Below are 60,948 nucleotides of genomic sequence, written 5' to 3'. Positions count from 1 at the left end.
CAATCTTTCATAAAATGAGTTTCTCCATTTGCTTGGAGAAACAGCACGTGTTTCCCTGTAACACCTGCGCTTTCACTGATGGCAGCTGCAGAGGAAGGGAGAGCTCTGCATTTGCACACTCTGTACCTTCCTGCAAAGGGCCTCAGTGTGGCTACCCATGCTGTTGTTTCATTGCTCAGCTGTATAACCACTCCTAGTATCCGCTGTGCTCTGCAGCGTGATTTCTTTGAGCCTATTCCTTGTTTTGCCTACGTGGTTCAGTACATGCCAGAGCAGCAGCTGTGCGCAACCTAAGGAAAGGCATTAATAAGCATTTGAGGTGTGCTTTTGTTCTTGGGGGAGGAATTTGCCCCAGCGAGGATGTCAGATGTACTTGGGCAGTTTTTAGAATGAACAGCTGTATATGCCAGAATACTTCCTGGCATCTTCTTTGGACAGTATATTATCAGGAAGGGAAAGATACAGTTGGCGTAGGAACTACAGAGACAAACCATTAATGTCACCACACAACTGCCTTAACAGAGGCCCGGTCTCACCTGCCCATGCTGTGGAACCCAATCTTTTTGAGTCAATCCCAAAAGGAATGTATGCCAGTATGTATACATCATATACATCAAATGGTCAAAGTATGTGCTGGTTTTGGCTTGGATAGAGTTGATTTTCTTCACAGTAGCTGGTATGAGACTACATTTTGGCTTTGTGTTGGGAACAGTGTTGATAACACTGGGATGTTTTTGTTACTGCTCTGCAGGCCTTGCACAGCATCAAGGCCTTTTGTGCCTCTCACACTCCCACCAGTAAGTGGGCTGGGGGTGCACGAGAAGTTGGGAGGGAGCACAGCCAGGACAGCTGACCCCAACTGACCCAAGGGATATCCCATACTGTACAATGTCACGCTCAGCATAAAAATCCAGGGGAAGGAGGAGGATGAGGGGAGTGATGCCATGTGTTTTCCCAAGTCACCATAATGTGTAGTTGAGCCCTGCAGTCCTGGAGATGGCTGAACACCTGCCTGCCCATGCGAAGTAGTGAACGAATCCCTTGTTTTGCTCTGCTTACACATGGTTTTTGCTTTACCTATTAAACTGTCTTTATCTCAACTCATGAGTTTTCTTACTTTTAACCTTCCAGTTCTCTCCCCCATCCCACCCAGTGGAGCAAGCAAGTGGCTGTGTGGGTCTCCATTGCAAACTAGGGTTAATCTATGACACCATATTGCTGAGGAAGGGAGGAAAAACAGGGAAGAGGACAACATCAGTATTCCAACAATTGCCCTCCAAGCTAGAGGACAGACAAAGAAACTTTATTCTTTGGTGCATCAAGATATACAGAAAAATCCAGGACATTAGCAGTTCAGAATTTGTTGCATCATTTTTGGGGAGAGTTTAAGAGCAGCAAAATGGACAGATGATATTTGTTCCAAATAACATGCAGTAGCCACTCCCTTGAAGAACACAGGACACATGCAGCAATTGCTATTAAACAAAAAAGTGGTTGGACTTCAGGCTGAATGAACAAGTTGCCCGTAGGTTTGATGTAAAGGGGTTGCAGTGTGTATCTAGTAGAGGTGCGTATTACAGGAGAGAGCGTGTCCTTTGGATGTGCATCATGAGAGCGGCACACCAACGTGGCATATGGCTTAACGCACTTCTCAGTTCTCTTTACAGCCTGTGCACTCCTTACTTGTTTATTATGACCAGTGTCAAACACAAACAGGCTGGAAACTCCTCTACAGTTGCCTACCTTTTTTGCCATGGGAGGTTTTACTTTTAGTTGTTTATAAATTTGCAAACGCTTCAGTGCTTCCAGAGATACTTTCTGTCTCAGGTTCGTTTTAGGGTAAGAGGAAGAGGGAGGGAAAAAAGAGTATTAGTTAGAACAATTGAGTTATGGCTGGAAACCAGTATTGCAGAAGATACAGAATATCCATTCTTGTATTTTTGGCAACTTTTAAAAGGTTATGACATTTTATGCTTTGGAACCGTGAATTTCTTATTTGGGGGGAAACATGATGCTTTCATATCAAGAATGTGCATTTTGCTTAACTTATGAAATGCAGCCCCAAATGTAACCCAGTTCCGTGAGCCTTTATGCGTGGGGAAAAGCCCCAAAAACACTTGTCTGTGCTCTCTTTAGGATTTGGTTAAAATTCATCAAAGTTTTGTCTTCTTTAAAGTAGATTTGAGTTGCAGCTGCCAGCCTGGACTGTATGCTCTCTTATTTAAGCACCACAAACAGAAGCAGCGAATTCAGAAAACATTGACCTCAGTCAGGTTGCTTGATTTGGACAAGAACAAGATGTGTTGGGGGGGATAGTGAGAGCAGAAATGGGCCGAAGAGTTTGAAGCAGGAGAAGAAGGTTGGACAAAATTACACCGATCATTTGGAAACTGAGGTTAGATAGTCAACGACATGGACTTGAGACATGTAAAGGAAGAAGCAAAGTGTAGTTGCTAGAGACAGACAGTGGAGTTATTGGGGAGGGAAACAGAATAGCTCAAGTCAGAGAGGGAAGACTGGCACAAAAAGTTAGAGATGCAAAGAATATGGGAAAGGTAACAGATGGGGCAAGCAGCTTTGGCTCTAAGAATGCTAAGCTGGTGAGAGGAGGAAAATTAGGACTTGAGACCCTTCAGGTTGAAAGATGTGGTGAGTGACTCTGGGGGAAAGCAAGCAAAGAATCTGGAGGTGGGAAATGGAGATGGGTGACCAGAAACTGAGGAAGATCATCATCTCAATATATACCTTTGCTGTAATTCTTCTGTCTGGGCCTACTGTCCAGACCTGTGTTCCCTTGAGATAACCCCCTCGTGTGAAATGCTGCTTTGTAGTTTTCCCACACTGGCGGGTTTGGAGCATACATGGTGCAGATCATTAATTGTTTTGACCCTATCTATACTCCAAGGAGATGTATCAGTTTCTACAGTTCATGAAAACACCTACATTTCTAGGCAAAGGAGAAACTCTTAGTAGTGAGCCAACTTAGAACAAGCTGTAAGTTTTGCAGCTGGAGTGATGACAGATAACACTATGTTCCCTCATTTTCCAACAGATTACTTATGATGAAGAAAATGTGGTTTCATGTTTCTGAGAAATAATCACTCTATTTCAAGAGTCAATTTAAAGCTACCCACTAAGAAGAACAAGAGGCATCGGGTGAGATTATTTGTTGTGAAGGGATCATTGACTGAACCAGTGACAGTCAATAATGACAAATGGCCAGAGGAAGGTGAAATTCCCAAACATATTATGAAGTCCTATCTCAGCAGTCTTGATGTATTGTAGCACTTAACCAGCCAACACATCTTCTTTTACTCGTTGGCAGCCCTCCGAAGGGTTTTTGTTTTTTCCCTGTCAATAACACAAGATTGCACTCACTTCAAAGCCTGCCTACAAAGCTGGTGCTCTGTCAGGGTGCCCACAGCTCAGGCCAGCGTGCCACCGCAGGGCACTGTGTGGGGCTGTCTGTGGTGTCTGCCTAACACTCTTGCAGGCATTTGCAGTGGCAGGATCTCTGCCCTGACCTCGGCTCCCTAGTACATGGAAGTGGGGCAGCAGGGGAGCATGGACAGCAACGTGGGGGTTAGAGCACAGGATGGGTGATGTTGGAGAGCTGGGTGGCTGACATTGCGTGTACTGACCAACTTTTGGGGACACCTACAGGTACCAGAAGCACAGGAGGCATCACGCATCAAGCAGTCCGTGGGCAATAGCAGAAGAGATGTGATACTGGTGTCCGGTGTGATGTGCAAGAGTGGATAAAGGGGGACTCACGTGCGTGGGCTGCGGGTACCACACGTGGTTTGGAGTGCACACGGAGCACTGGCACATACAAAGCAGCTGCGGTACCTGCCGTGCTGGAGGCCCTGTGCTAGTGACGGCTGATCGCCTTAGGGACAGCCCCTTTCTGCCGGTTGTCAGCGGGTGCCTCAGCGCAGGGAGAGGCGAGACACACCGGTACCAGGGTGCGAGGCACAGCGCTCCCGCCGTGAAAGGTGGGCGAGGTGACAAGACACCCGACTGTCTGGGGCAGTCCCGCGGGGTGACGCCAGTGACACCAACGGCTCCCGCCGGTCCGCGCCGCTGGGGGCGGGAGGGGCAGCCGCGGCAGCGCGTGACGGCGCCGTGCCGCGTGACGGCGGCGCGGAGGCCGCGGCCAGGGCCGCAGTGAGAGCGCGGGAACACCGCGAGCTGCCGCCGGGAGCCGCCGCCACGCCCCGTCCCGTCTCATCTCATCCCGTTCCCCTCAGTCCCCGTCCCGCCGCGGCGCCTACCGCCGCCTCCTCCTGCTTTCGGCACACAAGTCGGAGGCGGCCATTAGGCGCCCGCACCAATCGCCTGACGGCGGCGGCGGCCGCGGCGCCCCGCACGGTCCCCGCCTCCCGGGGGGTGTGTGTGTGCGCGCGCGAGTGTGACAGGAGGGGAGGGCGAGCGCGTGACGCCCGCCCCGCCCCGCCCCCCGCTCCTGCTCCCGCTCCCGGCGCCGCTGCCGCCACCTCGGCCCGGCGCGCGGCGCGGCGCGGCGCAGCCATGGAGCCGGAGCCGGAGCGCGAGTGCCGGGTGCTCTCCATCCAGAGCCACGTCGTCCGCGGCTACGTGGGCAACAAGGCGGCCACCTTTCCCTTGCAGGTGAGCGGGAGAGGACAGGTCCCTCCGCCGCCGCTCGCTCTGCCACCATTCCGCTGCGAGCCGGCGAGGGGGAGCCGGGCAGGTGGTGTCACGGCAGCGCTGCCCGGCGGGAGCCGGCGCCCGAGCGAGTGGGTGGGCGGGCGCCTCCTGCCAAGTGCGGGTAAGGTTAGAGGGCGGCCGGGAGCAGCCCGCCGGGCGCCCGCTCGATTGCCGGAGCGCCGAGCCGAGGCGGAGGGAGCCGGAGGCTGTGGCCGTCCCGGGTCTCGGGCCACCCCGGCCGCACGGCACGGCGCGGCACGGCGCGGCACGGCCCGCGGCTCCCGCTAACGCAATTTCTTTTCCGATCTGGCTTGAGGCTGTGGTGCGACTAACGGAAAAGGGAGGGGGGCTTCTGGTGGGTTTGCTCGGCTTCATACGGCGGTGCCCGGCGGGCGCGGGTGGCCGTCGCCGAGGTGTCTGCTCCGGCATCGGCCGGGCGCTCCCGCCTGAGGGTGGCAGCGGGGTTTGGGTATCCCATGCTGGGCACGGTGGCCCTGCGCCGGTACGAGGCTAGGCCTCGCTGATCGCGGTGCTGGGTGAACCCACACCTCTCGCTGTCTGAGGGTTTAGGGAAGCTGTAGGAGAATATAAGGACGACTTAATGGCCACTCACTGGGCCGAAGATACCGGCTTATATGACTCCCGGGGCTTGAGGGTATAATTGGATCTTTGTGGCTGTCATGTGCTGACTTAAGAGTTGCTTGCTGAGGTGGAACTGAAAGGGGGAAAACATTGGTGTACACACTTTGGGGCAAGCCTTTGCATGACTTGCTGTTCTCTCTTATGAAGTGTCTGTATAATAAGGTGCTAATTTAGAACCTTCCTGTCAAGAGGTCTTTGTTCCTTGATGCACATGTGGCTGTAAGAAGCTTGCTGTCTAAGAATCTCATTGCCAGAACACAGTGTGTTTTGAGATCATTTATCTTGGTGTGCGCTTAACAAACCATGGTGTAATCCCACTTAACGAAACATGAGAGATGGTATACTGTGATTGCTGATGCACTTGAGACCAGGTCTGCTACAGGCTAGCATCACACCACCTTACCACCATCCAATTACAATATAACCAACTCTCTTGGAAATAAGTATATGGTGAAGGGCGATGTATTATGGAAAGACCTGTCTATATGGAGACCCGTGCCTGAAAAACTACCATGATCTGCAGGCCAACTCTTCCTCGTTTCCTAACAGAATGATCCATAAATGGTGTTTCCCTTACCCCCCCTCACCTCCTCCAGCTATTTTTGTGGTGGCAGAAGGGCACACAGTAGTACTTATTCCAGAAATCTCCAATCTCTTAAATTGTAGTCTTCATTTTAAGTCTGTGTCAAAGTTTCTTATTACTCTTCTGTAACTCAACCTTTCTGGGGCATCTGGGGCTTCCATATTGATGTCTCATATGACTTGGCGAATTGATTCCTGTAAAGTGCCTGTAGTTCCTTGACTATGACACTATCAATTACTACTGGAGTTTTAAAGTCCTATTGATGTTGTAGCTGGGTTCTGTTTAGGAGACTGTCACACAGCGTTTATTGTCCATTTGTGTATAGTGCAACAAGGAGTTTCTTGGGTGGGGGGCAAAAAAACAGTATAAAGACAATTGTGACACAACTGGACTCACTACAGACTGCACTTGAAAATCTTGTGTAGGCAACCCCTAATGAAGCCGTGCTTGCTAGAAACTTAATTAAACCCTGGTTTTGATAGACTACCAGATGTAGCATGTTGGCATGGAGTGAAACTTTACTCTTTACATTTTCTTGAAACAAGGAAAGGAATTGCAGTCCTGAGGCTCTTTTTTTAAAAAAATATATATGTATAGATAAAAAGGAAACCTGATGCTAGTCTTGAGAATAGGTGCAAATCTGACATACTTCTGTTATTTCCCATTATCTTTTTTACTTCGGTCTTCAGATGCAGTATGGGATAAATGAGACATCCTTCTGAGCTTATCGGTATTGAGTTTGCAAGGCAAGGTGTATGTGGATATTCATGTGTGCATGTGAGGTCTGCCGGCCTGAAATCCTGACCGAACAGTTCAGGAATCTGCGTTTGGACAGCAGCATCCAAATAAAAAAAAACGGCATCATTTCACCTTCTGTTTGCAGACTTCTGCAAAAGCATCAGTCACATTTGAGTGATTTGGTCTTTGGTGAATGTCTCTGACATTATTTATTAAAAACAGCCAATGTAGCAATGTGTACAACAGAAAACTCTTTGATGTCTGTCTGTTGGATTTTTTTAACCAGTTGGTTTTTCTCTGGCAGGCTTCCATTACACTAAATGTTAAAGTATTGAAAAGGTATTTTAAAAGTAGGTGTGTGGAAAGACTTTCTCTGTGAAGTATGTAGTAAATGCTTTCTATATAGCAAACACATAGAAAGGGAATTAGATCATATATTAGAGCAGTTATAATAGTGGAAATAATAGAACTGAGCAAGAAATGTTACAATCCTTTACACCATTTCAGGGTAAAATACATTTGTTTAAGTAGCCTGAGGTTCTAGGTTAACTAATAGAGGAAGCACACACATGGATGTTCCAGGTAGTAAAATGTCACAAAGTGAACTGTTTTCAGAACTTTTAATTCTGCCCTATCAAGAGTTTAGTTTTTACTGACATGGTTTTACTGTCCCTTTAAAAGTTCTGAATTTGGTTCCGAATGAATCTTAAAATAGTTGTAAGTTATTTCGCAGTCGTGTAACCTGAGGAGCTTTTGGTATCAGGAAATGACTTAGAGTTGTCCAGCATTTAAGAGGGGAAGAGTGGCAGGTGTACATTTACTCAGAGAGTTGCCACTGCCAGACAGATAAATTATTTTAAAACACCAAAGATTTTTTTCTTTTCTCCTGCTTGACCAAGAGGTGTCATGGGTTTTATGATATAAACCAAAATGTATATTTTCACCGTGCCATTCAATGTTAATCTTATAATATGTGTTTTCTTCCTTAGGGAGACTCTTTATTTTTTAATTTTAAATATAATTTTACCTTACCTTTCCTGTCCCACTTTCTAGGTAGGTAATGAGTAAAGGCTACAGTACTGGTAAGCAGAGAGTTACAGTCCTCTTCAAATCAGAGAGTGAATACACAAGCATAAGGTCATTTCTCTTCTGCAGAGGTACTTAATTCTGACCAACGGGAAAATTTTGGCAGGCAGGTGAATTCAGGGTTTATATACTACACCCATCATAATACCAGCTCTTGTGAATGAGTATTTCAGTTGGTATGTTCAGTCCTTTGGGCCTCTCTGAGTTTCCGAGAGAGAGATTTGAAGGGACAGGAAAAAGTCCCAGCTCATTTCACCTGGGCACTGGACATTAGCATTTGCATGCCATTGAACTAGATCATATTCCAGTCTGCAAGGCAGAGACTGTTGATCTTTGCTTATGTGTAGGTCACAGTGAGATCCAGAGAGTTTTAATCTTTCTGCACTCTTTGGTAGTACATTGTTTGAGGATGCTAATGGAACATGATTATATTTTGTTGGGGTTTCTTTTGTCTGCCCTAACACTTCTAGAATTTGAGGAAAATCTTGTGTCTCTTTTGAGTATTTAATTGACTTCCTTTATACCTGCTTACCTTGAAGATAAAGCTAAAAGCATGGACAAATACCATTGATTTATTTGGGTCTGGAGAATGAAATGGGCTGTTCTGAATTGTAGGACGCCACTGTAAACAGCTTCAACAAAACAGTCATAATAGTCATAAGTTATATGGATAAGGATAAGATGGCAATTTGAAATCTGTTCAGTGATTTTCTTTGCATTTCTCTTGTTATTTTTTATTCTTACTCAGTGGAAATGGTTATCTGTTCAGATATTGATAAGGGCAGATGATTCCCATTCTCGAACTAGTCCTCAATGATTGATTCTATTTTGCATAAGAAACAGTAAGTCTAGATTTTTAGCACCTTCTTCATTGTAAAAAAGATGGGAAAGCAATTTTAGTCAAAACTGACAATAATTTCTTTAATATCTAAGGATAGTCTTTTAACTGCATTCTTCAGCCAGGGATATAATTTGCTTCCAGATGCTGAGACCAAAACTGGGATCAACCTATCTTTAATTATTATCTGCTCCCTAGCCAAAAAATTTAAGGCTTTTTTTTTTTTGTACAGAAAGAGAGATAGATAAAGAGCATCTCTTACTTAAGATGACTCCTCGTCCTGTTTTTCAAAACCTACTTCTATTGTGTTAGGTAGAAGAAGGATGAATCAGTCAAAAGTGGTTACAGAATAATAGCAAGAAATGTTCCCACTGGCTAGTCCTTATTTTTGTTATAGATCAAAGGCTGAAAAAGCCAAACCCTTAAACAAAAAATAAATACAAAGATAAAAGAACGTGTTTGCTCTTTGTGATATCCAAAGATTGTTCTAAATTAGATATCTGAGATAAGAATTAAGGCTCTAGATACATACTTCAAATGAAACTTTTGGAAGCATGGTTTTCTTCCTTGCCTCTGTTTTTGCTCTTGTAAGAAAGGTAAACAAGAGACAGATCAGAAGAATTTAAAAGAAAATAAACATGGAACCTCACTGGGAAGGCTTATTCATAACTATGTAACCAGCATTTTCTTATTAAGTGGATGTCAGTATATGTGATTGGAAATGTCCAGTGAATGCCTTCTGCAAGGTGAGGCCCTTGAAAAGATCTATAATCCAAAAGGTCCTAACAAGGTGATTTCCCTTCCTGCAGTCTGGATTTCTAGGGAAAGGCTTTACCAGAACTTTCCAGAAGTGCTTGTCCAGATTAATCCACCTACAAGGAAAGGATGGCTCTGGTTCTCTAGGAGCTCAGATATTTTGTGAGAACTTTGAACTTCTGAAAAGATTGTCAGAGATGGACTTTTGACCTGTATGGTAAGCTGAAAGATGTGACAAGACTGAGAGAGGGCAAAAAGGTGGAATATTCCTCAAAAGACTGAAAAAATCCCCAGTAAAACAAAAAATGTGTGTGTGTGCGTGTCACTCTTTCAGCATTGAACTTACTCTAAGACAGACTATACCGAGGTAAAGAACTGGGAAGAATGTTGGGATGTTGGAACACAAAAAGTTCCACTTCAGCAAAAGGAAAAACTCCTTTCTTGTGAGGGAGCCCTGGCACAGGCTGCCCAGGGAGGGTGTGAAAGTCTCCTTCTCTGGACATTTTCAAAACCTGCCTGGACACATTTCTGAGTGACCTGATGGAGGTGAACCTGCTTTAGCATGAGGTTTGGTCTGGATGATCTCTAGAGGTCTCTTCCAACCCCAACCATTCGGTGACTATGTGATTCTGTGATGTCACTTTTACTTAACAGTGCTACACAAATGTAAACTACTACTGTTAAACTAGGAGATCCCATATTTGCAAGCTTTTAATACAGAAATCATTTCAACTAGTAATGCAAAATAATCAACTGGAAAAATGACACCAATTTCAGCCTGCCTAAAAGAAGTGCAGCTGTGACTGTTAATGTGCTGTGGACTCTGAAGGACAAGACTGAGCAGGGTCTCTAGTAAACAGAGACTGGGGCTTATTGAACCATCGTCATCTGAGATTGAGTCTTAAGTGTATGACAGTATTATCCATAATTGTTCCTACAAGTCACTAAATTGTGGCAACTTGTTAAATAAGCTTTTGTTATGAAAACATGGAAATGCTGAGGGATATTCCCACAGGTTATGTGTATATTACAATTGAAAAGCTGCAAAAAGCATTTTAAGATGCATAAAAATTAATTTTGAAGTGTGTGTGTGTGGGGCCAGTTGGCATTTTAAACTTTTTTAAGAGATTATGGATATTTACAACAATTGATTATTATTATGGTTTGCTAATTTTGTCATAGTACAATGTGAAAACTGGAATTATGAAGATGCAGGGGCTGATATTTGATGTAGCACTTACACTGGAGGTTGTGCGTAGTGAAGAAATAGTAGCACTTTTTTTTGACAACTGTAGTCTTTTGATCTAACACAACACAGGAAAGTGGAAAGATTAAAGAGGATTCAATTTGATGTCTACAGTTATGTGCAAATATTTGACGAGAGCATGCAAACCATTTTACTGTTCACTCACTCTTTTGGAAAAGAAGATTGAGTCATGAAGAAATTGCAAATCTTATTAAAAGACCAGCAAACCTTGGCTAAAGATGGATTTGCACTGTTTGTGTGGAGAATACCATAGAATTGTTTTTCTTGCGAAAAACCTTTAAGGTCATTGAGTCTGCTAACCTAACAGTGCCAAGCACATTACTAAACCATGTCTCTGAACACCTTATCTATGCATCTTTTAAATATCTGCAGGGATGGTGACTCCACCACTTCCCTGGGCAGCCTGTGCCAGTGCCTAACAACTCTCTTGGTAAAAAAATTCTTAATAATTTCCAATTTAAACCTCCCCCGGGGCAACCTGAGCCCATTTTCTTTTGTCCTACCATTCATTAATGGAGAGAAGAGACTGACCCCCACCTCACTACAACTCCCTTTCAGGTAGTTGTAGAGAGTGATCCTGTCTCCCCTCAGCCTCCTCTTCTCCAGGCTGAACATCCCCAGTTGCCTCAGCCGCTCTTCATAAGACCTGTTCTCCAGACCTTTCAACAGCTTCGTTGCCCATCTCTGGACACACTCCAGCACCTGAATGTCTTTCTTGTAGTAAGGAGCCCAGTCTTACATTTTATCCTTAAGTGATAGTTTGTTTTTTGTTTTTTTTTAAATTCTTGCTGTTAGTGTGTCTTATTTCTGCTCCAAAAAAAACATTGAGCAACTGTTTTTTTTTCCTGTCTAAACAAACAAGGACAGATAAGAGTCAACAGTATTCAGATTTTTGAACAAAAATAAGCTTGAATTTAGTTATTTTGAGATATATATACATACACATACATGAGAATCTACTGAGGTGTATTAAAAATAAAAGTATGATTTGAATAGCAAAATGAATCTTTAATTCTATGTATGAGGATGGCACAAAAGTACACCTGAGAAAAAATGGTCACACGCAAAACTAATGATAGTTCTCTAAAATCTCCATTTTTGTCAAGTGTTGTCTCTTACTTGTCTTTTTTTTCATTAATTTATATGCAAAAATGATGGTCACCATGCCCTGAATAGCATATTGAGTCGTTTTAGATAAGGGATACTACATTATCCACGGCTGACTGAACACATGCCAGGGAGGTATTTTTAGCCTCTTTAGGCTGAAAAGGTGCAAGCAGAGGTTCCACTTACATTGCTTGCGTTGTGTGGAAAACAGACTTGAGTTGGTGAAGCAAGGTTAACGTGAGGAGTTGGGCATTAGTCCTGGTACATAAAATGTCCATTCTTCTGAAATTACTGTGTGTGATAGAGTGAGCTGCTATATGGTGTTCTACAGGGGAGAGGGAAAAAAAAAAGATGAGCATAATATTTGAAACATGCCAAGAGGACTCATGTTGACAGATAGTATGTGCCCTAATGGAAGCCTGAGTAGTTCGTCATCTTGTGGTTTGGCAGCAATGGGGTGACTCCTCACAGCAACACTGCTAAAACCGTTACTATGCACATTTTATCAAGCCTTTGTTTTAGACTCGTATTTGTTGATACTAATTCATCCGTGACTCCTCTGAGCTCCATTTTCCTTTAACATCTGGAACAATTATCCTTAGAGCAGGAGAGAGAACTGTGATACCCATATTTATTCCATGGTTCACTTGGAAAAAAACAACAAATCTCACTTCACCTTCTGTCATCCTGTGTGATTTTTAAGCATATGGACTGATTTGGGTTGAGTAGAAATCCTTCCATGGTGGTTTAACTTCGCTCTTTTGGGAATGCAGAGCACCTCTTGCCAGAGGGATGAGTGGGATTGAGGAGGTGCTAGGGCATGTACTGGAAAATACTAAGTCTCTCCCCTGTGGCAAAGCAAAAGCTGGAGAGCTGCTCTCCAATCTGTAGATGCAGTGTTAATGGTTTTCCTGCCCAGCAGAACCTTTCTGGTCTGATCGCAGCTGTTCCCCTTCTCTCCACTGTGGAGTCCAGTAAGGTTTTATCTTTTAGAAGAAGATCTATGTGAAAATCTCAAGCAAGGGTGACACAGCTATCAGTGATGTTGGTAAGTTAAAGGGAGGAACCCATGACAGTCTTCAAGAATAACATTTGTTACATCATCATTCTTGAAACGGCCAAAGAGGTGAAGTGCTGGTCTCTCCCACCTATCAGAATGAGACAATTTTTTTTTTTCTCTTACTTTGGCAGATTGCTAGTCAATAAGGGCAATTATATTCTCTCTCATACTTCCCTTAATAGTTCTCTGCTTTATTTCTTTAATGTTAACACAAAATTGGGGTTTTTTTTCTTGAATTTTACTCTTTGTTCATAGCTCCTGTACATGGCAATTCCGTCTCCGTCTTCTGAAAGAGGAAAGAAAAAAGATGTAACAGAAAAAAAGTGTCGACTAAATTAACAAAATTTTATGCAGTTTTTTCAGAATTATATGCCAGAATTTGTAGTGATGTATTTAGTAAAGCTTGGCCTGAATCTAATAAAATATACGTGTATTTTCTATAAATTTCTGTAGCTTCATGTTTTTTATGTTATTTGTTTTGAGTGATGAGTACTACTGAACAGCTTTAGGCTGAAGGGAAACTTTTTCTATCCACCCATCCAGCTCTTCACTGGAGTTACTGTCACTTTTCTCGCAGAATATAGCCCCTGTCTCATAGAGGTGGGCACCACATTACCTGTGGAAACAAATAGACACTGAGCAGCTAGGAAAAGTGGGGAAAAAAAGTTTTAAAAAGGGTTAAAACTGAGGCCAGCAGGGAATCATATTTCCTGCAGCTTGTTAATTATGTGTTGTTGCTGTTTGTGGACCAGCACAAGCTACAGCAGCCTGTGTCACAGCTCATGCCTTTTGCAGTCAAATATTGCTACTGGCTTCATATTTGAGATGGTTGTTTCCATTCTCACTGGAGTTAGTGAAAGTAATGCTGTCCCTCTGCTCATTCATACATCAACCACACAAATATATGTCAATTTTGTATCTAAATTTGAGAGGTTTAATATTGTCTAGGGTCTAGTTTCACAGTCTGCTGGTTTTAGTGGCAAAGCCAGCTTGAGCAACTCTTGCTCTTTCCTTACCAATACCAGCTGGTTCTTCCACCTGCACTGTTTTGCTGTCCAGTTCAAGGAAAATATTTTTGTGTAGCCCTGTGGTAAACTGCTCTGAGAAGCAGTTATAAATAACCGATGAAGAAAATGTTTATTTATCTTGTGAGTCAGTTTCCTTATCCAGTTCCTTGCACAGCCCCACAGATGGATCTTTTGACATAGCTGAGGTGCCAGAGCAGGAACAAGCCCCAGGCTCCTGCACCTGGCATCCACTGAAGGAAGTATTCCTCAAAGTATGTTCTTGTCTAAGATACCTGCTTGCTCTGAAGGAATTGGTGAGACCTTTAACAGGTCTATAGAAGTTTCATTCTTTTCCTGCTTTAGTGTGATCTTTGCATAATGTGACACCTTTTTCAGGGAGTTGTTCCATTTTTACAAGAATTCTGTTTCATTCTTACTGTTATCTTGCAGTTTAACATCTAAAGCCTTGGTAGAAGAGTGGGAGTCAACCTAAGAATGCCAAATAAGCATATGGATAAATCAAATCTGTTTCTTGTAGGGTAACTCCACTTTAGATGTACATAACGTGCTTACCACACCTTGCAAATAGACTGGCAACTATAGAGCTAGCTATCTAAAATGTGATTAGCAAAATTAAAAATAAACATAAAAATCAGAGGAAAATAATATGTTGTGACACCCCTCCCTCTGTTTTATTCACTAGAATAAACAAGAGACTAAGTCCATACCTGTTGGACCAATGGCTGCTGTGTATGTCTGCCTCTCCTAATCAGTGTTTGTAAACTTCCTTGTGTAGCACTGTGCATAATTCCAGTTGGCAGTAGTTCACAGTACAGTATGGTGTTTTTGTCAAATTATATCCAAGTGTAGAAAAGGAAGCAGCACAAAGACGATGAATCTGAAATTTTCAGTGAACCTGCAGATTTTATAACTCTTCAAAAGAATAAGTGACCTGCAACTTCTTCTCCATCTGAATTCACTACTTAGTCACTGTTGCCTAACAATAAATAGTCTTAAGGTGTGGAGGAAATCTATTTCTTGGATAGAAGGCAGTCAGACACCCACAGCACCACCTCGTTCTCCTTTTTTTGTTTATCCTGTAGCCTGAAGAGTGAAGTGGGAAACAAGCTGTTGTCTCCCTTTCATTTACTTTAGCCTTTCTAAATCAGTGTTTTGCAGCTCCATCACTTGATTCCATGCAAATGACCTCCTGCACATAGAAAGGTTATTAGAGCAGCTATGCCACAAATCTGCTCTCTCTCCCACTGCAGTCGGGTCAATCTGCATCTGAACTGATGTAATGGATGGAGCAAAGGTGATGAGCATGTGCGTCTTGCAGGCACAAGAGCCTGTTTGTTTGAATAGCTTACAAAAAAATGCTGATGATGTAGAATAAGGAATTTCTTGGTGCTTAAAAAACGGATTAGAGGGAATTTTGATAACAGCCTGTATTTTATGTTGTCTTAGTATTTTGCATTGAATAGTTAGCAATGCATACAAATCAGTCTGTCAGGGTGGAAAGTAAAAATGAACAGCCTCGTAGTATTTGCTTATCTGAAGTCCTTTATTTGGAGGACTACCTTGAATTTGGGCTGCTTATGCTTCAGATATGTACTTAACATTGTGATCATTTTCAGAAGACTCGAGAAATAAACTATTTGAGAACGAAATTTACTGCAGTCTTTTCTATTCAGATGGTCACGATATTACAGCTAGATCAGCCCATCTGCAGATTCTCAGTAGGTACCAATTTTGCTAGACCACTTTGACAAAATTGCAGTCTGCTCTGGCAGAAGAGAGAGGCATTTGTTTTTAGCTTGTCTTTCATATGTCCTCCATGGAGTCCGGTGCTGAAGTCAGCTTGTAAATCCTGAAAGCTGGTATGCAGTTGGTTAGAGGTGAAAAGGGAGTGTCACTAGATAAACAATCATTAGGCTGCCTGAGGTGTTCATCTCGTTACTGTGGATGTGAGGCTAATTGTTGTTGGGCTTGAGAGCTTGTGGCCATAGAGAAACAATGAAGCATCAAATAAATGTGTCTGCAGTGTGCATAAAATATCCCAGACTCCTCCACACCTACCTCCTTCTCATGTATGCTATTCTGTAGCTGAAAAGCTCACTTGTGAAGGAAATAGATTCATGGAGTTTGGCTTGAGAATACAAGAATTTGAGGTGAAAGGTAGGTTCAGGTAGGGAAAGGCGTGGTAGTTTGTGGTTTTTCAGGAAGGTGGGTTTTATTAGTTTGTTTTTTCTTTCTTTTTTAGTTCTAACCAGGTAGTTTGCTTGTATAGTCTTGATTTTGTGTGTGTTGTTTATGTAGTCCCATGTAGTGTACTTTGTAGGGTTGCTTTTTTAAGTATAAAGATTTCTTGTTTATAACAAGTACCACATACCATCCAAATCCAATTCTTTAATATCTATTATAGCCTTTCCTGTGTTTTCCTGTGTCTGTCTTTGACACTGGTGAAATAACTTTTCTTTTTTTCTCAAGGTCATCTGTTGTGGTCGGGTGTTTTTTGTCTGTACTGTAATTATCTATTTCTAACCTCAGAATTTCAAGCGACCTGTTTGCTACCTGACTCTAGATTAATGAATCAGCAACAATATCTCCAGCATCCCTATTTCTAAACTAGTTTATTTGCTATGGTGTTTTTATCCTGGCACAGTATCTCCAATATCTTAGTGATTTTTCTTTGCAGTGCCTTGTGAAATGCTGTGCTAAAATACAGCTATATTTTGTAGAGAGAGCTCATTATTGACTTAGTATGGTTTGTTAAAAGCTCTGAAATTGAAAAAAGAGATTGAGTTATTCAATACAGTTTCAGTTCGGTTTATCTACCCACATCAGCAATTATACCTGCTTTACTAATTGCCAGGACATGCTGTTTCTTTTTCTCAAGTTCCTTTTCTCAAACTAAATCTGTGTTCTAATTTTCTACACTGAGTACAATGTGTGTTTTCGATTCTGTGTCTAATGGAAAGAGATGCAGTTAAGTGAAAAAGCTTGCACATAGCAAGCTGCAACTGGGAAATCCTTTTTCTTTCTCCCTCTCAAAATTAATTTAATTACAGAAATTCAGCCTTTAAAAATATGTTTCAGTTCCACGTCCAGAGGAGATGATGTGGAGCAATGGTGTTCCCTTAAACCACAGTGATGGATCTGTAAGTTAAAGTTCCAAACCGTAATACATGAACATCAGCACACCTATGCAAACAATGTGTAAGACAATGCATACATAGAGTGTTTCATGCCCTAATGCAAAGGCTTTCTTACTGGAAAGTATTGCTGCCATTACTTAGTTAACCACCCGCTCCCCAAAAAAAAACCAACCCCAGACTGAATTACCTTGTTTGACAGGGTAATTTTAACTGTGGCATTGAAGTTAGTTCTATTAATTACTTTTCATTAATCTTATTTTTAATGTACAGAGAAAAATTATAAGGGATAGAATGATTTTGTTTATCCAAGACAATGATTTTTGTAGACAGATACAGATACTACTCGCTAATTCAGTTTGTGGTTTATACATGTGCTCTGATAGAAGTCAGTAGTTTGAGGACTTACCACAAGTTTTCTTGAAAATTCCTCATAAACTGTGTCCATTTAAGTCTCAGTAACCCACTTGGTTTATATATATTTTTATGCTGTAAATCTTTGTCCTTTGGCTGATGCATCTGTCAGTGTTACATTGTAATGAGTAATTTTCCTGTTGATGGAGGGCCCACCATGTGTGTCCTGTCAACAGCAATAAAGCCAGCTGTGATCTGAATGTGGATGAGGAGGGAGGTCCTCTGTAAGAAAATACAATCATATATTGAGGCTTTTCAAGCCTTTGATTGGTTTTGTGTTGCTGTAACATGCTCTCAGATAAACCTCTTCTAAAGTTAACCAGATGGGCAGTCCTGAGCAGGCCAGCTGTTTTGCTTTCAATAGATGCATTGTGGGTTTGGTATGCTTTTGGTTGATATTTTGGAGATGCTTTCCTTTTGCATAGGACACCAGACAAGTATGCACTGTTATTCTACCTGTCTACTGTTAGCTTCTTTTTTAGCCCAGATCTGTTTATTGAAGATCATTATGCCAACTCACCTTGTTTTTTAATTTCCTGATGTTAACTGTATTTGTGGAGGCAGAGGAGTAAGATTGTAATTAGGCAATTATTTAAGTATCTGTTAATTAAAATTTGTAATCATAGCTAAGATGTTTGTTGGGATAAACCACATATGCTTAATTAAAAAAAATGTGTGTGTGCATATTTATATTTTGTGTGTACCCATGACTTGGAAAGCTTGACTGGCTTTTGAAACTGAAGACTTTTTTTCCTTTCCTTTTTTCTTGTCATGTGCTTTCATTAATTTAAAAAAATTAAACACTATGGTTTGTTTTGAGTATATTGGAAGGCTTCCATTAAAAAAACCTATTAATATGCAGAGAAAAACAGAGGGGGTTTGCATCTGTTGCAGTTGTTGCAGCAGGTTACATGGTCTGTGTTCTGAAAAAACAAAGAATGAGATTATACATATTGCATATAAGTATTTCTTGTTCCTAGCTGTGTTCTTATTGTATATGTAATGAACAGGATGTTGTTTTTGACATCACAGTTCAAGTGATTCTAGTTTAAGTGCAATGCTTTGCAGGGTGATGGTGTCCTTTGTCACCATTTACTGATAATATGGTTCTGCATGAAACTTATCTGGTTCATAGGGCTTTATGAAGGCTTGTATTTTTAATGCTTTAAGGAATTCAATATGCAGCATTTGAAACAGCATTTATTTTTTACAGCTTTGGTCACTGAAAACTGTCACAGTGCTGTGTTTAAGATAGCAAAGTAACTGCCCATGTTCTCTAGATGCTTTCCTTCTTTAAATGACAGCACAATGATTAGAAAGACAGGAAATACAAAATCATCTGGAGATCAGACTGTGGTCATCTTCTTGTGCTTTAGAACTTTAATATCTTGATCAAGAATGCAGCTATCTGAGAAATGCTTCAGGAGCCCCAACTGCTTGTTTTTACCAGGAAGATGGGTGCATACATTAAAGCATTTGAGAGTAACATAAATGATTTAAAGTAGCGTCCTAATATCTGTTGTGGTTCCTTGCTTCTCAGGCTCTTCACAAGGACATGTTTTCTCTGCAGAGACAATTGTTCTGAACTCAGGCAAGAGATTTTAGCGGAGTCTTATTCCTTCTTTCTTCTTTTAGTCAGTGCCTTTTTCTTGTGCAACTACATTTCCCTTGTAGATAAACTCATCTTGCACTGATGTGAACAAACAAATTATGTAGTGAGTTTTTCACCTGTGGCACATTTGTAGCTCAAATCTGGATGTGAAGCTCTAATTATGCATATGAGAAATGCCTTCACAAGAAAAGAGTTTATATACATGATTAACTGAGCTTGATTTGCGACTTCAGCCTCTGATATTTTTCCTGGGTTTGTGGTTTAGAAATGGTTTGATTTGTGGACTCACTTAGGAAAATCGGACTTGATGTGTTCTGATATGGTAAAACTAACTTTTTCCAAAATTAAGAGCTTTGAGTTTGGATAGAGGTCTCAGATTTATTTCATGAAATATAGATAACAACCTGTGACATGTATCAGGGGACATAAATACTATGGAAGAAACATGTGTTTTAAAGCCTGGGTTTGTAATTTTTTTTTCCTTTTCTTACACTGAGTTGTTATTTCTTATCATGCATTTTACTGATCATTCCAGGTTTTCCCTGTAACTTGAGCTGCAGCACTGCTTTTTAGTTTTAGTTTCAAACCTTAAAATGATGTGACACCAAAGGCATAAACTCAATGCCCAAAGAAGGGAATAGTTACTGACCATATTGCAGTATAGAGAAGTATTTTTAATTGAATTTCATACCTGCAGAACTAGGTTATTGTTCTCTAAGGTTGTCTAAATTAAGTACAAACTAAAACATTCTGGTTCAATTGGTCCACTAGATCATTTAATATCAAAGGATGTATTATCTTTAATAACAAAACTGGCATAGTTAATAGTGTAAACACACCATACTGCTGGTTTTCATCCTTATAACCAGAACTGTATGATGGGTAAGGAGGTGATGGTATTTTGTGTGATTTTTATTCATGGAGTTCTACAATGGGTAAAGCTGAGTTTTCTGTATGCAACATTATCATCAGACTGACTCAGGCGGGAAGAGATCCCCAGTCCAGCCTTCTGCTCAAAGCTGAGTCAGCACTAAGTTCAGCCCATATTGCTCAGGGCTTTCTCCTCTTGGGTCTTGAAAACCTTTGAAGGTGGCAATACTATAGCATCTCTTTTGGCCTCCTCTGAATCTCCTCTTCTCTAAATAAGTACATATAATGCATTGGAAGTTGGTTTGTTTATTTGTTTCTAATATTTGGTACCCAGGAAAGCAGTAACATCCAGTTGAGTTCACAAGTTCTTGTAATTCAAGTGACAGTTTTTCTTGCAAGCTTAGGACATTCAAGATATTTGTCTCTTTTTGGAAAAAAAAAAAAAACAAACCCAAACTTTCTTCCTCCCAAACCGAATATAAACAAGGAAAAAGGAGGACTTCTTGAGTACTGTAAAGTCTGTGATAGTTTTGAGAACTTACCTTTTTCACTGCAGAAACATAGTAAAGCTGCAATATAAATTTTAAACACAAGCAGTTAAAAAACATGTGCTTTCCACCTTTCTCTAACCTTTTCTCAGAGTAAATAAAATTACTAAATGAGAATTTATGTTAATATTTGCTCTTGAGGCAGAGCTAATCTTCGAAGTTAACAGTTTTCCATCTCAAATAGTGTTAACAATCAAATGTCAAATATGATTAGGAGGTAAAAATGAATACTTATATTTGTCTCCAGACCACTGGTACATAGTGTAGATTACACAAGTATAAACACAAAGCTTCACAATTATTAAAAATGAATTTGAGATGTTGCGTTTGCTTCAAAATATTTCTGCTAATTTCTCTGTTGCTACACTCAACAATTTTCTTTCTCTCGTTGTTGGACAGTCCTCCCTGCCCTTTACATAACAGGCACAACATAATCTGTCCCCTTGAGGGAAATGTATATTTGCAGTCTTTCATTTCTAACAATCTTAGGTGCTAGTTCTTTGCAGTGAAGAAATAGAGCATTTCAGTGCATGTATGATTGAAATGTTTTCTGGAACGGAGAGGAAGAGAGGCTGTAAATTTTAAACAAAGCTCTAATTAATTTGTTAACACAATGACAAAGTCCAAAAGGTTGTATTTTTACAGGTGAGCCAGAATTTGTATCTAGCTATATATGTAACCTGTGTAAATTGACATATTGTCTGTCTGTCTAGGTCTTTAGGTTGTCCTATTGGTAAAACAGTTGATATAACTTGGAAAGTTTGAACCATGAAGGAGATGCATTTTTTTTGCATTTTATCTGTGAGTTGCTGGCTTGATGTAAGTTTAAACTACTTCTGTGCTTCTAGGGAGGACAGGCTGTTGGCCTAGGCTTCAAGAGCCAACACCTTCAGAGGCTGTCCATGTATTTTGAAATCTCTTCCTTTCTTGTGTATTGGTTTTTCCCTTGAGCACTTGCAGGTTTGAAGATGAGCATTTAAATAATTATGTAGACTGAAGTGCCTGCATGGGTGATGCACTTTCTCTTTGCAGAGCTTTGATAGCACTTCTGTGTTGTGGGAAAAACTGGATAACATTTATCCCTTTCCTTTGGTTGTTTGGGAGAAAGAACTAAACCCAGTTTGGTCTCATGCATAATGTTGGAGTATGTGTTTCATGCTAGCTGTTTATTCAAATGCATTCTGCTCCAATATGTGTGTTTGAATGTAATCTTCAAAATATTTTGCTGAAATGTGTTATTCAGATCTGCCAGTCATGCCTTCCAAACTCTTCTGGTTTGGTATTTTGTAATTTATTTTTAGAAACGTAACAGTTCTGCCTCCTTTACTTGAAAATAAAAGTATGTTGGATTCACCCATTTTCCTCTGAGATTTCAATTGTGGTAAATATCACTGTGATGTGATATGATATATGATTTGATATGATATAGGCAAACTTAACTCTTGAGTCTTAAGAGTATTTTAATGACATTTACTTAGACTGGAGGCTGAGAGATTTTTCATAGAATGGTAGGGTTGGAAGGGACCTTTAGAAATCATCTAGTCCACCCCCCCTGCTCAGGCAGGTCAACCTAGATCAGGTTGCATAGGAACATGTCCAGGAAGGTCTTAAAGACCTCCAAGGAAGGAGACTCCACAACCCCTCTGGGCAGCCTGTGCCACTGCTCTCTCACCTTCACAGTAAAGTAGTTTTTTCTTATGTTTAAGTGGAACTTTTTGTGTTCCAACTTCATCTCATTACCCCTTGTCCTGTTGCTAGCTACAATAGAAAAAGGGGATGTCCCAACCTCCTGACACCCACCATTTACATATTTGTAAATATTAATAAGATCTCCACTCAGTCTTCTCTTTTCTAGACTAAACAGCCTGAGTTCCTGCAGCCTTTCCTCATGTGAAAGATGTTCCAGTCCCCTGATCATCTTAATGGCCCTGTGCTGGACTCTCTCCAGAAGTTCTCTGTCCCTGTTGAGCTGAGGAGCCCAGAACTGGACACAGGACTCCAGATGAGGCCTCACCAGGGCAGAGTAGAGGGGGAGAAGAACCTCCCTTGACCTGCTGGCCACACTCTTCTTGATGCATCCCAGGATGCCGTTGGCCTTCTTGGCCACAAGGGCACATCGCTGGCTCGTATTTAGTTTATTATTAATCAGGACTCCCAAGTCTCTCTCTGCAGAGCTGCTCTTCAGCAGTTCAGCCCCCAGCCTGTACTGGTGCATGGCATTGTTCCTTCCCAGGTGTAGGACTCTGCACTTGTCCTTGTTGAACCTCCTGAGGTTCCTCTCTGCCCAACTCTCAATCCGGTCGAGATCCCACTGAATGGCAGCACAGCCTTCTGGGGAATCAGCCAGTCCTTCCAGTTTGATGTCATCAGCAAACTTGCTGAGGGTACACTCTGTCCCCTCATCCAGGTCATTGATGAAGATGTTGAACAAGATTGGCCCCAGAACCGATGCCTGTGGAACTCCACTGGCCACAGACCTCCAGTTCAACTCTGTGCCATTGATCACCACCTTCTAGGCTCTGTCATTCAGCCAGCTCTCGATCCACCTCAGTATCCATTCATCCAAGCCACGCTGCCTGAGCTTTCTGATGAGAATGTTATGAGAGACAGTGTCAAAAGCCTTACTGAACTCAAGGTAGATGATATCCACCGTTTTATCCTCATCTAGACAGCTGGTTATGCCCTCATAGAAGGCAATCAGATTGGTGACAACATTCAGGATGAGTTATTCCATCACCTTTCCAGGAACGGAGGTGAGGCTGACTGGCCTGTAGTTTCCTGTTTCGTCCTTATTGTCCTTTTTTGAAGACTGGAGTGACATTGGCCTTTCTCCAGTCCTCAGGCACCTTGCCTGTTCTCCATTGATTTTTTAATGAGTTCAGTTACCTTCTTCCACTGAAGAACACTTATCATCCTGACCAAAACTAGCTGTAGGTTTAGATTTGCCCAGGATTTGCAGTTCTGTGGGCAAATGATACTTATATGTAATGACAGCAGTGGGAGTGTGGTCTGTAGTGTCACATGTGAAATAGTTGGAGAAACAGGATAAAAATATTGCACAGAAATGGACTCGTGATTGTTGCCAAGACATTTGAAGTAATTAAAAACTTCTTAGGCCGCTTCATTGCAGGGAGAAGATTTGTATATGGGATGACAGACTGGTTAGCAGCAGTATTGTCATTTAGTTCTTTGCAGAGCATGTACAAACATCAAGGTTAAGGTCGGAACAGTATTGTCATGCTCTCACTCCCTGGGTCTTTAGGATAAAGTCCACCATGTTTGGTGAAACAAGAAACTGGGGTGAGAATAGAAGCTGAGGTTAATTTTAACTTGATAAGGCTAAGACAGCTAATGATTCTGTCTGTCATTAATGTAAGAGTACTTGCTTTCTGGTTAGAGATGAACAGAAACCTTTATTATCTATGGAAAGAAGAGACCTATTCTGTGAAGACCTGTGTGGACTCCGAGCTGTGAAATGGCAAAACTGCAGTGTCTGCAGGCAGAAGGAACTAAATGCATGTACCTCCATATTGCAATGTCCCAGGATTTCCTCAATAAGGGGCTTGTCACTTAATGTCGTTCATGTCTGAGAGGTGGCACGTGCAGGGCTAAAGCTGATGTCTGGCACCATACACTCAGAGATTTTTTAATGCATGAAAAGGGATTACCTTTGTGATAATAAGGGGGAAACGTGCATGTGTGTCAGTGAAAAACGTGACTGGGAAAAGCTTTTTTCACTCCCACCTCCCCAGCAAATTGCCTGAGAGTGGATCATAAACAGCAATGTATCATTACTATTATCACCCAGTATGACTCACTGAGCCATATATAGCAGCTTATCTTTTGAGGAGAATTCTTACTCAGAGCAAGTAGGATGTAGAAACAAATATTAAATGTCAGACTGTTATGTCACCGTTGCGTTATAATGTCTTCTGTGGCAGTTAAAAATGTCTAAAAATGACTAGAGCAGCAATGCCTGTCTGTATTAAGCAGGTTTTGTCAGGTTAAAAATCCTTATTAGTTTTCTCCTGATTTGGTGCTCTTATTTTCATAATATTTCTCTCTTTTTGGGCAACAAGAATGCATTTGTTGATTGCACTAGAAAATTCTTGGGTATTTCAATATTTTCATTGCTGGTAATACAAGGTAGAATGTGACTTTCCGAGCATGCTTTAGGCTTTTTTCACTTTGTGTTTTTCAGAGCTCTGCCTTTGATTGCCTAATCATGCCCCAAAATTAATTTTCTGATTTTTATTTTTTTTTTTAGTTATTATTCTCTTTTAGTTGTAAAGAAACTGCTTGATGACATCCAAGTATGACTCATAACATTGATCCTTTTCAAGATTCTTCTGTCCTCCTTTTAGAAAAATTGACTTTCTGGAGTACTAACAGCATCCTCCCTCCGTATTTTGCATTAATTTAGTACCTTGAAATTTGGGCTGCTTGTCTGTTTTTACAAGTGTAGCCAAGGCTTTCTTCAGGCCTTCAGTGATTGCTGCTGGACCAGCCTCTCTGTCCTTATCCCCAAATGAACTCTACCCTGAGGATCCAAAGCTCTATTTCTTTAGCGCTGTTGCCAATGTCAGTTTTGTTCCATGTCCTCTGCTGTAGCAAAGGACTGTGGTGTTTGTTTATGTTGCATGTATATTGACTCAGCTTTCACTTTAAAGCAGCACTCAAGATTTTCAAATATGCACTGGGAAATAAAAATACTTTCCTGTGATACTGATAATGTAGTAACAAAAGTGTGTTAGTAAAAGAAATATTCTTGTGTTCTGTTACAGGTTTTGGGATTTGAAGTTGACACAGTGAACTCGGTCCAGTTTTCAAACCACACAGGTAATATTTTACATGTGTCTTCAGATACCATTTCACAGTCACTCCACTCTACTGCACATGTGGCTCACCTCATCACATGATAGTGGAAAGGAGATTTGTCTTTTTCATTCATGTTTTCAGGATATAGGGCAGAAAATTTCATGTTTTGATTCAAGTCTTCCAGAAATCTAGATTTGAGATTAGGGCATGATATGACATAGAAGTATCTTCTTTTGCTGCTTCAGAGTGTGAGTTTATTTTGTTAGGCAGTAATCTAATTAACTCAGAAATAACACAAATGTGGCCATACACACAGGCGGGCCTGTGAATGGGGGAGTCTTCAGTACTGTTTTCTGTTCATAGTGGCCCTGTGACACTTGTATTACCAGCCCAAACATCAGAAGAATACTGATTTAGAGGCACCATTTCCTCTCCTTATGTGCCCACTCAGACAGCTAGCAAGCATCCTAAAATTACATTCTGCAGGGAAGAAGGGGGTGGGGTGTTAATACATCTCAGTATATTTTTACTTGGCTTCTAAGCCTGAACATGATGCACTCTCATAATACTTGCAGACATCCTAACACTCATAGTGCTAAAGGACTTTATTTTTCTAAAGAAAGCTGAAGTTTATGTTTATTTTACCTTTCACCATAAGGAAGCTCCAAGTGACTTGCTATTTTTGGGTCAGTAGATACACCTGCTGTCATGGTGGTGGCAGGTCCTTTGAGGAGAGATCTACTCTAGATAAAGAAATTCCAAAGGTGTCTTACAAAAAAAATCTGGGAACAAATTTTGACTTTAACATCTTGAAAAAGAGCAAAAATTTGTTTCTGGTAAAGAAAGAAAGAAAGAAGCTGAGAAAATGTGTTAATATGCTAATAAACTGCAATTTTTGGAACAGAGAGGAGACCAGGAAGCCACTGTTCTCTCTTGCTATGTTGAGCTCCATGTAGCTTTCAACTGGTTATGTTTCTATCATGGAAGGAATTTAGTGTCACCCAGAAGAAATTAATGTTTCAAAGGTAACTAGAAAAGGCATCTCTGCTTCTTAAAGAAAGGCACAAAAGAGGTAATAATTAAACAAGGAGTGGGTGTCTTTCCTGGCTCAGTCAAAAAGGTGCTTATTTTGCTTGTACCCTTGGGCACAATACAAAGGTTCTCTCTTGTTTTTAAGAGATACTTAGCTGTAACTTATGTTTCTTTAATGTATTTAGTTTTGGAGTTTGTGAATTTTGTAGTTTAGTTTTTGATAGATGAGTAAAACTGTTATAGTCTTCCAGAAATGAAGGAATTTTTTCACCTGAAATGCTCAAAATGGATGAGCGTCTGTTGTTTGCTGGCTTTCAGTTTCAAGATGAAATCAGCTTCAGAGGGCATTACAAAACCTCAATGGAGGTTTTGTTGAACCACAAACTGGATGTGTTTGAAGGCAGGAAAATTATATTACCAGTAGGATGACCAGGTTCTTAGAAAAGAGTTTTTTGGGTTTTGGCTTATTAATAATACGAGAACAGGAGAAAGGTTGCCAGGTCTTCATTCAAGATTTGGCAGACAATAAAGATAGTAGAAAGAACAAGAAATTAGTGATTTTTATTTCCTCTCCTCCCAAGAATGCACAAATGAGCTTCCCAAAACTAAAAATGTCTCAAAGATCACAAGTCTTTAAAATATTTGGAACTTTTTACTTAGTCTTCTGGTGTTTAGGAGTCACATTACGATTTTTTTTTTCTGTAATCTCTTTTTTTTTTCCCATAAATGTATTAAGAAAATTCCAAAGTTGCTGCACAACCTCGTGACTTTGGGAAGCAGAGCTTTCAGGAAAAAAAATCACAATAAGATTAAGTGTTTGGCACTTGACAAGCACACATAGAAAGAGATTAGTATTCTTGGTTCTTTAGCTGAAGAGGAAGGAATGGTAAAGAAGGAGCACATATTCCCTTTTATTGCCCGTCAAGTTTTCTAATATTTTTTTTCCATTAAATCCGTTTTATCGTTCTTAAATTGAGGGATAGATTCTAAGCCTGATGGCTTTGCACCTCCTCTTTGAGAAGCACGCAGGAACATGTTGTGTCCTCAAACAAAGATTTTTCCAAGCTTAAACATTTACATGTGCCTGCACACCAACTTGCACCACTGCAGGGATTAATGAAAAGAAACTGCTATGCAGGGCTGTGGCTTGTGTCTGGAGCAGTGCCACCATACACTGGAATCGTGTGCTGGGTGAGTGAGTGAAGAGAATTGATTATCCTGCAAGAACAAGATCTTCTGTGGTTATCATTAAAGCTGAAGGGCAAATCAAGCTGTAAATCTTAGTTTCTGCAAGAATGCCACATATCAGAGGGGCATAGGTAGCAAAGCGTGTGAGGTTTTGGACATGGTGTTCTTCCTTTCCCCATCCCTGTCTTTAAACCTAGTCATGTCAGCAAAAGATAAAATGCAGAAAGAATTCATGACTAACAGGCTTTCTTTGGTGAATCATTATTGCTTTTTTTTTCCCTGTCTCTAAATTCGTAAGATACCACAGGCCTATTTCTGCTGATTCCTACTCAGAAAGTGCAGCCTTCTTTAGCTTCTGATAATCCTCAATTTCAGAAAATGTGCTTTAAATCAGTCCCCCTGGGAGAACAGTTTGTCGTGCTGCTTGGTGAAGAACTTCTGTGATTAGAGTGACTCACCCTTGAATGGCATCATGCTTCATGTACAAATAAAAGAAGCTGTCATGCAACCTACAGAGATTTTGTGCTTTTTATTCTATTTTACTGTATTGTTTGCAGAAGCAGTAGATTGTCTGATGTAAAAAATAAAAATCTAGATTTTTTAAATTGGATTGTTGATTTTTGGGCAACATTTTTAATTCTTCAGTGATTTGCATTTTTGTTTTTAATTGGTAGGTTAATGGCAAGCTTATACTGTGCTTACTTTGCCATCCAAATTCTACCTTTGTACTGCTCCAGAACAAATAGCCTGAGGTTGGTTTTTTGTTGTTGTTTTGGTTTTCCTTTTTTGCTGTTCCTTTTTAGGCAAAGCACTTTGCCTTCCATTTAGTGTAGTTGGTGGTTGGGTTGGCCTGTAGTACTAATGCATGAGAACTTAAAATTATGCCTCGTTGATGTGATTCCTCACAGTCTACCACCCATATGCAGTCATTCACACCTGTGCAGTGCAAGACAAAAAGAAAAGGTCACTGCCAATGCCTAAAACTGGTACTATTTCACTCCCACACTGCCCAGCTGTAAAAAATCCAATGGAGAGTTTGGTACCATATTTCTGGTTTTGTTGGAGGCCTCCCGGTATCATAGAATAGTAGGGTTGGAAGGGAGCTTTAGAGATCATCTAGTCCAACCCCCCTGCAGAAGCAGGTTCACCTAGATCAGGTTGCATAGGAACGTGTCCAGGCGGGTCTTGAAGACCTCCAAGGAAGGAGACTCCACAACCCCTCTGGGCAGCCTGTGCCAGGGCTCCCTCACCTGAACAGTGAAATAGTTTTTTCTTATGTTTAAGTGGAACTTTTTGTGTTCCAACTTCATCCCATTACCCCTTGTCCTGTTTCTAGATACTATAGAAAAACGGGATGTCCCAACCTCCTGACATCCACCATTTACATATTTGTAAATGTTAATAAGATCTCCTTTCAGTCTCCTCCAGACTAAACGGCCCCAGTTCCTGCAGCTTTTCCTTGTATGACAGATGTTCCAGTCCCTTGATCATCTTGATGGCCCTGCACTGGAGTCTCTCCAGAAGTTCTCTGTCCCTGTTGAGCTGAGAAGCCCAGAACTGGACACAGTACTCCAGATTGTCTGCCAGAGTTTGCATGTGAATTTTGTGAAGGAGCTGGAGACAGAGTGCCTGCCCATCACGTGCCTTAAACACTAGGACTTTCTTGCTTTTTCCCATGTAAAATAGTTGGTTACTGAAGCCACTTGGAATAGTTTTTCAGGGAACACCATAGGAGGAACTCAAACCTCAGAACACAATGTTCTGGGTTGGAAAACAAAGAGATCTTACGTGCCTCACTACACTGAAATTGTGGGCTTGTTTGCTTGTATGTTTTTGTTTTGGTTTTATTTTGTCTTCTGGTATGCCTCAGATTTTTATTTTTCTTCTTTTTTTCCTTGTTTTCAAAAATAATTAAGGGGCTTATTAATACATTCCAAAGGAGAAGGGAAAAAAAAAAAGTACCAGTGGAGGAAGGCAAGAAAGAAAAGTATGTAAACTCATCTTGGTTACAGGAGCCTGTCTTGGTTGTGGTTTTGGATATTTTTTTCTTTTTCATATAGATGAACCAAGACATTTCCATGGAGACTAGTGAATACACTTATCATTTTAAAGGGATAAATGACAAGAGTTATCATATCTTACCTGTTCTTCATTTCTTTATCTGCTAAAAGCACATATATATAATTTAATTGCAATAAAATGCCATATCACAGATAAGCAGAAGGGATATTAAGATATTTAAATGTTTATGTTCATCTGTGTGTTTAAAATTAGTAATAATCTGGGAAACTAGTGTAGTCAGTCTGAGCCAAGTGCCGTTTTGGAGAGCTATATCATGATTTGCAGTCTTCTGTTTATTCCCCAAGTCCAGCACTGAAGGGAATTATTTGGTGGTTTTGTAACCAGAACAAGGAAGACTCAGCTTTCTTCGTCTGTAGAAGATAAAAGCTGTGTTCTCACCTTAATATCCAAGATAAAAGAGTAATAATTTGATTCAGCTGCTATGCCTAACCAACTCTGTGGTCTCCAAATGGGATGCAGTTGTTTTGCCAAGTACAAACTTGAAACTCATTCTTCAGTTTTCTTGGCTGTGGTTCTTGTGTAATTTGTGCAACTAGCCAGGTCCTGTGAGACTTTGAACTTCTGCATTGTTGAGTGCTGTGGAAGGAATACTGCTGTGGAGTAGGAGTTACACTAAGTGGACAGTTAAGCAGAACAGTTTAAGTTTTGTCTTACTGTTTTTCAAATATTCATATTTAGTGGTGCAGGCATAGGGACAGGATTTCTAGGACGCTTTCTTTTAGGTATTGTCAGACATCTCTGGGTCTTCAAATGTGCTCATTGCCAGCAAAGTTCTTAAACCTACCTGAGGAAAGAGCTATTCCTTATTACCATCCATAACTCCAGCCACTCATGCTTTTCCCTAAAGCCTTATATATTTAAGGTTGTAGTTGGCATTCCCTGATCATTAGCTTTGGGATCAAGGCTATACAATGGGTTTTTTTGACTTGTGTCTGGATTGTTTTGCCTTTTTCCAGATAATCCCTCTCCTTCTTCCTGGGACCCCAAGGTATCCATCCTTCAGTTAGTCAAACCCTTTTGAACATGAATAACTGGCTTTTTCTTATGTCCCTCTACAGAAGCAACCTTTTTGTTTGCATATTCCACCAGGAGAGTAGGATAAATACAGGGTCATGGAATTTCCCCCTTGCTCATCAGATTACATGAAGTTACCCTGGGGTGGTTTCCATCTTGCTGATAGATAGGATTTTGTTTGTGTCTTCTTACTCGAACAGTCTTGTTCCCTATGAAATCACAGTTCTCTGCAGATCCAGTGAAGGCATGGGCCTTCTATCTGAATAGCTGGACCTTCACTAGGGATTTTTCTAGCTCCAGATATCATGTGATTAGACTTAGGTTGTATTACATGTGTTACCAGGTGGTAAAAAGGATCCTCTAGATAACCTTGGAAATCATTGCCACAGAGTTCAGACAATTGTCCCTTCCCCATGTGGGTTACCAATTCCTGGGTAGCTGGGCTGCTACCTAACATTTTGTTTCCCTGTTTATTTTGCTTCCTCGGTAGAGGATCAGTGTGTCACAGTCCCTGTGTTTAAGATAGCTTGACATAGGAAGGTGCACTTCTAGTTAAATAGTGAATGCGCAGGGTCCCTCTGTAGGAATGGATCCCAAGAGTATTTAGATTGTCTGGACGGTCAATAATCATTATTTTTATGGCCATGTATAAGATGAATGACTGCTCTTCTACCAACTGACCTTGATTCTGGGTGAAAACTGCACTCGGTTGCACTGCTGGGCAGAACGGAATAAAAATGTTGAGTCCCTGTATGTACTGGCTCTGCAGTGCTGGTAGAAGTAGGATTTAGAGAAGAAAAGAGAGCAGATTATTTCTCTGTGAAGATGCAGTGTGATAGAACAAACATCTGCATATGTATCAAATAAGCCAAATACCTGAGTTAGTTGTAGTCAAGGATTCCTCATGTACTTGGGACTCGATGTGTGCCTTTTTGTTAAGACATTGCTGGTTTGGGTATCACCGTGTTCTGTAATGGAACTACAGCCCAGACTTACAGGAATCTCTACTTTGTCCCTTTCCTCACAGAGACTTTTTTAGAAAAATCTTTGCTAGGGAGAGATTTGTGGTGGCTGGTATGAGTCAGTCCCCCAGCCAGCTGGCAGCGAGTTGTGTTTTAGAGGCTAGGTCTTTGTGAGCTGAGGAGAACAAAATGATCCATCTGCTCACCCTACTGTGGGTGTATTTGCATTCATAAGAAGGAAAACTGAAAAAATGTGCTTATCCTAGGCTCTAGGCACCTTTTGGCAGTTACTCTAATAACACAGTTTAAAGCGATAATCAAAGCCAACAGTTTTTATCACAGGATTTTCTAAGTCCCAAGAGCAGAAGTTAAAACAAACAAAATACCATTATGTTCACTTAGGGAGTGATGGGGAAGAAGATACCTCATTTGACATTTTGCTTTTCTTAATCCCAGTTAATAAAAAGATAAGCTTTTTAACAAACTCTGAATTTATGGAGGTTGGAAGATTGTGTGTAGTTCATCTAACCTCCTGGAGGAAGCCTCATTCAAGGGAGTGATGGCTGCCATCTAGATGGGCAGGCTGTGATGGCAAGGTCCTTTTTTCAACAAATGTTTAGTCTGTCAAGGAAGATTGTGGGTTGTTTTCCTTGAAGTTGGCTGCAATGGAGCTTGGTCCATTGCTGAAATGAGTTCAGCTTCTCTCAAGTAACTTCACCTTCTGTCCCTTCTCAGCCAAGAATATTGGTTTGTAATTCTTAGAGATCATTCAAGGCTAAGAGTATATGAATATTATTTGTCTGTCAATAGTGTCTTTCTGATATTCATTTGCCTTGCCCAGGATCCTCAGCTATTTTTGGGAGGATATCCATCAGATGACATTGTATATTTAAAGAGCATCCATGACAGTGTTCCCCTGTGGTCACTGTATTCAGTACATGCAGGTTTCGTTGAATTCTGCATGTGATAGGTTCAGCAGTGCTGCAGGCCTGTGTCTAGACAGATCCACAAGCCTTTTTCAGCTTCTTGTGTAGCTGTCAATCTTTTCCATTTTTCTATAGTATAAAATAACAAAAATAGACTATACTGACATGCTCCTCCAGTGAAGTATAAAGCATATGTTTGTCCCCCTCCACGCAGGAAAAGGATAGTTGTATAGGCTCTATGGGAAAACTTGGAGGAGCTTGTGTGTGCTCTGCTTGATTTGATGATAAATGAACAATCTCCAACTCCAGTGTGATCACTCTAATTCCTTAGGGAAACAGAGGTGCTAAGATGAAGTTGAGCATGTTCTGCTGACAGCAGCTTTCATCCAGCAACAGCATTTTACAGAAAAGGAGATGGAAATACTTTCTGGTGCTAATATCTGATACCATCCCTCCAAGTGTATAATCTGTGTGACCCAGATGTTGAAATGTCAAAAGAAGGGGGACAACTTTGTTAGGAGCACTAGCACTGAAGGAACAACAATTAAGTATGAAACAATTCACTGCTATATTTGTCAAAAGTAGAAGCCAAGGTAGGATTAATGGAGAGTAGAGCCAAGAAACTGAACGAACTGGCTGTGTCTACCAAACTATGAGGAAACCATAGGAAAATGGTAATTGTGGCAAGGGGAGATGGTGACTACTGACACATGAATGACAGTAAGAAACCACTGAAGACCCTCTTAGAGCACACGTAGTAGACATCTCGAATGACACAGCAATATTATAATTTCTATGAAAATTACAAACCCATCGTTATGTCTCTTCTCGCCAGTAATGAATGATAGGACGAGAAAAAATGGGCTCAAGCTGCGCCAAGGCAGGTTTTTATTGGAGATTAAGAAGAACTTTTTCACGGTGAAAGGTTGTCAAACATTGGCACAGGCTGTCCAGGAAGGTGGTGGAGTCACCTTCCCTGGAGATGTTTGAAAGCCATGTAGCTGATGTGCTGAGGACATGGTTTAGAGGTGGGCTTGACAGTTTTAGGTTAGTGATTGGACTCAATCCAATCCAATTAAAGTTCTTTTCCAACCAAAATGATTCTGATTTTATGATTTTAAATGGGAGTGTATAACCTTGTAACCTGTGTGTATAAACACAGCACAGAAACTTGTGTTGAGTGTGCTTGAGTTGTGGAAGTGCCACTGATTGCACGAACCTGAAATAAATCTGCAACGTCTCCCTTAAGTGTGTGATTATTGGTGACCTGCACACCGAGTCATGAATCCACTTTTCGGACAAAAATCCTGAATAGAAAATCTAGGTTTGTAAAATTATCTGTCACTTACTTCACAGGTTATGCCCACTGGAAGGGTCAGGTGTTAAATTCAGAAGAACTTCATGAACTATATGAAGGACTAAAGCTGAACAAGGTCAACCGATATGATTATGTACTCACAGGTAAGAAGAGCTTTTTGCCTCCTGCAATTTCATCTGTACTTTATAGTCTCAGCTGCTCCTGCTGTTTAGTTTGAAACAGATAGTATTCTCCAGCCTGAAGGTTGTAACTGGGTGGGTAAATTGATCCCCTTGTATAGTTTACAGACTTGTACAGGCCAGTCATGTACAGGCTTAATTAATGTTTTGGGAGTGCCTGTACTGAAAAAAGGATGAGTGAGGAATGTCAGAGTATTATTTTAAATTTTATTACAAAGACATGAGTTTAACCCTTTCTCCTAAATTTGCAGTACTGGCACTTTGTGGTATTATAGCATGATTTTATACACAGTTTTCTGCCCTTGTTTTTTGTACTTGATTGTTAAGGGGTGGTGTTTTGGATACAAAGCACAATGTAAGCAGTGTTGGATTTTGGTTTTGGCTCTGTTATATCTCTTGATTTTTTTACTCCTGTTACTATGTATGTCCTCTGAGTGGATACAGCCCTCCAGGCCATGACTGTGCAGTGTTTTCTTTGCTTCAGTGTTTCTGAATAGAGGCAAAGCGAACTTCTTGTGGAATGCTTTATGGCAAAGAGAGATTCTTTGTGCAGTTTTTATTAAAAGCTATTTGTCCTGTTTCTGCTTCTGAAATGTAGATTACTGATGGGGTTTCAGCTCAGTGAGAGCTATGCATCTGGCTTAGATTACGGTATCAATCTTTTATAGCAGTGAACAGACACTTTTTAAAGGTAAACAGAATTACGTCACCACGATTGATTTCACTGGTTCAACGTGTTTGAAAATGCTTTATATATTTAGGGAAAACTGGAGATTTTAACAGTATAAGTTATAACCCCAAAGCAGTCATTCTGGCTTGAAAGATGTGGCTTGTCTGAAGAGTTGTCAGTTCTTTTTCAGGGAATATATCTAAAGTAAAGGAGACTAAATAGAAAATAGATTGAACTAAGGTTAATAAATTTGAGCGTAATTTTTTTGTGATTTAAAAACAGACAAACACCCTTCTTTTTCCTTGAAATCCTGAGATCCCCAAGATCTTCATATATTTCTTTCATTTACAGTAAAACATTCAAAGTAAGAAAGAAACTCCAAATCGGTGTATTTTTTGTTTTAAACACCTCTGACAATAGTGTTAATCATACTCTGTACATTTTTTAAGCCAGGTTATTTTAAATAAAATTCTTTGTGATGCTTTTTTGACTTTTTATCAGCATTTCATAGACATAAGGTGAACCTGCTTCTGCAGGGGAGTTGGACTAGATGATCTCTGAAGGTCCCTTCCAACCCATATCATTCTATGATTCTGTGATTCGACAAACCATTTTTGCCAAAAATATTGTAAGCTCCTTCCATTTCTCTGCAATATCAAAGAACTGATCAATTTTGCAAATAAAAATAATAATAAAATTCTCCAGAGTGTATCTTAATGTATTTTAGTAGGAAAGACATTTCTAAGCTGAAGTTTTGAAGAAGCTACCTTGCTGAAAATAATGTGATTCAATGAGCTAAAATCAGTGAAATCAAATTATCAATTATTAAATGTTGTAAACTAAGTTAATTTTTAAGATTATATCTGTAGTTGTGCAAGCACTGCCTAAATTGTCTTCCACCTTTTATTGCTGTACTATTTAGTATGAAGTACTAAAGTGCCTTTGTTCTAAAAACGCATTGTTATGAAGAATGAGAAGTATGCAGTATTCCTATCCATTTGTTTCTTTTTTTTTAAAGAAAAAAGAATGTTAATGAAAATAGACTTTAAAAGTGCCTTTTTTTCCCAAAGGGTATACAAGGGATACATCGTTTCTTGCGATGGTGGTGGATATTGTCCAGGAGTTGAAGCAACAGAATTCTAACCTAGTGTATGGTAAGGATGTACATTATAATCCTTTCTGCTTCATCATTGTGTATGCCTGTCATTTTCATATTTTAAGGTGAAAATGCTGTTCTGATGTTACCCAATATTTCACAGCTGCCTTGTGTTTTGTTCTGTCTGGGACCACCTGAGGCTCCAGTGAAGTTTCGTTTCAGTGTTGTGTTCAGTGTTAAGGGAGTTGGGTTTTTGTCTTTCTGATTTTGTATCTTTTGGTATGTTTCTTGCATTATGCTGTCCAGAGGAGAATACGCCTTGAAGACTGATTGTCTGTACCAGAAAAAGGCTTGTAAAATCCTAGCCAAATGCTGCTGTTCATAATGCAGAGGCATAGGCTCTAAGTGCTGATAGCTGGAGCCTCTCCCCTTGATTTCCAAATCAGTCAAAAACAGGAGGATAGACTTTCCCCTGTTGCCCTGCTATGGTTTCATGTTACATCCCAGAAGTGTCTTTCTGTGCCTTACAAGCTTTGTAATTCAGCTTAAACTCCAGGGCTTTTTTGATTCCAGTGCTCTCTGCTAACATTACCTAGGAACACTTGAAGAGCAACAGTCTCTAGCAACTGCTGTCATTAATGTGTCATGGCAGGCTTAAGCCTGTGAGGAAAGACTTTCCTCTTTCCTTCCTGACTCTCTGTTTCAGGGCATTTGAATACGGCACACGTAGGCTTGAATTGAGCGAAACCTTTAGCGTGACAGGGCAAAGTCAGTGGGGATTTAGTGGGATAAATGATGGTTTGGAGCATGTCATCTTCAAATTCAGTAAACTGTGTGGCCAGGAGGCATCTAGAACGGTTTACAAGATTATAAGGTGTAATACTGCGGAGTGTTGCACCTGACTTTAATTTAACAAAGCACAGTTTTCATGAGCGTGGGTTTTGTTGCTTTTTAGTCTTTATTAACACTGTCACATCACCAGGTTCTCCAGAACCATGTACCAGTCTAGTAAGTGAAAGCTAGAAACTCTTTTGAGTATGAGCAGAGAGGAACACTTAGCTGTGTAGAACAGGAAGGAAGTGGTCAGATGGTGAGAACACAGCTAGGCTTCTAAGATCTTTTATATTTAATAAATAGATTATAATGTAAATGCTTTTCAAATGTAAACCAAATTACCTGCATTTTACTCAAAGAAACTTCCTTACTTACTGATTGGATGTTGATTTGATGCCTTTGAATTTGTATTTCTTTTTATCTTGCTAAAAGCCCTTATAATACAATGAACAATGTTCCTTTTAAAATTACAAGGTTAGACTGTTTCCATCCTTACTTTGAGGGCACTTGGAATACGTTGTTAATACTGCTGATGATTCAGAACCCGTGCCAAATGTGTGTTAATATTATTACACCATTTTGGCATGGATTTTCTGCTTGTTCCATTATAATATGCTTTTTTTCCCCCTATATGCATACAGAATGTTGATGTGTATGTTTAGCATGTATCTTTTTACACCAAAGTAAAAATAGTTATTAGCTTCTCCCACTTTATTCCACACTATACTACTATTCCAGAGTTTTGAGTTGGGTAGTGAAGGGGACGGCTCTTACTTTCCAGGACAAAAGCCCCTTTACACATAACAATAAGACCGTCTCATCCTCATCACCCTCAGACGTAACAACATGGAGACAGGTAGGAGAGGGTGACTACAACCCTTTGACAATTGTTTAAGACACATGGCCTACTCTCAGAACTGACAGCCACCAGTTAAAAGTTTCAGGTTGAGTGTGCTGCGAGAGCTGGGAGGTTTTATGAGCTACCAGGTGCTGAGTGTCTTTACGTGGTTGCTACTGTTACCTAAAACATTTCTCTTCTACCAGGGTCTCTGTAACTGTACCCCATTTCTAAAGCTGAATTTATTCTGTTACAGTCTGCGATCCGGTGATGGGTGACAAGTGGAATGGAGAAGGCTCTATGGTTAGTACTTACCTGTTTCCATTCTCTGTATAGTGAATATTTGCTGTATAAAGATGTGTAAAGATTCAGTAATTTTTAAACACTGAAGCTAAGCTAGCTTTGGATCCCAGCATCAAATAAATTTATACTCTAATTTCCTGTGTTTGAATAAGCTTAGTATCTAGGAAGAATGATGTCTGCGTAGCCCTGGGATTATTTCTAACTCTCAGCAGAGACAACAGGTGAGATGCAGACCCTGTCCACGGGAAAACATCCCCCTGCTCCCCCTCCTTGCCTCACTGGATTTCCTTCCTCTACTATCAAGAGCTCTGTTTTGGCTGGTAGTCTGCTTGGCATTGTCAGTGATCGTTTGAATTGACATACCACTTGAACCTAAATGGGGATTACTTAGTTCACAAGAGATCCAACAGCTGTTAGGCATTGGGCCGTGATCAGTGACAGAAAGGTTTTGTGTGCCAAGACTAGACTGCATACTGACAAAGAAACATTCTCTTTTGATCAAAATTAGCAAATAGTTTCAGCAAAAATGCAGTGTGGGAAGACATCAGCAATAATGACATTTTATGTTTTCATCTGCCTTAGCTAGTCACACTCTGTGAATTCTGCTTTGTCCTTGTACCTTTTAACAGTTTGCTTCCTCATAAAACATCACATGAAGTAGCACTTAGTAATAAATTTACCATTGCTTTTGTATTCTATTCTTTCATTTTACATCTGTTGCAGTATTTATTGTCCCTGGATTTCCTAACAAGGCAGAGATCTATCAGCTGTAGAGTCACCTTGTAAAGCTTTAGCTCTTGGGAGAAGTTATAGCTATGCCCCTACCTGTGTCTTTTGGGTGGAAGATAAGGTAAATGTAAGAAGAGGAGGATATTTAACATGCAGCCTACCAACGCATTCCTGACACAAAAAGTGATTAAATCGTCATTTAAAATACCTTGGCTCAGACATGACCTGGACTTGCATTTCTGTCTAAAGATGGAGTCCCCGTGATGTTGTTGTTTCACTGTAGCTGCACGAGTGAGCTCAATATCAGTATGATGGATGATGTGGTAGCAGCTGGTTGTCAACACTCTGGTGGGCTTGTGCCTGTTGTTGATACAACTGAAAGGGAGACAGTAACACACGTATACATGTACCCTGCCCTGGGTAGTTAGAGACTAACCAAAAAAATGAAACATGGCCAAAAAGGAGTATTAGCCCTGCTTTAGGAAATGAAATTCTGCCAAAGAATATTAGTTATTAGTAAACAACAAACTTCCAGAACAGATTTTGTTGAGTCACAGCAGGACTCAGGAAGATGAGGTGACCCTTGTACTCATCTAACCCAAACTCCTAGCTGAGCTATAGTGTGTGCAAAAACAGCTGATGCTTTTCGGCTTGGAATCTGAAGAGCCTATGGGCTGGTGGGCTCCTGCTCTTACTGTATGTCACCTGTTTAGGCTACCAATCTCCTTTTGCTAATGGGCCATATTTCACCAGTGAGGATACAATGGAGATGGAAAAGACAGGCAGAAAGGGGAGTATTGGCCCTCCTTACTTGAAGAACTGATCTTGCAGGCAATGACATATGCTAGTGCTTTGTTAGGCTTGGGTGCAACACAAGCCAAATATTTTTAATGTCCTTATTGGAACTGCTTTATAGATTAAGTTGTACTCAACAAATTACAAATCTGATTCTTGATCACTCATATTGATGTATAGCAGACACTGGAAACCCTGCACTAAAAGGAGGCAAAATAACACATAGCATGGATGTTAATTGTTCCTAAACCACACAATGCAACAGAATCAATGTGGGCATGCGCTGCTGCAGAAAAAGGCCTCTGTACTGTTGGTACAGCAGTGGTTTCCTTTGGAGGTGTAGAAGTTTCTTTTGGAGGTGAGGACGTGAGAGAATGTTATGTGTGTTGGGACTCTTTATTTCCTTATGCTACTGTGTCACTGATGGTGAAATGTCAAAAGAATGAGGACAACTTTATTAGGAGCACAACATTAAGCACAAAACAATTTGCTGTTGTATATGCATGTCAAAGGCAGAAACCTAGGTAGGATTAATGGGAAGTTGAGTCCAGAGGCTGTGACAAACTGCTTTTGTCTGACAAACTATGAAGAAATTATAGGGAAAGGGTACTTGCAGCAGGGGGGGATGGTGACCACCAGCCCATGGACCACCAACTCCAGTTACACCCCAGTCTCAAAATAAGAGGGCAGAGAAGGCAAAGTGGGCCTGTGTGCTAGTTTACATACTAAGCAAAAATATCTTGGTCAATCATTTAAGGATAGTTTTGAGACCAGGGTGTGCTGTCTTGGCACAGGCACCCATGCATGCATGTTCATGTTATAAAAGAAAATACGTCCCTCCTGTGTGTGAATTGAGTGGCTGCACACCGGGGACGACATCACTTTGGGGAGAGAGAACCTCAGAGTTTTTAATCCTGGCACAGCTTCCTTTTGAAGGCGCCGGTTTAGGGCTGTCTGCTTGGTGGTGCTTCCCATCGCTGCCTATGAAAAGGGCCGTTGGCTGCAGTGTCACCAGCTGTAGGATGCTCTGCCAGTAGTTACTGCTGCATTAACAGTACAGTGGGTGCTAGCAAGTTACTCACTGACAGCAGGAGTGATAGTTGAGGGAAGGAGAGTTACAATCCCATGTCTCAGGTTCTGCTGACAACATTTGCTACTGTTTCTTCTCCCCTAGTATGTGCCCAAGGATCTCCTCCCAGTCTACAGGGACAAAGTTGTACCTGTTGCTGACATAATTACTCCTAACCAGTTTGAAGCTGAGTAAGTACTTATTTCCTTTTGTAGCCACATAAACTTGGGGATAAAAGCAGAGGAGACCGATAACACATTCTTTTACTTGTCTCAGTACAGTGCTATATATCTGTATATGTTAGGTTTTGGTTTTTAGCTGTTAATTTCAAGTGGTGCTTTTCAGCAAACCTCCAACTGTTCCGTATTGAAACCAATATAAAGTCTGGAAGTTACATGAGGAAAAGCTTTCTCTTGTTTTCTCCAGTCTCGCATTTTTGTGACTTCTTATTGTCTCCAGAGGCTTGTATCTAGGGCAGATCCAAAAAAATACCTCTCTCCCTTCCCTATCCTTACCTAAGAATTTTTTTTTTAAGTGTCAGAGTAGCAACACTGAAATAGTTTGGCTCAAACTCCCAAAATTAGATGCAGAAATACCAACATGTCGATATCTCATAGGAGTTAAGAATTTGAATGCTTTCTTCCCATTCTGTCTACATAGTTGTGACTCTTTGGTCAGGAGATTATCTGTTGTGAGACATCACAGGCTGTCCCCCAAACATCTCGTGCTTCTGTAAGATTTCTGTTTCATTCCCAGGTTACTCACGGGCAGGAAGATTCACACAGAAAAAGAAGCTTTAGAGGTAAGTAGGCAAGGGGTAGGATATGTAAGATATTTTTTTGTATTCCTGCTTGCAATGCTGCAGTTGGCCATTTGTCTTTAACCTTGAAGTCACTTTAGCCTCCGTCCCTTCTCTCCCGTTTATCATTAAAGCTTGTATACTCCAGGTGCACAATACTCTGTTTCAGTGTCAGACTTCTGAAGAAACTTCACGAAAGAGCTACAGATAAAGGCATTACAGTGTTAATGAGTAGATACCCGTGAGCTTGTTTCCTTGCAGCTTAAGAAGGGTAGCCGCAGCACACGGCACCACACGGCAAGTAACCACACACTGTCAGCGCTATGGAAGTGCACTGGTTGGGTGAAAAGCTCGGGTGGCCCTGGGCGTCAGAAACCTGGATGAGTCGCTCCCTCTGCCGTCCATATGTCAGTCGTGCAGCAGCAATGCTGAGTGCTAGAACAGTTCTTCATTCTCCTTTACAGACAGTTTGCAAGGAAGAGAGCCTACTGGCACACTCTTTCAAGGATTGATTAGATACACTCTGAACCTCTTCCTGGCAGCGTTTGCTGGTGCTACATTTCTCTTCCTCAAATTGGCTCACAGAGGATGAGACCTGGGTGGCAAAAGGATGGATTGCACAGGTGAAAAACCAAACTGGGGGTACTTCCTGGTGAAAGAAGGACAGACCTATAGCACTGATAGCTGCTGTCATTGTTGTACAGGGATGGTAGATAATCTGCAAATACACTGCATGGAGCTGTAAGGATTTTACCCTTTTACACAAACTGAGGAAAAGAAAAGGCTACAGGACTTGATGATGAAGAACAAAATAGGAATATGGTTTTACTGATGTCTTGAGAAGGGCTGAGATCTTTCGTTTGTTGACTAGTCAACTGCTTTCATAATGGACTGGTGTTATTTATTCCAGTTTGGTTTTGAACATCAAAGAAACGCAAAATCTTTAAACAAACAGCAGCTGCAGTGGTACCCTGGAGAGTAGCTAGGGTCTGTCAGCTCAAGTGTTTGTTGTTTTTTTACTCCAGCCAAGTTATGCAACATGAGTTGATTACTATCTCTTCATGAAGCAACCCCAAAGATCACAACACTTTGATTTTATTTCCCCTCTAGTTTTACATTACCCCACTGCACTGGGTGAGGGTGATGAACTGTGCTTTGTGCCACTAGCTGCTTGCTACAGCTCAGTTCTCCTAGTCTCATCCTCACCAGTGGAACTACAGTCTTGAGAACAACACTGTCAGCTGAACAGCCCTTAGTTTTAGGTTTGCATATTTCATCTGGAAACACAAGTTGCATGTGCTAAAGAATTTTACAAGTTAGTTTTCTGACTGATTCTCAGTCTGTCTGATTCATGGATTAGCTCTTATTTGTGATGGGTTTTAAAAATTTTCTTCTGAAGAGATGGAAATATACTTTGGAATGGAAACATTTTTCAAATAGTTGCTTGCAGGATATTTACTTTAATCCGCCTGTCTCCCTAGCTGCATGTCATATATAGATTTATCCTTCTGAGTAATAATCCATGCTGGAATTTATCCCCTTTGGAGGTAGTGGGAATTCTAGCATCAGTTTCCATGGTGACATGCTTCCATTGTTTTCTTTAACAAGAGTAGCGACAACAGTAAAGTCTTCTAATGTAAAATTAAATACGACATAATATTGATGTAGAAGAGGCTAATCCTACAACTAGAAATACTGTTGATTAGGTTCTTGGTGAATTGTGACTGAAGAATTAAATTGAGTTTAGTGTTACCTCACAGATTGATTTTTTTTTTTTCAGCATATGCTGGTGGATTTAAATCCAACCAGTGTCTGTGCAAAGGGGTCTGACAGTTGAAGAAAGTTTGAGGCTTAGAGAAGAAGGAAGAGCAATAGAGAATTAAAAAACAGCAGAAATAAATCCTTATCATTCAGCTGCTCATGAGTCATAGCTAGCTTGAGAGGATTTTTAGTTAAACTCTTCTGGGAGAATGAATATTTTATCTGTGTTTTATGCTAAACTCATTATTGAAGTCATTCATTCTTCTGAAAAATCAAAATCATCAAAACCAATTGTGATGTCAGAGGTAGAGTGTTAATGAGTTTAAGTGAAGAACACACGGAGTGGAAATACACCTGCAAAAGTATATAATTTACAAGTGTAATTTGAGGTTTGAAACAGAAGGAGAAACAGACACAATTGTGCCTCTGATTTAGCTCCTTAAATTTTCATTTCTGCTAACTCTTAAGTAGGAGCTAGATAAAGACTTCATGTCCTGGAGTTATTGGCATTGTAGCAAGTATTTCAAGATGCCGGCTCACATGCATGTGTCTGTATATTTGTTCTCTGATTCTTTTGACAATATGTTCTGAAAACATGATGCAGACAAAAAATGTGCTCACAGCTGCTCACAGTATTCTTTTCAGAGGAACATCCAAAGATAATACAAACAGAAGTGCTTGTGTATTTTCACAAGTGTGTACCCTTAAATACGGATGTTTTGATTCCTGTTTCAAATTGATTCCCCCAATTCAACTGAATTCTTTGAGTAGAAACTCTTTTTTTCTCTTTACAAAAGATGCCAAAATAAGGTGCTTGTCAAAAATCCTCAGTACTAGGAATGATGCAAGGTTTAATCAACACACGCTGTAGTCACTGATTCCTGCCTTTTTGCATGTGGAAAGGTAATGGATATGCTCCATACCATGGGACCAGAGACTGTGGTGATCACAAGCTCAGATCTACAGGGGCCTCTAGGAAATGACTACCTAATTGCTCTGGGAAGCCACAGAAAAAGTAAGTCATGAAGTCCTTCATGAAACTGTGCTTTCTTTTAACCCATTCTGTGCTTTCAGTTACTTTTTAAAGTAGTTTCATCAGACCCATCTGTAGTGTAGGGAAGAAGCTTACATCCCTAAGTGAACTACTTCTGCAGTAATAGCAGAGAGTGGTAGGAATGGGGCTGCTCCATGATGGAAGACAAGCTGGGAGCTGAGCACGGTCATAGCACAGGCAGAGCACTACCTTCACCAACAAGGCACAGGCCCACAGTGTCTGAATAAGGTGAGCAGAACACGGGGTGGGGTAGTGGAGAAGTCCTATTGATAGGCCAGTGATTGTCAGAGAGTGATGAGAAAAGCCAGGTCTGAGATTAATCTGGAAAATACAATCAGTAAGTCATAGCAGCAGGGCTATACTGAAGTACACCTACAGCATAGCTCAGGAAAGGATACTTGTGCCCAGGCCTAAACTTCCATGCAGCTCCTGGGGCAAGTGGGCAGAGGCTGGCATAGGTGGAGGATGTACTAGGTGAGAATGATCCAGGCTGTTAAAGCCCCTAGTACTGGTCTTGACAAGTGGTAGTGGAATAAACCAGGAACTTCGGCGGTTTTGAATGCTTTTATGAAAAGTTGCACTGTCCTGTTAGCAGATTTGTTCCTCCCTTGATAAGTTATGAAATGTCCTTCTATATCTTTATATCCCGTTCTATACTGTCACTAAGATTCACTGTGTGTTTGGATTGTTGCGGGATGTTTTTACCTGAGAAAGGCATAATTGTGTGGCTATGTGAGATATGACCTCATTTTCTTGTTCATCTAAGGGACGTTAATCACATCTGGACTGCTGAGAGACCGATAAAGTCTTGATTTTTAAAACAGATTCCACTAAGAATCAGTCGGTGGGTCTTTGCACACAGTACATGCCAGGTCTAGAATAAGTCTGGTCATTCCAATGGTGATTACAATCTGGCACATGGATCAGATATCCTCTGCTGATATCTACAGCTGCCCTTGCAGCTCCGTACAACCAAAAGATACTGGATACTGGGGTGCTGCGTCTAGGATTCAGCATCTCCGTAAATAAGTGGTTTCCTAAAGCAAGCTGCTACTGTTGCCTAAATGAAAACAGGTGGTTCTCCATCCCTCATGAAAATGAAGGTGCTAGCTACCTGCTCCCTCTTAAGTGAGGTATGTAGTATTTAAGTTGTAAATGCTATCCCATCTTGGCAAAGTTTTGAAAGTTTGCACCTTTTAAAAGAGTTGGTACAAAGTTTACAATACTCCTTAGCATCTTTATGTTCTAAACAACGAAGGAATAAAAATCTGGTGATCACATTTAAATGACAGTAAATGCTGTTGTATTAATTACTGGGTCTGTTACTTATCTGTCTATCTGTCTTGTAGCTAAAGCAGATGGTACCAGGATAACACAAAGAATTCGAGTGGAGTCTCCTAAAGTGGATGCTGTCTTTGTTGGAACAGGAGACTTGTTTGCTGCTATGCTTTTGGCATGGACACATAAGCATCCAAACAATTTGAAGGTATGTGAGAAGTTACTTGTGTCTCTGCAAGTTTAGCCTATGCTTCTTTTTTAAAAATTACATTTTTTATTTAAAGACTCTTCTGTTTTAGCTTTTTTTTCCCCCTCCCTCACCTCAGAGGTAAAAAAGCAGAATTTCCCTTTTGCCAAAACATTTTCGCTTTTGCAACCATGGATGGTCAGATTTCAGTTGCATGAATTTTGCAATTTTGCCAGGTAAGATGTGGTCCTCAAGAAATAGAGACAGAGAGACTGCATGCATATATGTAATTACATTTTTTAGCCTTATTTCATAATAAACACTGGAAGTCATTAATCAAACGTATTTTTCTGTTTCTTAGGACGTAGAGTCCTTGGAACAGGTGTATGGTTTCTAATAGCTGTTTGGGGAGAACTAAGAGACTCTAAAATTCTTTTTCCCAAGCTCTGTGTTACCTAGCTGTCCTCCTGTGTGTGTCTTGTCAGTCCTGTTTGCCTCTTAGCAGCACTGTTTTTAAAATAATAAAATCTTACTAAAACCCAAAAATATTATGTTAATGCAGGTGGCATGTGAAAAGACCGTGTCAGCCATGCAACATGTTCTGCAAAGGACCATTAAGAGTGCCAAAGGTAATTCGTTTAAACCTTGTTCTCTTGTTCTGTCTGGATTTGCATCAGAGGAAGCATTCAAAGAGCTTTCTAGGTTTCCTGACTAAAGGCAGCCAGCCCTCAGTGCAGAAGCAGACAGAGAATTTCCAGAGTGAGAGCTTGGTAGTCTGGTCAGTGCTCCTTCCTTTCCATGTCCTCCAAGCCTGTTTTTGACAAACACCCGACTGAAGATGTCACTGTTCAGCTTCCAGTGGGACTACAGTCACACTGGCTTTGCTTGTCTGCTGTGTAAAACAGTGGCAGAGGAACTGGAGGAAACACTGAGTTTGACGCGCGGGAGGGCTACTGTTTGAAGAGTGTCTTGCTCACTTCCCCTTGGAGTGCGTGTGTTTAGTATTAAGAGGAGTTTATCAATTGATAATAAACTCTCTGTTTGCTGTATTGGCCATATGAGGAGCAATATTTTTTTTAGCTTCTCAACTCTTGGCTTTCCCACATCTTTCAGTTCCTAAGTTCCTAAGCTGGGTTCTGGGGCTTCTCAGAGAGTGTCTCTGTCATTTCTAGTAACAGCACAGCCTTATTAGTCTTCCACCTTAGAAGCCTTTGGCCAGGGAATAATAAGGGAGATCGGGGAGGGGAGGAGGGTATTAAAAACAATGGGGTAGCAGAACAATGTAACTGGTTTCTTTTTATACTGCTGGTTTTAATGGCATTCTGATGTCGTCTTTTTAGCACAAGCTGGAGAAGGAAACAAACCGAGCTCAGCCCAACTGGAACTGAGAATGGTCCAAAGCAAAATGGACATAGAAAACCCAGAGATCATAGTGAAAGCCACCGTGTTATAAAGGCTGTACGTCTCCAATAACGCACAATGTATTGATGTCCTCATTTCTTTCCTGTAAATTGTAATATTTGCCTTAGATCTGTGACAGAAACCTGACTTTCATGAAATAGTGCCCAGCATAGGCAGATATCCACTCTCAAACATATGTGCTGGCCTTGCTCGGTTTTAAAACAAATCAGTTAGTGTGCATTGAAGCATATTACCAGGTATCAAAATGGCTGTCAAATTCACTTAGTCTGTGTAATTACCCAGGGCAAGAGAGTACAATGTTCCTGCCTTGCCAAAGACTTCAGATGTGAATTTGCTGGTGGAATGCTTGACTGACTGGAAAAAATATATTTCAGGATGGCATCTAGTGCCAATGGAGCTGGCTCCATGCTCCTTTTTCCTGGAGATATCTGGTTACCTACTCTGGTATTCAGTATCTCAGCTGCTATGAAACTAAGCAGGGTTAAACTACACACAAAGTTCTGGTTGTGTGTAGAAATACTTTGAAGATGTTTGGCATTTAAGTACTCTGAAGTGGCCTTGAGGTGTCGTCATTCATGTTACTGATAACTGCTTCTGTTTCTTGTCTATGAACAGCTGCACAGTTTCAGTTTCTGCAGGTACTGGCTGCTTATTTCTAATGTCTGTGGGTGCCCACGTGATTTTCTTCCAAAAGCTGCTCCAGAAACATCTTTGTTAATAATATCTTTATCCAGTAACACTGACGAGAAGGTTGTAGTTCTACCTCCAAGGACAGATTTGACTTATTTGTTTAGTTTTTGACCAAGGACAACCATTCTGTAAGGAGGAAAGAGAAAACAGCTCTCACCCTGAAAACTGGATACCTTGTTTTGGTCTTCATGGGTGGTGGTATTTGCAGACTCCATAGGGCCCTTCCATGTAACAATAGTGAGCTCTATTGGCAGGTTTTTATCAATGAAGCGATGTGGTGAAAGCAATATTTTTAGTTTGATTTAGTTGTATTCACCAAATGCAGTGAGTCATCCAAAATTAATTTACACGTAATGTAAATCTCTGCAGCCTATGCTGATGAGAGATGACAGAAATACATCATTATTACTGTCTCTTTATTTCAAAATTCTGCCTCATAAGGCTTCAAAATAGGATTCTTAATAATTTCAGTGTTCTGTACATCACGTCCCCTTATTATACCAGTAGGGCAGATACAGTGACAGGAGATGACCACTCATACTTTTGTGTGATTTCTGTAAGGGACAGAGGTTCTTGCTTCTCCCAGGATGAAGTCTAGTGTGTTGTTAAATCCAAATTCAGGTGATGGCAGCACAGGGAGGTTAAAATTGCATTTCTACTTACAGTGACACAAAGCAAATTTCCATTAGAAGAAGGGGATGAGTTTTTCTTGATTACCAGAGTATGCTCAGGAAACTCATTCTTGCCTAAGTCCCAAGTACCCTTCCTGCATCTTCCTCATCACACCTGCCTAACTCATAAATGTCTTGGGAGGCCCCAGAAGAGCTGGTATGGAGATTGCTTTGGACGCTTAAGTCTTTATTTGTAGATTTTTTGCCATTTTAAAAATTGAGTTCACCCAGTAGAAGAGGAGTTTATCCCCAATGTGAATTTTTAGCTGAGTGGATTTTTTTTTTTTTCCACAGAGTAAAATTCCAAAATTAGGACATTTCTGAAATCCTTCATTTTCAGTATCTCTGAAGCAAACGAAACTTAAGAGCTGAGCACATTTTGCAGTAAATGTAAGAGGCAAACTTTAGGCTTTCACTCTCAACAACTAGTAAGAATTTTATTTTCTCTCATGCATTTGGCATTAAAAATAAATCCATATGACTTGAGAATTTTAAAGGGGAAAAAACCCTAGAAATGACCTACAAAACGTGATTCTACTGCCACCATTTTTGGTAATCACTGCTATGAAATAACTTTCTAGCAATAATAATTTTGAGGATGTGAACCATTGCTAAAATTAGCAGTCAGTAACAGAGATGAGCTCATGGCTAATACCCAGTATTTAAAATGCCATGATCTATCTTAACAATGTGTATAAATATTTGATGGTAAGCAGTGAAGAAGGAGCCAGGCTCTTCTCAGTGGTGCCCAGTGAAGGGGTAACAGCTAACGGGCACAAGCTGAACTACAGTAAACTCCATTTAAACATTAAACAAACGTAATTCACTGTGAGGATGATCAAAAACTGGCACAAGTTGCCCAGAGAGATTATAGAGCCTCCGTCCTTGGAGATACTCAAAACCTGACTGAAGGTGACCCTGAGCAACCTGCTGTACCTGACCCTTCTTGCGCAGCGGGGTTGGACCAGGTGATCTCCAGAGGTCCCTTCCAACCTCAATCATCCTGTGATTCTGTGAAACCACAGCAAATTGCCTTTCTTTGCAGCACTGTGTCTTTAAATCAGTCCAAATAATTATTTTTTTTTTTCTTTCCAAGTCATAAACTTCCACACAGGCTAGGAAATAGCTCAGTATTCATCATTTTCCCCCTTTTTAGATCAGCTGCTCTTTGCTTGGGCAGTTGTGCCAGGAATACAGTTGCCTTTTTTTGAGACAGTTCCTTTCAGCAAAGATATTTGAATTCTTTATCTGGTGATCTGTCTCAACAGTCAAACACAAAAGGAATTTAACTGTTTCTTGCATGAGTTAAAGAAGGATTGCATGCCACATTCCAGACATAGCTATGAGTTTATCTTGAAAATGAGACTGTTTCACTTGGAATCATATTGTCCTTGTCATCCTCTTGGGAAGACCGACATACTGAACTTCTCTGCCTGTACATGTCATCATCGACTTTGTGGCATTACACTTGACACCTTCACCCAGCTGTACCCAGTTTTGCAGCTCCTATGGGTGAGATAAAAAGCTTTGAGACCTCTGCTGTGTCCCTCAGGTTGCCAAGAATGAGATAAATGAAGCAGTTCACATGCAGTAAATGACGTTTGATTCCTGCTGTCCTGTGGCTTCATACATTTTATCTGGGTCTGGAAGAGGCTCCTAACGCACTGTGTTCCGTAGCCAGGGCTGTGGATTGCCCAACAGCCCCTCCACCAGCATTAGCTTCATTGCCAGCCACATAACACTGCCTGGTTTGGAAGCTGCATGGGGCTAAATAGAGAGCTGTAGGATGACCATCACCACACTAGTGCAATGCAAAATTGAGGTTCTTCAGTTCTTCGCATCAAGGGATCAATACCAGAGAGAAGTTTAGTTGTTAGCAGCAACAAGTATGCAGTGTCAAAATTTGCTGTCAGAGAAACCCTACCTGTTATAAGCATGTGCTACAGAAAAGACCTTGTAGTAGCCAGCTTGAGACAGCAGCATTATTTTTTGCCACTAGAAAAAAAATACATATTCATAAGGGGATTGAGAGAAAGGCAAGGGCTGTTTTTCTTTGAAATACAACAGCTTGGAATTTAGGACACTTAAAGCTACCTTGCAAATGAGGTTTTCTCTGTAAAACCGTAATGAACAGTAACCTTGCCATAAAAGAGAAAGTGATATGTTTGTTGGAGCAGCTTCTATCTTTCAGGTGTGATCTTTTCCCATTGCTTCAAAGAATGGATCAGTTCAGTAATTCACACCTTCCTTAGTATCTGTGACACAGCCATGTGAAAAAAGAAAGGAAAAATAAGGGTAAGGGTACCAGTGTGTTCAATTTGCAAACATTCATATTTTGCAGTAGCTGGGTTCGGTAGCAATGGGCTGCTAGCTTCTTCTGCTTAAGTCCCTGGGAGACACTCATGTGGTACCTGTTTTAAACTCCCACTGATCTCATCTTAGTTGGGTCAGATTTCTGTCTTCAGTGAAGAACACGGCTTAACATCTCTTGCCAGGAACAGACATCAGAAATGATCTGTAAATATATTCTGTAGCTAACCTTTTGTAGTCACGGTGCGCTAACAGGTGTTTTTGAATGTCAAGGTATGCACACAAAACACTTGGAAGAATTTTTATTTGATCAGAGTTAAACAGCCCTTTTTCATCATTTGCAGAACAACTTTCAAAGAACTCAGCACAGTCCTATCCAATCTTTTATTCCCCCCTCCCACATAAAATATCTGTATCTGTTTCTGAGTTCCTGCTGTCTTTTCTGATGCAGCTGGGAAGTGTCTCAGACAGCTGCCCACTATTTATTAAGGGCTCGAGGGAAACTTACCAGAGTTGTCTGGTCCACTTGCAGATCCTTAGGTAAAGAAAAACGGTGAATCTAAACTAGTTAAAGTCCCAATCGATTACGGAAGAATGAGCACTTTAGTCCAGAGACTGGAGTCAATAAGTAATAGATCATCTTCCATGGCTGTCCTAACAGCATGACGGGTGTCTGTAACACAGTTAGGGACTGCTGACTTCAGTGCCACATGTGCTCCCGTGTGTACCTGTGAGGGCAGCAGCAAAGGGCACTTCTGGTGCTGAAGCCCGTGTGTGCATGGGAGCGGTGAATGATTTGGCTTCCTGTTCAGTCCGACTTCCCCACCATTCTCTTTTCTTATTAGAAGTAATTTGTGTTGGATCCCGTTTTTCTTTCTGGAATGAACTTTGCGGTGTATGTGATCAGCCATTTTGATTACTGCAGGTGCATTCATTTGCAGAGCCATCGGGCGGGAGGGACCACAATTTGCTTACAAGCAATCTCCTCTATTCTGGGCCTGGATTAGTCTCTACGTGCTTAAGATTTCCCACATACCTCTTTGGGAGACACGCATAAAGACATTGTGCTGAAATCAATGCTATTCACACTCGATAGGAGCATTTAAGAAATCTACAGTGTGAATTGTTTATGTTTGTTTGCTGATTTTTATCCTAAGTGGGAGAAATCTGTAATCAATGTGTTACACAAAAGAATCAAAGGACCAAGGTTCCCAGCTACTCATACTGCCTTTTTGAGTATCTTCTCCGTGTCTTGGTTGGATGGTGTTCATTTGTTGTCTGAGACTGTTATGGTGATTGTATTGATTTATTTTATTTTAAAATATGTGGCAAGGAAGATTGTAATAAAAGCATCTGCATTTAATATACTGTGCACACACAAATTGTTAGATCCTATTTTTTTATATGTTCATCATTTCTCAATTAAACAGAACAGGAACAGTTTGATAAGTCTGTGGATGTAATTAAAGGTTTCCTTTAATGTTATTCTAGTGTAGAGAAAGGGCAGGTGATGGAAGAGCACGGGTTTGTGTGCTGTAATCGTCTCATTGTAAGACAGGTATGTGGAAGTGAGTAACATCCTTGTTGTCTTTATGGGTTTTTTAACAAGAAATTTCATGAGACAGTAACTGCATCCCTGCTTTTGTATACCTCTTACTTGCATGTGTGGGACCTCTCTGCGTTTTGCTCTTTATTCCCGCTTACAAGGTGAGAAGAGGGGCTTGGAATAAGAACTACCACTCATTTTGAGGTGAGTTCCTTGTGCACTGTTTAGCTGTACTCTCCTTCACAGCATTTTTGTCTTACTGAGTAGGTGAGAGCACACAAGACTACGTGGTAGGAAACAATTGTTCCTGCTTCTGTCAGCACTCTATAGTGTCTCTGCTATGGCCTTGTTTTACAAGAGGGAGGGAGCAGGTATCCAGTTTCATGAGAGCCCTGGTTATTGAAAAGATGCCACATCATTATGCTTAGGCATGCTGGAGAAGCTTGGCTTGTATTTATACTTAAAGAAAACTACCTCTCCTAAGGAAAGGTCCTGCCCATTTAAAGAGTACTTTTAGAAGCTGAGATGTGGTACAAATTTTGGTCACCTTGAAACCAAAATGTTTCTTGATAAATGGAAACACAACTCCTTCTTTTACATCCTGGTGCAGCCTTATTGGCTCATTGACTGCTCATTCAACTCCTATTAGAATCACAGGGTAAGACTATTCAGAACGCTGTTCTTCGTGAAAGACATTTGCTTCTGGTACATGAGAGCCTACTGCTGAACAGTTTTGTGGCTGTCTGAAACACGGCCTTTAAAGACACATATCAGCCATGGAAACTAGGCTTTGAGATGTTCAGTCATACCCCTAAAACAGCTCTTTTTAATAAATGAGTAAAAAGTAAATAGGTTGATATGCAGGAGCAGACTTAAGGAGGCTCAGTTAGAACCTGGAGGAGTGTGCCCTGAACACCTGGCAAAGGGTGTTGAATGCAGAAAGCAAGGGAGCTGCCGCTGTCAGCACGCTTTGCCAGGAGAGCCCAAGCTGGTTCTCACCTTTTCCAGAGGGGAAGAATGGAGTTGGGCTTTCAGTGGCCTAGGAGAGCTCTAATCTGCTTCACCAGGAAACCAGTGCCACGTGTCCCTGACTTGATGCCTCCACAGCGCAAAGACTGGCCGTAAATCCGCAATTTGCAGAGCAGTGAAGGCGGCAGCACATTGTTCAGACAGAGAAAACCAGCAATACGAGAAGGCTGTGCCATATGTTATCCCTGACATCACACGTGCTCCTTACCTATCGCCCTTGTGGTAGCATAGCTATTTAGAAAAATCTGTGTGTAGAAGAGTGTAATGTATGTACTCTCTTTGTGTGTGTGTGTGTGTGTGTGTCAAAGCTTTATTTGCAATGTGGTGGGAGTGGGAAACAGAATTTGGGGGCTGGCTGCGTAGGCCTTCGGGATGTGAGCAGAAGGTCTTAAAGAATTCTATTTTTATAGATTGTGCTGAAGCTTTGGGTCCCAGCCACTCATAGCCTTTTCTTCCAGAAGAGTAAAACGGTTTGGAAAGAGACTCAGGTGGCTGTAATACAATAGGGATAGTACAACCCCACCAGCCCTGGACAAACTGAATAACTTCATAAAAGATGCCTTTTTAAGTAATATTTTTTTAGTGCTGAATTGTTAAACAAAGAAATATTTATGAGCAAACTTTCTATGTACTTAAAGTTTGTGTGGTGCTTTGTACTGACTAGGTGGACCTGTTATATGTTTACACATCTTAATGATTGTCCTCGAGGCGTATGTAGTAATCCAGTGACTTGTATGCCAGAAAAACAACAAAGTTCTGCGTAACAGCAAATGATTTAATTTCTAATGAAGTTGTAGGCTTTTGTAGTGTTTTGTGTGTGTTTTCTGGTTGGCAGTTACGAGTCGTATTCTTCCTGCAGTAAGGCTTGCACGCTTGAGTGTAGAGAGAGGCAATAGGATGGTAGATACCCTTGTTTAAAAAGAACACCCTAAATATTGCTACCTTATCCATTATAAAAGCAGGGAAGTTGTGGCATAAGCCTGAAATTCAGATTTTGCATTGGAATAAAATACCAAATGTGTCTAGGGAAGGTTTAAAAAGATGGGAGGTATTTGCTTGTTTAATTAAACAAGACTTTTGAGGATCTTGCAAGTGCTTAATAGCAACATATAAACAGATCGACCAAGAGACTGGAACAAAACCAGCGTATTTCATGACCCTGGCTGAGCTGACGTGATAGCGTGTGCTGGGCATGGGCAGCGGAGGGGTGAGTAGGCTGAGTGGAAGGAAGTAAAGGGTTTGGGTTTTTTTCCCTGTAGTTTGTCGGTTGTAATAACTTGAAGAATTTTAGTAGGATGATCAGAGTTTAAATTAATAAATAGATTAGCTTGCGGGAGGGTTACCAACAAAACCCCATTCAGTCAAAGGCAAGCTTTTGGCATGGTTGAAAATCAGAGCATGATTTTTTTCATCTTGCTGTACTTACTTGAGCCTTTGCTTCCTAAATGGCTGGGAGACCAGGGCTAAAGCACAGCCATCCATATATTTTGTATGTTTTTGCTTGTCATTTGGGGGTTCTGGGAAGCTCAAGGGTCAGCAACATGAATCACTTCACAGAACATGGCCCTTCACTGCCGCGGCAGCTGGCGATCTGGGAAAATCTGAGCATCATTTGTTACATCTCTGTGGCAGCATCTTCACACTTCAGAATAAATCACTGCTGCAAAAGGTAGAGGAGAACTTCTCAGAAGTTTTTCTCTCAACAGTTTCCACGTTGTGGATATATTAAAAGAGAAGTACTTGTACTTTGCTGAGTTGGCAAGAAAAATGTCACCGAGATTAATAACACGTTGCTGAGGAGAGAGGCTGTGGCAGGGAAGAGCTGCGTTCTGTGTGCTTTGCTGTGCCTGGCATTCCTCCCCTGGGAGCCTGTGGGTGCAATACATTCGTGGTGGTGGCAGAGTGGCTGTATTGCCTGCACTTTGCCTTGAGGGAGGCACAGAGGAGTTACTCTGAGTGAGTGGGATACAAAGTCTGTGTGAAGTTGTTGGGCCGTTCCCTTTGAAGGGCTGTCCCAAAGCTCTGCTTTAGCACAGCTCTGTATGCCTGTGACAAACAGCATCCTGCTTTCCCACCTGACACGTATGGTCGCAGGATATTCATTCACCTGCCTGTCTGAGGAACCTAGTTTAGCCATGTCATTTCTCTGGGCTTCACCCACAGGCTGTGAAGAGCAAGAGACTTTCAAAGTGAACTATTCAGATGATTTAGGCTAGGCTCTTGATCTTTGGGAAAGAAAGGTAAAGAATTATCACTTGCTAGGGTAGATCTAACTTGTCCAGCTTAGCTACACCATAAAACTGCATCCTCACCTTCCTCTCCCATCACTCGTGCTGGTCCTGGTACTTGCCTGTCTCCATAACAAGTGAAGGGAAGGAGCTAAAATCAATGGGGAATTTATCCAACCAAAACCCTTTGAAGTTTTCATATCCTTTACATCCCTTAACCTTCTTATTCCAGGAACGGATAAGTGCTTGTGCTGCTGCTAGGAAGGGGTTGGGAAGATGCAGATGGACAAAATAGGGGAGAATGGGCTTGCCTCTTTTCCTGGCAGTGAGGTAACAGTGTTAGTGGTGAAGAAAAGCACTTTGTCAGCTATGTGCTTGAAAGAAGAGCTGAAGATCTGGTAAGCCGAGTTTGGTGTTCTCAATTCAGCTCATCCCCTGTATTGCAAAAACATTTTATTAGTACAAGATTTTGCATGACTGGTCTTAATGACCTATGTGATGCTTGTACCTGGCAGAGTGGAAAATAACATGGAGTAAAGCAGCTATCTAGGGAACGTAGTAGGAAGATTCAGGTGGAGAAAGCTTCAAGTCTTCTTTCACAGCACTTAAATGCTGTCAGAATTGTCCAGGTCTGGCTCTTTTCCTTCCTGTCCCTTTGAAGTAAGGAAGAAGTCACGTAAATAAGTAGCTAAATAAAAAAGAGACATTACCTGGGAATTAAAGTGGCATTAGGGTTGGGTTTTTTTTGGTGTATGGATTTGTAAACTTTACCCACTCACCTTACCCCATCAAAAGTTGGTAGTTCACAAGGGACTGATTTTTCAGCAGGTGCCTTGCCAAGCACCGTACCATAGCCTCTCACAGTGGGTTTGGGGCCTTTGATAAAGGGCATTGGGATTCCACCTGCAGGCAGGTACCCCTGGCCTGTGGCCTGCATTTAGTACAGCACATGTATTCACCTGTCTAACGTGCCCTGCATGTGAAGACCTGCCTTGCTAGGGAAGCAAACTATGGGGCTTGTTGCTGGAGATGTAATGACGTAGGGAAAACACCAGAGGCTTTGGCACCATCCGGTGATCTTGTTTGCTGTTGGTCATCATTAGTGCAATGTATCCCTTTCAGTGTTGTTTTCCTTCTGGAAGATGGGAGTGGGACAGCCTGTAAGATGTTTTAATACACTTTTAGCTGACTGAGTAGGAAACACAAATCAATATAGTTAAGAATGGAAAGGAGAGCTGTGAGTTTGACTAAGATGTGAGTAGAGAAAATGTGAGATTTGTCTCTAATTCAGAAATAATTCAGTATTGACCAAAGGAGTGCCATATCTTCAATGGGGAGTAGCATCTGGAAGAGGTCAATATTTAGGGTTTATGCCCAAAGCACATTTAGTCCTGCTCTACCGTGTAGTGAAAATGCCCAGTGCAGATGCCGCCAGAGCCTCATCTTGTGGAGTAACTCTGTAATACAGAATGTGGTTTTCTTGTGAAAGTCTTAACCTCTTCTTATGAAAATAACACAAAACTCGGTATTTTCATGGTGTATAAGTGAAATGTGATTTTTTTTTTTTCAATAAAATACATTTTCTTTCCTAAATATTTTGTTTTGGAGTTTTTCCTTGGTAATGTTTCTCCTTCCCCATTCAGTGGGACTGCCAGTTTTACTGGAGACACTAACACTGGAACTCGAGTGCTGGTATTTGCTCTCACAAATGCCTGCAGTGAGTTACCTGGAGCTGAGCCTTGTGCCCATCCTGCTGCGTATTCAAATCCTCACCATGGCAATAAGGTTAGGTAAAACATGATGGATTCCTCTGAGTATCTGAGGTATTTAAACAGCCTCTGTTTGCAGTTCTTGAGATCTCACTGGTTGTAAATTATGTGATAAATATGGGCAGTAAATCTCAGGCCAGTGTCAGAAGGGGGATTAGCCTGCTGGCTGCTGCTCGGTTAGGTCTCCTGAAGAGAAGACCAAAAGGAGAGGTACGATGACAGCAACACACTTTCCTGATCCTGTCTTGTGAGCTTTGAGTTATCCAGTTTTATTTACATGGCTAATCCAGACACTTTGTGAATGCTAGTTCTAGGTGTAGGTGTGCTCTTGAGTGATTGAGGTGTCTCCCTGTTCGTAATTCAGCTACATCCATCACCATGGGACAGAGCAAAATATTAGAATAGACTGTTTCAACTGGAAGGGATCAACAGCAATCACCTAGTCCAACTGCCTGACCACTTCAGAGCTGACCAAAAGTTAAGAGCATATTAACAAGGTCATTGTCCAAGTGCCTCTTAAGTTTGGGGAATCAACCACCTCTCTAGGAAGCCTGTTGCAGTGTTTGACCACCCTCTCAGTAAAGAAATGCTTCCTAATGTCCAGTCTGAACCTCCCGTGACACAGCTTTAAATTATTTCCACACATTCTATTGTTGGATTCCCAGGGAAAAGAGCTCAGCACCTCCTCTCCTCTTCCCCTCCTCAGGAAGCTGTAGCAAGCAGTAAATTCACCTCTCAGATTCCCTTTCTCCAAACTAGACAAACTCAGGTTCCTCATCCACTCCTCACAGGATGTGCCTTCCAGCCCTTTCACCAGCTTTGTTGCCGTTCTCTGCACACACTGAGGGATCTTCACATCCTTCTTAAATTGTGGGGCTCAGAACTGCGCACAGTACTCCAGGTGAGGCCACACCAATCCTGCATAACAGTGGGACAATCACCTCTTTTAACCATCTGGTTCTGCTGTGTTTGATGCAGCCCAGGATGTGGCTGCCTGAGCACACTGCCGAGCCTGCCAACCAGCATCCCAGATCCCTTTCTGCAAGGCTGCTCTCCAGACACTCCTCTCCCAGTCTGTACTTGTGCTGGTGTTATTCTGTCCTAGGTGCAGGGTCTGGTATTTGGACTTGCTCATTTCATCCCGTTAATCATTGCCCAATGCTCCAATCTAGAGTCCTTCTCTATCCACAAACAGCAAATCTAGGAGGGCATTTTTTCCTAGTTGGCTCACTGAGTACTTGTGACAAGAAGTTACCTCCTACAACCTTCAAGAATTTCCAAGCCCTGCTCATTATCAGCGGTGTGATATTCCCAGTTAATATCTGGGAAGCTGAGGTCTCCCATAAGGCCAAGGGCTACTGATCCAGAAATTTCTCCTAATTGCCAATAGATTAAGTCATCGGTGCTTACGGGCTGGCTGGGTGATGGATTGCAGACACCCACTACACCATCTCCTTTGTTTTCCCCTGCTAATCCTCACTGAGAAGCTTTACACCACATCATGACTAACTGTAAGGGCTGTACAACTAAACCTCTGCCTTAAGTACAGTGCAACATCTCCACCTCTCCTGCCCTGCCTACCCCTCCTGAACACCCTGTAGCCCTCCATCCCAACACTCTAGTTGTGGAACTCATTCCACCAAAGTCTTACTAATACCAGTGCTGTCATATCTCTGGGAGCTGACCATTGCTTCCAGGTCATCCTGTTTGTTTCTCATACTGCTCATACTTTCTTCTCGTACTTCTTATGCTTCTCATAAAATGCATATCAGAAAGTCACTTTCTACAGGTTAATTGGGGATACTGACATCAGTCTAACCCAGACAGAAAATGTCAACCTTCCTAAACCCAGGGTCCTCCTGAAATGCTCCCTCTCCAAAGCAGGTTCTGCTGCCACAGCCTGACAGCACGGTGACAGTGCCCTCTGCCACCAACACACCTCCAGCCTGTGGCAGATTTGTGGCAGTAGCCTGGCATCACAGCCTTTGGAAGGGGTGTATGTGAGCCAGCGTGGTTGCCTTCTCCAGCTGAAGGCTGGAGTGAGTTCTAAGAGGAACAGAGCACAACCCAATTGTCCCTGGCAGCTGTTGGCTCTGGGAAACAGACAGAACCAGAGGAAGGGGCTGAAAAGATGTTTTGAATATTTTAGGGCAAGTGCTGAAGCTGCAGTCCTCTTCACAGCCCTGTTGTCCACAAAGATGGGGCACTGCTCCTGCTGAGGCTCCCTCCTGTCCTAAGCTGCAGCCCTTTCCTATACTTCTTGTCCTTCTTTGCAATTTGTTTATGAGGAGGCGGCCAATGGCATCCTGGGATACATCAAGAAGAGTGTCCAGCAAGTAGAAGGAGATTCTCCTCCCCCTCTACTCTGCCCTGGTGAGGCCTCATCTGGAGTCCTGTGTCCAGTTCTGGGCTCCTCAGCTCAAGAAGGACAGGGAACTGCTGGAGAGAGTCCAGCGCAGGGCCACCAAGATGATCAGGGGACTGGAACATCATCCTAATGAGGAAAGGCTGAGGGACCTCGGGCTGTTTAGATTAGAAAAGAGAGTCTGAAGGGGGATCTTATCAACACACATAAATACCTAAAGGACAGGTGTGAGGAGTACAAGACCAGTCTTTTTTTTTTGTAGTGTACCCAGCGAGAGAACACAAGCTGGAACACAGGAAGTTCCACTTAAACATGAGGAGAAACTTTGCTGTGAGGGAGTGAGGGAGCCCAGGGAGGGTGTGGAGTCTCCTTCTCTGGAGCTTTTAAAAACCCGCCTGGACGTGTTCCTGTGTGACCTGATCAAAGTGAATCTGCTTTAGCAGAGGGTTGGACTGGGTGATCTCTAGAGGTCCCTTCCGATCCTGACCATTCTGTGAAATGGTGATACCTCCTCCTGGGGAAATCTAGCAGAGCCTGCTACAGGTCTTTCTGCAGCAGCTGGGACTGCCACATGTTCTCTTCATCACCCAGTGCCACCCACCCCCCGTGACAGCAATACAATCTGGGAGGGTCTGTGAGGGCATGCTAGTCTCTGGGAGATCCATGTGTCTGATGTGATTGAGGGCTCTCAAACTTTCCCCAAAAAAGGAGCATCTCATGCCTGCACAGGAGGTCACCAGGGCGGTCAAGTCTTTCCTCCAGGCAGCTGGCAGCCTGGAGAGCTGAGAGTCAGGTGGCAAATGATGTTCTTGCTGCCTGCATTCTGGATTTGAAAGTTTCTGTCATGGCTTAGAGACTGAGCTATCACATTGCTCATCATCTGAGTGGTCTGAAGCAAGGGGAGGCAGTGAAGCTGGTAGGACATGAGAACTGAGACAGGACAAGGCAGTGAGGGAAAACAACATGAGAGGAGGAAAGACATAGGAGATACATGTAAGTCTAGGGAGTATTAATACTACTAAGGAGTATTTTTGGATATAGCTTGGCTCTGAACAGGGATTTTAACTGCTACAGAAAGGCCATGTTATGCCTTTGAGCTCTGCTTGTCCTAGTTGTGCCACAGGAGGTCTGCCGTGGATAAAAGGAGCTGAAGTCCTCATGTTCCTGTCCAAAGCTGAACTTCTCCACAGAGAAAGCTGGTTAGCCCTGTCATAGAAACATAGTAGTTTGGAGTTTTTTCTTCCTGTTTTCCTCCTGTAAGATTAAACACAACAGAAGATTGTTACAGGCCACGTAACCAAGAGGAATTTTAAGGAAATAATCAAACCTGCCACCACCTTGACAAACCCTCACCCTCTTTTTATTCTAAAGGCTAGCTTCAATAATAAGCGAAGGTGTGTAAAAAATGAACAGAAGGGTAATGCACAGCATTGGCAGCCTCTTGAATTGAGCTGAATTATGAGTCAGGTCCAGAGAATGGTTTCAGGAGGGCTGGAAAGCCATGACATTATTCATAATGCTCGTTAGCTGAGCCTGCTTAGACAAAGGCAATTAATTCTCCCACTTTCAACAATGGCTTAACTGCAGGGAAGCCAGAGAGGAATTCAACACTCTCCTTCACTGATACCTAGCAGC

At 41.4% G+C, this 60,948-nt stretch overlaps 1 protein-coding gene across 1 annotated transcript; it reads left to right on the top strand.

Moving 5' to 3' along the window:
• The first annotated feature begins 4,491 nt into the window (after positions 1–4,491).
• PDXK (pyridoxal kinase) lies at positions 4,492–51,758 on the top strand. The gene is made up of 11 exons (XM_062000622.1): positions 4,492–4,629; positions 25,136–25,190; positions 33,730–33,834; positions 35,611–35,694; positions 37,565–37,611; positions 40,310–40,395; positions 40,961–41,006; positions 43,668–43,779; positions 45,168–45,304; positions 45,846–45,912; positions 46,624–51,758. The coding sequence occupies exons 1-11, from the start codon at positions 4,531–4,533 to the stop codon at positions 46,734–46,736; spliced, it is 951 nt and encodes a 316-aa protein (XP_061856606.1). The 5' UTR covers positions 4,492–4,530; the 3' UTR covers positions 46,737–51,758.
• The last annotated feature ends 9,190 nt before the right edge of the window (positions 51,759–60,948 follow it).

Source organism: Colius striatus, chromosome 1 (assembly GCF_028858725.1).
Source record: "Colius striatus isolate bColStr4 chromosome 1, bColStr4.1.hap1, whole genome shotgun sequence".
Lineage (NCBI taxonomy): Eukaryota > Metazoa > Chordata > Aves > Coliiformes > Coliidae > Colius > Colius striatus.
This window is presented reverse-complemented; position numbering and strand designations above follow the sequence as displayed.

Excerpts from the sequence above, each read along its gene's own strand:
- PDXK (XM_062000622.1), top strand. The coding sequence starts at position 4,531 with ATGGAGCCGGAGCCGGAGCGCGAGTGCCGGGTGCTCTCCATCCAGAGC. Across the intron at positions 40,396-40,960 it reads CCTAACCAGTTTGAAGCTGA|GTTACTCACGGGCAGGAAGA; the intron begins GTAAGTACTTAT and ends TTTCATTCCCAG. Across the intron at positions 45,913-46,623 it reads GACCATTAAGAGTGCCAAAG|CACAAGCTGGAGAAGGAAAC; the intron begins GTAATTCGTTTA and ends TCGTCTTTTTAG.